The sequence below is a fragment of the Periophthalmus magnuspinnatus genome, chromosome 13 (assembly GCF_009829125.3).
Source record: "Periophthalmus magnuspinnatus isolate fPerMag1 chromosome 13, fPerMag1.2.pri, whole genome shotgun sequence".
Taxonomy (NCBI): domain Eukaryota; kingdom Metazoa; phylum Chordata; class Actinopteri; order Gobiiformes; family Gobiidae; genus Periophthalmus; species Periophthalmus magnuspinnatus.
The window spans coordinates 22,521,846-22,593,934 of record NC_047138.1 but is presented as its reverse complement, the minus strand read 5'-3'; the positions used below and the strand labels follow the sequence as shown (position 1 = coordinate 22,593,934).

The window sequence follows — 72,089 nt, the reverse complement described above, 5'->3', positions numbered from 1 at the left end:
GCAAGACGTCTAATATTGTTTAATTGGAAAAAAAGAAGCCCCACCATCCTTTAGGAGGTGGGTGGAAGAAGTCATGTCCCACTTAAAGCTTGAACACCTGAGATACACTGTAAATGGATCAGTTCAAGATTATCATAAAACCTGGCAGCCATTCCTCTTATATTTTGAATCTGAGCTAAGTGCATAGTCCACCTGTTTCACCTTTTATTTCACCTTGTAGTTTTGTATTAAATTTCTCATTACTTATTTATCTTCATCTTTATTTATTTTATGTTATTTTACTGTGTCATCATTATTTACTTATTCTAACTGTAGTAGTGTTTTGTTGGGGTTTTTTGTGTGTGTGTGTGTGTTTGTATTATATCCTATTAAGCATTATGCAACCACTATATTCATCCCTTTGTATCTGATCTTGGAATTGATTTTGTATTGTTGTTTTCTCATCAAACTGATCAATATATCCAATTCCAGCCTACATACTTGTACGTGTGGGTGCATGTCTGTGTATGTATACATGTGTATCTATGTATATATAGTTTTCCTTCCCTATTTATTTGAAAGTGCCTGCTGTCTTACTGTGTTTTTGTGTAGTGTTTATATATGTTCTGAACTGCTTAAAAATCAATAAAAAGAACCGAATAATAATAACTTGCAGTTCTGCTATTATCAAATAATCGTCTGGTTAAACTGCTGACTGTCGATAAACTGCTCACTAAAAAGGTTCAAAGTTCAAAATATTCTTATAATCTGATAACACTGTACAGATATTTTTCTCACAAAAATCTCATAATTAGCGAGCAGCACCAGGGAGACAGTTTTCCATCTTGTAAGGGTAAAGTTAACACTCAGATTTGATAAGCAAAAATTTGAATTGCACTGACACAGGATCACAGTAAATCTCTAACTATTTTTGGTCTAGTTCTTAAGGAATAATATCAAAACAAATGTAGGTATGCTGCTTTAGTAGAAAATTACAAGGTAGTGTTATCAGATCATATTTCAGATGCTACTTCAAAGAGTCAATTTTAAATTAGACTTGAAGGTAAGATGAGACAGAAGTAAAGTAGAAAAGTTAGGATTCCATGAATATTAAAAATTAAAGTGGAATGAAATGCTAATTCAGATTTTACTACTAAACTACTAAACATTGTATATGGTGTTTTAATACTACTGTGTATTGCTCCTAGTCCCTTTAGGCAATTTTAGTGCAAACTAGGTAAATTTGTAGCAATCAAAAAATGAGTGTGTGTTGCCTCTAATGGCCACTGCAATTTCAGGTACTATGTGGCATAACACAGGACTGCTCTGATTAAAGTCATGTGTTTCTGATTACAAACACCTGGCTGCAGGGCTGGAGTTTGAAGTGTGAATACCTGTTAGACCAATCACACTGTTCCTCATATGTCCCATCCCCCCTCCACCCATCCTATCACCCTTACTCTTTGCTTTAGTTCTGGTCGTGAGTTAAGTTAAAATTGTAAGTTTGAGAGTAAATCACAAAAGCTGCCATTATTTCTGGTATTGTCCTCTGTAGCCAACAACATTTCCAATCTGATTATGTATTAAAATAGCTGTATTTCAGTAGCCCGCCATCCACACTGGTGTTTTTTTGTATAATATTCTATAAACAGAGGATGTCAGTCTGGTTACCAATCCCTCGCACAAAAACAAACTTCCCTTACCTCAGTGTTTAGTGCTTCACTCAAACGCAGAGGTCCACAGTGTTTCCAAGTTCTTTGTGTTTTTATATTTTCTTTCCTTTTTAGTTTCACACAAATTGACCATGCATTTTTCTGATTGGTTAATCTGCCAGTCAATCGCATCCATCTGAACTCTTTGTGTTGAATAAAAAAGCTATTGCCTGGTGAATACATATACCTTGATATATACACTTTCTGGTTATTTAATAGTGCTTTTCACATTTGTTAAAAATAGATTATACACATTGCAAAGAATTATGGGATACCCCCTTGGCTAAAGCAAAGCAGCATGTCCTCCATTAAAACAACATCCTCCTTTGATTTTGAGCTGTTCAAAAATAAATTGCACACTTATTAAGGCACAAAATAGGTCATTGCTTTTACCTGTTTTCATACATATTCATATTGAAAAGTTTACCTTCCCTCAATTCCAAAATACAACTGAAAGACATCACTCAGTCCCTTTTCATTGAGGAACTGATACAGCTGTCCCAGGTCCATGTGGTTGCCACGGTTACCATGAGGGTCAAACATGGCTTCCTCAAAATGGCTGAACTTCCTCAGAGAGTCCAGAGTCCGGGCAGGTCTATTGTCCTTCTCCTGTGCTATGAGTGGGATGTCCTCTCTGTGACGAATCATGATCTTCTTCCACGTCAGCACCTTCACTCTGGACAAACAGACAATGGATCAGGATTAGGATTTTGAAATTAGGCCTGAGCCCTGAGGGCTATTGCTTCTGCAATGATGAGTGCATCATTGCAGTCTGTTTTCACGAAGTTGCGTGCGAAGTTGCGTGCGAAGTTGCGTGCGAAGTTGCGTGCAAAGTTGCGTGCAAAGTTGCGTGCAAAGTTGCGTGCAAAGTTGCGTGCAAAGTTGCGTGCAAAGTTGCGTGCAAAGTTGCGTGCAAAGTTGCGTGCAAAGTTGCGTGCAAAGTGTCCCCCGTCACCTCCGCCATCTTCCGCATCCTAGCAACCCATGCCATAGGCATGGGATATGCATATTTGTTCTTGCTAACATGTCATCATCAACATTGAGTCAATGGGCCGTTTTGCACCGTATTGCCATGGTAATGCCTTGTTTAACCCATGTTTTGCCATTTTTTGCATCAGCGCTTCCAAGGTCTATTGGCTTTGTTTGGTGACAAGAGCAGCCCGAAGTCACAATAAAACAGAGTGCCACCCACAGGGAGTGCAGGGTCGGCTGAGTGCAAAGCACGGCCCACGAGGGACGTTTGATGCCGCTTGCGGCTTTAATTTAAGATCACATTTCACTTTTCTTTAGCATCCAGACTCCGACCTCCACTAAGAAAAGTTTAGCTAACCAAATGATTAATAATTTCTGGCATTCTGTAATTTGAATGGTGTAACTGAGAGGCAACATCTCAAAAGGTTTATTAATATAATGTTTGCATAGAAGTCACTCTTTCTGTGTCTCTGGGCCTTATTTGTATTGCTATTTTCAGTATCACAACTTAACTGACATGTTTAAAATTATTGATCAGGCGATTAGAATATATCTTTTTTTCCAATGTGTTTAACCCAACCAAACAAATCAACACGTTTTAAATTTAATAAATTTAAAAATAAGCATTTTATAATTTAGCTTTTATAATTTATTCCATGTACCTTTCAATAGTGGTGTCTCTGTGTTGTTAAAGAATAAAGGGAGCAAAGTGTAATGTAAAACTAATTATTTGGAGCAGTATTGAAAGAGACATATTAAAATGTAGGAGAGACTATCAAACACAGACTACTGAGATTCATAAAATGTAATATTTCTCATAAATGCACCTTAGATTATATTTTGGGGCATTGATATTGCCAAGTTACAAAGTCACAATAATAATATTGTGGATTATTACAAAATGTAAAGCACAATTAAAAGCAGAACTACAATGACCATGGTCAAAAATTGTGATGCTTTGCTTTAGAGTGTGGCAGTAATGAACACTTGTTCATTGGCTCTCAGACATCCATTGGCCCTTAGACATTCTGGTCAATTGACAAAAAATACTAAAGGTTCATTTTACTTCATGTTTGAAAGATCAGAACCTCAAAAACACATAAACAGAGAATGACCTCACACTGCATTTAAGTTTGTTTTGGTCAAACCTCTAGCAGATCCACTGACCAATATGCACCCCACATTTAAAAAAAAAAACAAAAAAACAAAACATTTGGGCACTCATATCATTGAAGATTATCACATAAATACCTATTGTGATCATAATGTACTGTATGTTCATTTGAGGCATCTTCATCTAATTGAAAATTTCACAGATACCTGGCCCAGAAGTTCTCACAGGCAGCTCGTGACCCCTCCACGCACACCACTCCAGGCTTGCCTGGCATGCTGAACCCAGTCAGACCCAACTCCTTGGACCACTCCATGATGCTCTTCCTCTTGACCTTGTTGTAGATGTGGTGGCTGTAGATCCAGAGACGGGTGAAGACCTCCGGGTTCTGCGCAGGGGGTGGGGCTCTTTGGTTGGGGGCAGGTGTAGACGACGCGCTGGTGTAGAGATGGAGATGGTCCTTGAGCCAGTCCACGGCCGAGAGCACACACACTTCCCCCAGGCAGGTTTCACTTAGGTGAGCACTAAGGTCCAAGTGGAGCTGGCTCTGCTGGGACCGGTTTACCTCCAAGCATCTGTGCAAGAATGCATGCCTCCAGCGTTTGAGTGGAATACATGAGTGTGAATCGATGAATGATTTCTTCACAGCTACTAGATTGCTATTGAATCCAGTGGAGTGTTATAATGTATTAAACCTAACCCTGTAGTTTAGAGCTCTGCAAACATGTTCTGAAATGCACAGGATTCTTGTGAGTTTAGCAGTTCATTTTTCAGTCTTTTCTTCCTGAATACATATAGAATGTGCATGAGACTTACATGAATATATTTTACAAAATAGATGGAAGAAACATATACGTGAGTAACTTGTACTTCTATGAGTACTTTTTGCAACCCATAATTAATAGTTTTACCTGAGTAGTATTATTTTTGGAGTAACAGTAATGAGTAAAATGTCCATTCCGTTTCAACTGGAAATTGTTGAAACAGAATGGACATTTTAGTTAACATGAGGATATGATGAGGAGAATAGCGAAACATTTGTGATCTATGATCATTGAGATATTATTTAAAAATGTAAGCCTATGGTCTACCAAAATATGTGGACTCCCTGGTGACCTCACTAAAACATGTATAATTTCTCTGGAGGGGTTCTGTCACCTGATTGTCTGCCTGGAGATGTTATTGCTTTGCTTGGAACTTTCCACAGTATAATACTAAACGTATATATATACTTTGCAGCTGATGTCATCAAAATTTCCTGGGGATATGAAGCCAACTTAAAGCTCTACTCTGTTAGTCAAGTTAGACTTAATCTGAGCTTTATTTTGTCTGATCAACCTGACCATAAAGAGCTGACTTGGTTGGAGCTGCAACATGTGAGATGATTTGTGCACTTACACAAGTCTCTCTCACAGCCACAAGATAGCTAGCACTAGCCTTCAGTTTTTCAATTTCACCTTCTTGGTGAACATCAAACATCTAAACAGGACCATTGATCACAGGGTCCTGAAAATGTGCTGTTTAAATCCATATATTTTATTGAGTTTTCAAATCTAAAAACTTTCTGTGTTTGGTTGTATGTGGATTGTGTCACCATGGTAACTGAAAAGCATAATATGGGCCCTTTAACGTACATTATTATCAAGTAACACTAACCAACCCATACCTGACTGTAATCTCTGGCAGCACACTGGGATATTCAGAAGGATAGGTACAGGACACAATTACATCAATCTATAAAGAAAAAAAAAAAAACATTCAACTACATAACACCAATATAACCAATATTTACTAGCTTACACAAACCATTATCTGTAACTTACCTCGTTCATTCCAGCAGGTTGTATCTTCTGCTTGATTAGGAAATGCGGTCTGGACGTTGGGGGCACATCTTTAGACGCGGTGCCCTCCACGTAGCTCCGGAGCAGGGCGAGTGCGAAAGGATCTGAGAATTCCAGCTCCTCCCGTGTGGAGAACATGCTGGACAGAAGCTCGATCTCCGCCAGCTGACTCTCTGCCCAGTCCAGATACGACATAGCCACGGAATCAACGCCACACTGTGAGTAATATGTGTCCAATAACGTGTTTACCGTTTAGCCGATGCATTGTGACATTATATAGAGCAGACTTGTTTTTAAAAGTAAATAAAAGGGGAATTCGGATAAACTGAGGACACGTCGTGCGTAAAATCTATGTACGTAAAACCGTGCTGCGTTGACATGACTTCCTTGGTGTTGGTAATTACTTCTTCTTCTTCTTCTTCTTCTTCTTCTTTTTGTTGTTTTACGGCGGTTGGCAACCATTGTACAGGAGCATTACCGCCACCTACTCTTCCGGAGAATGGGGTCAGAATAGGCTCCTCTTCTTCTTCTTCTTCTTCTTCTAATTATTTCCGGCAGGCTGTACGCAACCAGAGCGTAATGCTGCCACCTCCAGGTTGGATCAGTTCACACTAGTTGTAATTAAATTTTATAGTAGAGCCCGGTGGAGAGCAGGAAACTTATTATTGCCTTATCGATTAAGTACGAAATTTTCGATTCAGAAAAAATAGTAGCTATTGAAAATGTTTTTAGTCCTAACTCTGTCAATTTAATGAACAGGCTTCTTCTTTCTCTTGCATGAACCTGGCAAAGTAAAAGCACATGTTTGACCGTCTCTGGCTGCCCACAACTACACATTCCACTAGGATGTTTCTTAATAACTTTAAGGCACTCTGCCAGCCCACAATGCCCCAGCCTGAGTCTTGTTATAATTACTTGGTCTTTGCAGTTACCCATTAGTGAGAGCCTTTTGTTCTTTATAGAGGGTTGACAGCTAAAATAGTGCCTACCCCTTGGGTCACTTTCCCACTCACGCTGCCACATGTGATCCCCAATGCTTTTGAATATGCTAATGCACTCTTGCTTACCCAAAGGAACATTAACATCTATTGCTTCCCTACTAAGAGCTTCTTTGGCTAACTTATCTGCCATCTCGTTGCCAAGAATGCCACAGTGCCCAGGTGTTGCACTTTTTAAGAAGAAGAGGCCGGTCGTGTGGATTTTCAGTGGTTTCTTTAATCGCTCCGTTCTGCTCTCCTTCACGCGCGCGCGCTCCCTCTCAATTGTTCACAAAAAAAACACAGCCACCGCCACCTAGTGGCGCCATTATATTACAGCTTACCATTTTGAAAAACAGTCTTTACAGACAGTACAAGTCAATAAAACACATTGAACACAAATCAAAATGCAGTAAAACAAAACACTGTGGGGGGTGTCCAAATTCAACCCCATGCAAATGTCCCTTTTCCCACACTCTCCCCTCAAAATGAAATGTCGTCCCGACATTATTAAAACTTAAAAAGTACAAAATATTAGTCCACACTTGGTAACTATGTATCACATGTAGGTAGGATACCACTAAGCAGGAGTCAGGCGGTAATTAATAGTCCATAAAGATGCAAAACTGGTTACAGTCCACAGTACAGCACGTATCTCCTTGTTCTTTATGCTGCAAGTCTGCAGAAGATGTCTTTGTGCACAATAACATTCATCTGCACCATCCACCATAGTGAGTATCTGCATCTTTCCTGAGAGTAAGGTACTCAACATAGTTGTAGCCTACCAAATAACCAAGACGTGGTGCAGCTGCTAAATTAACACACTGAAATCTCTCTCTTTTTTTTTTTTTAAACATATCTATAACAATCTAATAGAAAAAAAAATGTGTTTAAGTTTACCAACGCCCACCCATAGAGTTATCAACAATAAGCTTTAAACAAGAACTACTGCCAGTTTTACACTTTTTTTTTTTTTTAAACCTTTGAACTACTAGGCTGGCCTAACTTATCATAAGTAAATATCACTCTACGTTTTCTTAGTCTGAAAGGATACTGTTTAGCTGTGATGTGAGCTGGACCCTCCTGGTCACTGGAGCCAGACTCAGATGACACGTCACCCTGGCCCTCGTCTCTCTCAGCTGGGTCCTCTGGTGCCCCCGTGTCAGCGATCTCTGGTGCCAGCCCTGCTCCTGTGCCGTCATCGGTGTCGTGGTCCTCACTCTCCTGAGTTGCGTCATTGTCTGGGTAGAACTCAGGTGCTTCGGCTCTCAGCTGAGTGTCCCATTGAGTATTTTCTCTCGCTTGTAGTCCAATTATGGTGTGCCAGCCATCTCCCTCTTCATCACCAGTGTCCTCTGGTGTGTCCGCATGACTTGGTTTCCTATTGTCTCTTTTCTTTGTCTTTGTACACTTATCAGGAGGCACTACGGTTTCCACAGGGAGAAAGTCACATGGCAAGAGTAGATTCCTGTGCATTATCCGGATGCGTCCTTTGCCATTTTCAGGTTTGATTTCATACACTGGGCTGTCTTGATGCTTCCTCTGAGTGACAACATGCACACGATCTTCCCAGAATGATCTTAGTTTTCCTGGGCCACCCTTCTCTGTTAAGTTTCTGACCAGTACTCTTGACCCAGGGAGTAACTCAGTGCCATGAATCTTTCTATCATAGAGGGCTTTACTCCTCATGCCCTCTTTGCGGGCTGATTGTGAGGCTAGTTTGTAAGCTTCAGTCATTTTTGCCCTCCACTCTTCAGCATAGTCCTGATGCGATGAGCTCTGTTCTTTTGTCTCAAGGCCAAACATTAGATCAATCGGCAGCTTTGGGCTGCGACCGAACAGCAGGAAATACGGTGCATACCCTGTTGCTTCACTGCGTGTGCAGTTATAGGAATGGACCACCTTAGCGAGAAAGGACTTCCAGTCATGCTTTGCTGCTTCAGGCAAATTTCGGAGCATAGCTAACAAAGTGCGATTAAACCGTTCTACCTGCCCGTTTCCTTGGGGATGGTATGGTGTTGTTCGTGACCCCTGAACCCCACTGTATTCCTGCAACTTTGCAAACAGTTTGTTTTGGAACTCTTTTCCCTGGTCGTGGTGAAGACGAGTGGGGAAACCAAACTTAAGAGCAAAGTCCCCAAAGACCTTTTCAGCGGCAGTGTGGGCAGCTTTGTTGCGGCAGGGGTAGGCCTGAGCAAAACGGGTGAAGTGGTCCATTATAACTAGGATATACTCATATCCTCCTTTACATCTTTCTAGGTGTAGAAAATCAATAGACACTAGTTCAAATGGGTAGGTAGTGACGATGTTCGTTAGTGGCGCCCTTGTGGGCCTGTTGGGACGCTTGTTTTTCAAACAACTGCAGACTTTTGTGATGTAGTGCTCAACATCTCGCTGCATATGAGCCCAATAAAAGCGATCCCTGATCAGATTCATTACTCGCTCCACCCCCAAATGGCCCATGTTCTCGTGGAGTTCTTTGTAAACTAACTTGTGGAACTTTTGGGGCAAGAGTAGCTGGTTACGGGATGCAGTTTTTCTATACAGCAGTCCATCATCCCCTACTTGCAACTTGTGTTTTTCCCTGGCTAGGGCTGCGACTTTACTGTTTAGCTGCTTTACCCCTTTTGGCCATTGCTTTGATGCTACAAAACGCAGAACATCTCCTATCACTGCATCCTCTTCTTGTGCTTTTTTTACAACAGTCTTTGGTATTTCAGCAATTGAGCTGATTTCCTGATTTGCCTCACTAATGAGAGTGGAAATGGTCACTGGGCAAAGCCATGGCTCATTTTCTTGTGACTTCAAGATAGCTGCCTGAGCCACACATTGCATAATTTCAGGATGAACATCTTGTGTGCATTTGCTCATGTACTGCTCCATATCTAAGGGCATACGTGAGAGGCCATCAGCGTCCCTATTGGCTTTCCCTGGCCGGTATTTAATGACAAATTGGAAGTCAGCTAGCTCTGCCACCCATCTCTGTGTTGTCGCATTCAACTTTGCGGTAGTGAGCACATATGTAAGAGGATTGTTATCAGTATATACCGTGAATGGTGGGGAGTAGTACAGAAAATCACGGAACCTCTCACATATGGCCCACTTCAGGGCCAGGAACTCCAGCTTCCCTGAATGAAGGTGATAGTTTTTCTCGGGGCTTGTGAGCGTCCTGGAGCCATAAGCAATCACCACGAGTCTGCCGTTTTGTCGCTGGTACAGCACCGCCCCAAGCCCTTCCTGTGAAGCATCACAATGCAAAATAAAGGGCTCCTCAAAGTTTGGGTAACCTAGCACTGGGGGCTGGGAGAGAAAGTCAATGAGTTGGCACAACACTGTCTGATGTTCGGGAGACCACTTAATTTTGTGGGATGAGGGCAATTGGCCTCCCCCACCCTGTTTCTTTTTGGTTGGTCTTTTTGGGACTCGTTTTGCTATCTCTGCTCTGTCATTGGCAAGGAGGTCGTAAAGAGGCTTTGCTATCCGGGAGAAGTTTGGTATGTAGCTCCGATAGTATGAGACAAAGCCTAACAGTTTTCTTAACTCTCCTATTGTAGATGGCTGGTTCTGTTTTAGGGCTTGCACTGGGGCAATGTCAGCAGGGTCCATAGTATAGCCCTCCTCTGTGACTAATTTGCCAAGAAAACGTACCTGCCGCTTGAATAGTTCACATTTGCGAGGAGTCAGCTTTACCCCATGGCTTTTGTAACGGTGCAGGACATTCCTCAAGTCACGCAGATGGTCTTCAAATGTCTGTGAATGTACAAGGTTATCATCGAGGTAAGGCAGACAAATATCATCCCTCAATCCCCACAAACACTCCTCCATAGTTCTCTGGAATGCTGCCGGTGCTGAGGACAAACCAAATGGAATTCTTACCCATTCGAAGAGACCCCAGGGGGTGATAAAAGCGGTGAGGGGCCGGCTTGACTCTTCCAGGAAGCCCTGGTGATACGCCTTCCCTTGGTCGAGGACTGAAAACCAGGCACTTCCCTTCAGACTGTTCAACATGTCCTGTATGCGGGGAATTGGGTGACGATCTGGTATTGACTTTTTGTTGAGCTCTCTATAGTCACAGCACAACCGAAGGCCACCGTCTTTCTTTCGCACACAGACAATGGGACTAGAATAGGATGACTTAGATTTGGTTATCCAGCCCCTGTTTAACAAATCCTCCAGATATTCTTTTACTTCTTTATGAAGCGGCCTGGGAACTGACACGTATGTCTTCTTAACAGGAATAGGATCATTCAGTCTTATTTTTAACTGCAAAGACGGAATTGTCCCAACATCATACTCATCCCGTGCAAATGCATGTCTTTCCTCCCTCAATAACTGTCTAACTTTTTCCTGAGCTGTTTGAGGGAGATGGTCAAGGGCAACAGGGGGCTCCCAAATGTCCATAGGATCATTAACGGCAATGTCCTTTTCTTTTGTTTCGCTATTAACCAATTTTGTATTTTGTTTCTTTATGTCTAGGTCTGTTGCTACCTGGCTGATAGAAGCAGGTTTCATATCAGCAGGATAGATGGTCTTGGCTCTCTGTGTCTGTCCCAAAACTGTTTTAGCTTGCAGCCGAATGTCATGGCTGGTACTATTTGTAATGGGTATGGTGAGCATGGACCGGCTCCCTTTCTTTAACTGCACTACCCCACTCTGCATCTGTAACCCATCTGGTAACTGAGTGTGCTGGTTTGGCTCAAACAGTACGTCCTGCGTGTTTATGAGTGTACCTGCCCTGACAGAACATTTAACTGTTTTGGTTTTGCCCGCTGGAATGGTCACTGTCTCACTGCCTATTTTTACTGTGCCTTCCCCCAATCCATCATCTCCACTTTGCATCACCTTCAGAAAAACCTCTGTCCTTTTACAATCAAATGAGAATGCTGCACTGACTGCTTCACTGATGGCACTTGAGGGTTCAATACCCATTCTAAGGACATGCTCAATCACATTAAACCCAATGATCGGCTGCTCTGCCACCCCAGGTCCCTTTGCCACCAACACTGGAACGAGAAGCTCTACTGGTTGACCACTGTCGGTACGTAACTTAAACATGACTTCCACCCACCCAGAGAAGGGAATTGGCGTCTGGTTTACTGCCCTCCCATCCAGTACACCTGGACCCACTAACTCAGCTAGGTCCCTGACTGTTGTGTTTGGCATGTTGTCCTGTCTCCAGGCCTCATTCATTAGGCATACTTGTGACCCAGTGTCCCACAAGGCTTTGGTCTCTACATCATTAAGAGAGCAGCTAATGACATATTTCTTTCCAATCAAATTGAGCAACTGTGTTCTACGATTTGGGGACAGTAAGCCAATAGTGACTGTTTCTTGTTCATGTGGCATCTCAGTTTTAGCTGCTAGTTTGGTCTCTAACTTTTGAATGCTGTCAGTGACTAGCTTGTACAACTCTTGCGTGTCAACTTGTGTGGGTGTGGTTGTAACAGTACTAGCAGCCATGTCAATTTGCCCCGTCTTTTTACCTGGTCTTTTTCCCGTTCTGCAGTCCCGTGACAAGTGACCACTTATCCCACATTTGAAGCAGTGGTCGCACTGGTCCCCATTGTTTACTGACTGACAGCTCTTGCAGCCACGTTTTCTGAAGACTCTTGGGTTGAAAGGGGCTCTGGGAGATTCATGTATGGCTTTCTTGATCTCCTCCATTTCACCTCTGAGCTGTGTCACTATATCAAGAAGCTCGGACTCAGTGCGGGTTGGTATGGTCTGTGGTTTTGGCGTTTTACTCTTTGTTGATGGGGCAGGAAGACATGCTTGACTGTCCACACTTGCCACTGTCGCTCCTGAAACCGCTTCTACTTGAAGTTCTCTGACTTTGGGTTCTTTCACATGCTTTTTAAACTTTTGATGTCTCTCCCATTCAAGACTGGCTGCTGCATTAATTTTAGTAATCAGTAGCTCATCTGTGACAGCAGGGTCCTCCAGGTAGCGCTTTAGTTGGTATTTCACCTCAGTACTAATCAGTCCTGTTTCCACGGCCCTCAGGAACTTCCTCTGAATCAGGTCGGGGCTGTACTGCTCTTCAGTGCCAGGCTCTCTGGATGCCACTAGCAGTCTCTCTTTCACCTCAATAGCACGAAACAGGAAGTTCTGTGGTGACTCACTACTGTCCTGCGTGAGGTTTATTAAGCGATTGTACAGGTCGGTGGAACTGTCCTCTTTATAATGTCCTCGTAGGATTGTGCGCAGCTGTGACAGGGTGAGATCGGATTTGATCTCCAGCATATCACGTAAACTCAGGCCTGGGCTCACTGCTCTGACAACTGCTTCAATTATCTCAGCCTCACTGTGATTCTTCTTTAGGCCCATATCAATCTGGTGAATGAGGTTAGAATACGACAGTTTGTCTCGTTGGCCCCGTTCGCCTATCTGACCATTAATTCTAAACTCTCTCCTAATAGTCACTTCTGGCAATGGAAGAGTTGGAGAAACAACAGGCGATGTCAAAGTAGCGCTTTGGTGTGGTTGGCTTTTCCCTCTGATTGTTAGCTTTGCCATGTCTTCTTTGAGTTTTTTAGTTGAATGCAGAAAACTTTCTTGCAGAGCGGCGTATTGCTTTTGTAAACTCACCAGTGCTTCTGCATCCTGACTGGCGCTCACGTCTGCCGCTGTGTTCTGTGGCGGCGGTTCGGCTGGTGTAGCATCGTTAGCATACGCGATTAGCTTTAGCAGAAACGTGCGTGCTATCTCCTCTTCTTCACTTTCAATGATCTTTTCAACTTGCTCACTTATCAATCTTATCAGCATGTGTTTTTTTGATGGCTTTATCGGGTCTATCTTGACAAAAGAACACACATCCTGTAGCTGTTCAAGCTGTAGTTGCACCAAAGCCTCACTTAGCTTATCCTGTAGCAGCTCAAACTCCATTTCAATTTTTTTTCGTCTTGTCTCACCTTCTTTTAAAACACAGCTGAACCATCCTCTGCTACCAAATTTTGTTGCACTTTTTAAGAAGAAGAGGCCGGTCGTGTGGATTTTCAGTGGTTTCTTTAATCGCTCCGTTCTGCTCTCCTTCACGCGCGCGCGCTCCCTCTCAATTGTTCACAAAAAAAAACACAGCCACCGCCACCTAGTGGCGCCATTATATTACAGCTTACCATTTTGAAAAACAGTCTTTACAGACAGTACAAGTCAATAAAACACATTGAACACAAATCAAAATGCAGTAAAACAAAACACTGTGGGGGGTGTCCAAATTCAACCCCATGCAAATGTCCCTTTTCCCACACAGGTACCCATATTAAGCTTACATCCATCCCTTCTGACTGTATCCGTTGTAGAGAAGACAGTACCTCTAACACCAGGTCTGGACGGGCTCCTTTCGTGAGTTCTTTCGTTATGGCTTGAAGTGCTGCTGCTGAATCTGAATATATGTTAACAGCCCTAGGTTTGTTCTCCTCAATCCATATCAGAGCCCACCAAATGGCGAGAAGCTCAGCCGAAAAAATAGAAAGATAATCACTCACTCGGCAGCTATACCTGTACTCAGTATTCATGACATATACTCCAAATCCTGCCTGCTTAGAGCCTGGGTCTTTTGACCCATCTGTGAAGACATGAACTTTATTCTCTTTGTTTTCAGCAATAAACTCACTTACTTGTCTGCTTATTATACACTTATCCATTCCTAAGAAATCCAATTGGACTTCAGGTTCAGGCATCCTCCAGAAAGGAAGAGATGGCCAGACTACACCTATGACATTGTTTACCAGAACTTCCTTTTTAACAATTCCTTTGATAAGATACAGAAAATTGCACTTATCCTCTCTCTTTTCAAACTCCCAATAGTCATTTAACAGACATTTTGCAGCTGAGTCATGCTTAAGCCCTGCCAATCTAGCCCAATACTGAAGACCCAGTTTTTGTCTTCTAATATACAATGGAGATTCCCCAGTCTCAACCAAAAGTGCCAGAATAGGAGTAGTCCTAAAAGCTCCGCTACAGATTCTCAGGGCTCTAGTCTGGGCTTTATCGAGTTTTTGGAGATTTGTTTTGGCTGCCGCCCCATAAACAAAACAGCCATAATCTAAAGTGGATCTAATCATTGCTCTATATATCATGAGCATTGTGGATCTGTCTGCTCCCCAGTCGCTACCTGTTAGACTCCGGAGTAAATTATTTCACACTTACGCACTGTTTTTTCAATATGCTTATTCCATGTTAATTTTTCATCCATCCACATCCCTAAAAATTTAAACACTTTCACTCTTTCTAACGGACTACCATACATACTCACAGACCGTACCACTTTTGCCTTCTTCAACCCAAAGATCATGAAATTACTCTTTGCCACTGATATTTTAAACCCCCACTTGTTGGCCCATTGCACTATATGATCTAAAGCCTCCTGGGTACAATTCATTAAATATTCTATATTCTTTCCCCGCCTCCAGATGGCACCATCGTCCGCAAACAAGGACCTGCCAAATCTAGGGTCAACTTTCTGAAAGATATCATTTACCATAACATTAAATAGAACTGGACTGATTACAGAATCCTGAGGAGTACCATTCATTATGTCGGCAACTTCAGAAAGATCCCCGTTTATTCTAACTTGAATTGACCTATTGCTTAAAAAGTCTTTAATCCACAGAAACATCCTGCCCCAAATACCCACATTATACAGCTTTATCAGTAAACCCTCTCTCCACATACTATCGTAGGCCTTTTCTATATCCAGAAACACTGATACTACTGCCTCCTTATTTATTATAGCACGCCTTATGTCCTGATCAAGCACTCCTATGGAATCCATTGTGTTTCTACCTACTCTAAAACCATTTTGATAATTTGCAAAAAAAACGCCAACTTCTAAAATATAGACAAGTCTATTTGTTACCATTCTCTCCATCACCTTACACATCACCGACGTTAAAGCTATGGGTCTGTAAGATGAAGGAGAGGAGGGATCCTTACCGGGTTTATCTATTGGTATTACAATGGCATGCTTCCAGCTCTTTGGTAATGTTCCCGTCTCCCAGATGTAATTAAAAAGTACCAAGATCTCCTCCAGTACCTCCTCATCCAAATGCTGTAACAGTGTATAGGACGCTCTATCTTGGCCCAGTGAGGTGTTAGCTCCAGCTTGAATGGCCTCTCGCAGCTCCTTCAATGAGAAGAACTTGTTTATAGAACTCTCCGGGTCTGGCCTACCTGTTAATTTCCATCCTTCTTCCCGCAAGACTTCCTCTTTCAATTTGAGACTTTCTAAGCTTAAAGAATGCGAATTATGCACACTCTGGAAAGCTTTCACGCACATATCTGCTTTTTCTTTGTTAGACACAGCCTCTCTGCTCCCATCCTTTAACACTGGGATTTCTGAGTTAACAACCTTTGTTTCTGTGTAAACTCCGCACACCCGACTGGGCGACAGGTGCGTAGGAGGTAAAGCACTTGTCTAAAAACTAAAGAAAAACTCCCGCACACTGTCTCACTCTTAATGCAATTTTATTCCATACAACGTTTCGGTCGCTCTGACCTTCTTCAGGTAACCTGAAGAAGGTCAGAGCCACCGAAACGTTGTATGAGTTAACAACCTTACCTGACATTTTATGGATCCTTGACCAAATCTGTTTAACTGGCGTTTTGGGCCTAAGCGTACCACAAAAACCCCTCCAACTCTTCTTTTTTTCTGCCTTAATTACTTTTCTTGCCACTGCACGGCACTTTTTGTATCCAATTACATTTTCCTGAGTAGGATATTTTCTTAGTTTTTTAAAAGCTTCTTTTCTCTTTTTAACTGCCTCACTGCACTCTCTGTTCCACCAGGGGACAATAACTCGATTTTTAGGGCTTTTCCTGCATGGGATTGACTCCAGAGCTACATTAATGATCATTGCTATTAAGGACTCACTCATTTGATCAATGGACCCTTCACTGTTCACTTCATCCAATCTCTTTAATGTGCCCTCCCTAAACTTATCCCAATCAGCCCGGGAAAAATCAAAACGTGCCACTCTTTCTCCATTATCTATTACTAGAGCTTTTTGCAACCTGGTGACCACTGGATAATGGTCACTACCAATTGTATCTTTCCACACTTTCCATTCTCCTATTCTAGCCAATGCCGGGGAAGCAAAGGTCAGATCAAGACAAGACGTTTTATTCACGTTACAATCAATACATGTAGGACTACCATCATTTAAAATAACACGATTTTCTCTATCTAAAAATTCCTCCAAAACTATCCCATTTGAGTCCCTATCTTGACTCCCCCAGAGAGGATTATGGGCATTAAAATCACCCACCCACACTGTTAAAGTCCCTGTTTTACTGGAAACCTCCTCATGTTCCTCTAGTACTAATGACTCACACGGGTTATAACCATTAATAATATGCATTTTCCCCTTGGTTGTCCATACCTCTATCATCAAACATTCAAAAGTTACTTCACACTCACATTGTTTATACTGAATCCCTGTTTTTATAAAAATTGCACACCCACCCCCTGCTCTATCTACTCGGTCCTTACGAAGGCACTTATATCCTGGAATGGAGAAATCAAGACATGGTTTCAACCACGTCTCCTGAACACATAATATGTCTGGCTTGACGTCAAAATCTCTAACAACTTTCTTAAACTCTTGCCCATTAGCAATTAAACTTCTTGCATTCCACTGCAGAATACAGACCATAAGAAAGAGACTAAACATTTGTCCTCATCATCCCAATCTTCTATGTCACACCCTTCTTCCTCCTCTTCCCTTGACTCCTGCCCTCTCTCACCTGAGTTTTCTTTGCTTGTCGCCTGGCTCCATACCTCGCTCCCTGGCTCGCTCTCGAGCTGGCTCACATGCTGGTTCACATGCTGGTTCACATGCTGGTTCGCTCCCGCCTGGATAGCTCTCATTGAGTCATACAGCGTCTGGAGAGAGTAATTTTTTAGCCCCAAGAATCTGGCAGCCGCTTCACACACCGATTTAATAATATCAGACCTTGATTTTTTGTCTCGGGCGCCATACATTACATCAACAATAAACGCTAATAGTGCCTCTTTATTTACAAGAATATCTTGGCTGTTAGGATTAACACTGCTGCCCCCTGCTGGCTCCACTCGAGATGCACTTGGATACCAGATTTTCCCTCAACTCTTTTTAAAGCTTTCGCATATGAAATTCTCTGCTGATTTCTGACCTCCTGCACTTGTTTAGCTTTCACAAATTGGTGACACTCTCTAGAAGAAGCCATGTGGTTTTCCCCACAATTACAACACATAGCTCTCTCAACTTCGCATGCCACTAGATCATGATCCCCTCCACATTTAGCGCATCGCCTCCCTCCATTACAAGAAGCTGCCATGTGCCCAAAACGCTGACATTTGAAGCATCACAAGGGTGGTCTCTGGTACGCCTTTACCTGAAATGACAGGCATCCTATAAAAACTCTATCAGGCAACACTTTGCCTAGGAAAGATATCAAAACTGGGGCATTGGGGTTCCCACACAGACACTGAGCCCTGTCACCTCTTTTTTAATTTGATACAGATGTCTGCCCTTAATTCCAGTATCCCAATGCCTCTACCACTCTTTAGTGAGCCTTCTCCAACTCAGACTCTTTGCCTCCGATTTGCTGCTCTTGATAGTCATCTCAGTACTCATTTTGTTTAGAAATCCTTTAGCCAGTTTATCTACTTTTTCATTTCCTCCAATACCTACATGAGCTGGCACCCATAAAAACTTAACAAGATATCCACAATGATTAAGTCTGGTAATACACATCAATATATCAAACAATTTAACCGACCCCAGACTGTGAGACTCGGCCCTCACCTTTCTCACACCCGCGTGCTGAGTACCGGCTCTCCACAGGGCTGTGTGCTGAGCCCCCTCCTGTACTGCCTCTACACACATGACTGCAGCCCGGCCAGTGACAGCAACCTCATTGTGAAGTTTGCTGATGATACAACTGTGGTCGGGCTCATTTCAAAAGGTGACGAGACGGCCTACAGAGAGGAGGTCCTGAAGTTGACTGCTTGGTGCTCGGAGAATAACCTTGCTCTGAATACCAAGAAAACCAAGGAAATCATCATCAACTTCAGGAGGCACAGCACAGACCTCGCCCCCCTTTACATCAATGGCGAGTGTGTGGAGAGGGTCCACACTTTCCGGTTTCTTGGTGTTCTCATCTCAGATAATCTATCCTGGACTGAGAACATAATAGCTATCACCAAGAAGGCTCAGCAGCGATTACACTTCCTGAGGGTGCTTAAGAAATATGGATCGGACCCCATCCTGCTGCTCACGTTCTATCGGGCATCTATTGAGAGCCTGCTGACATACTGCATTACAGTCTGGTATGGCAGCTGTACCATGGTGGATAGAGAGAGGCTTCAGAGGGTGGTCAAGACAGCCCAAAAGATCATGGGCTGCCCTCTCCCCTCTCTAATGGATATTTACACCTCCCGCTGCCTCAGCAGGGCCAAAAACATCATTAACGACAGCTCCCACCCTGGCTTTGACTTGTTTCATCTGCTGCCCTCGGGAAGGCGCTACAGGGCCATTAAAGCAACAACCACTAGACTCAAAAAAAGTTTCTTCCCAAATGCCGTAACCCTGTTGAACTCACGTATGCACTGACCTCCGACTTGTGCAATGTTTTAAATAGTGCAATATTTTTTTTATTATTTTTTATTGAGTGCAATAAGGTCGTCTGTGTGCAATATTTCATATTTAATACAGTGTAATATTTAATACAGTGCAATATATTTAATGTAATGCAATACTTAACATGAACATGAACATGAACTGCCTCCTTCCAATTGGCGGGGAGTTCCCCCTGGATCCATATTCCGTTGTTGAGACATAGCAACTTTTTGAGAGCCTCCCTACCAAGATTCTTCAACATTGAATAACAGATTTCATCTTTCCCAGGAGCAGTTGTCTTTGTTGTCCTTAGTGCCCTCTTCATTTCCTCCACAGTGAATAGAGTCCAAATTATGGCCTGAGGTAGTCTTCCTCTTTAGTGCTTCTAGATCTTGTGCTTTGGTCTGCTCTAATCTTGCTTTTGCCATCTCTGATAAATTGTCAGAGCTGTGGACTGCAAAACTTTTAGCCATAATCTCAGCCTTTTGTTGGTCTGACACTGCAGCTCCCTCAACTGGAGTTAAAACAGGGTAGTCCCACTCCTGTCTGTCTCCACCCATCCTCTTAACCATTCCCCACACATCACCCACTGGTGTAGTTCTCCCTATTTTTGAACAGAAAGTTCTCCAGCTCCATCGCTTCGCCTGTTTAACTGTCCTTTTGACCAGCGCCTCAGCCTTCCTGAATTATATTAGGTTTTGCATATTTAGCATATTTTTAAGCAGCCTAAAAGCTTTATTGCGACCCTTTACTGCCTGTTGACATTCACTTGTCCACCAAGGAACCAATACTCTACAAGGTTTATTTTTACTCACAGGGATAGAGGACCGAGCTGCTTCTAACATTGCCTCAGTTAGCTGATTTTTCATAAGGTCTATGCTATTAGACTCATCTATGCCACCCATAGATTCTTCACACAGCCTCTGAAACTTTTCCCAATCTGCTCTGTGAAAGATCCATTTACTAGTCCTGTTACTGTGTGTTACCTGTACCTTGTCCCCAACTGAACAAAAGACGGGGTAGTGGTCACTCCCAAGAGTAGTATCTGTTCTGACGGTCCACTGACTTGTTCCTGCTAGAACATTAGACACTACAGTCAAATCCAATATGGACTCTGTGCCATTTACAGCATTATACCGAGTTCCGCTTCCATTATTCATACATACAAGCTCACACTCATCCATTAAATCCTCAATCACACTGCCATTGGTGTCTGTATGCAGGCCCCCCCCACACTGTGCTATGGGCATTGAAATCTCCAGACCATATAATGTTACGACAATCTTGGCCTTCAATACTAAGAAGATGTTGTAGCACTAATCTGAGACATGGATTATAAAAATTAATTATCACTGTTATCCCAAATTTCCACTGCAATATATTCCAAGTTACCACCTTTCCCTAATAGTCTGTATGGGATATTGTGCTTAATAAATGTAGCACAGCCCCCGCCACCTCCATGATCTCTATTCTTCCTTATGACAGAGTATCCATAAATCACAAAATCCAATGATGGCTTGAGCCATGTTTCCTGTACACAAATAACATCAGGCTTAATAGTTAGATCTTTAATGAAATGCTTAAGTTCCTGTCCATTGGCCAGTAAACTTCTTGCATTCCACTGAAGGAGGAAAACCATGATTAGGAGAGTAAACATTATGTTTCCTGTCTCGACTGATGATTGAGGTTATCCCTCACCTCTTCCTATGTCAGTCCACCAAATCCCAAATGATTAACTGCTGATCAACTGATTTTTTTCATTTTTTGATTGCAGAGCAGCTGTGGTATTTATTGCACCAGCAATGAAAGTAACCAATGCCTTTTTATCAATGACCAGAACATTAGGGTTCGTCTGGGGTACCCTCTGGGCCTCAGCCTCCCTCTCCCTCTTTCTACCATGCTGTTCAACCCAGTTCCTCTGGTAACCTTCACTGCTTCTACATATGAACTTTTTCTCCCCATTCTCACTTTTTGAATGTTTTTCTCTCGCTTCATCATCTCGCATCCAGCATATGCCACACTATGAGCTCCACCACAACTGCAGCACTTTGATTGGACCCCTGTTCCACACTTCCCATACTCATGATCCCCCCCACAGCGAGCACACCTTCTCTTATCGATACAGTTTTTCGCACCTCACCACCAGTTATAGCACCTCAGTGGTTTTGGGACACATGCTCTCACTGGGAAACAAATAAATCTAGGAAATACTTTTATGGGAAGGATTTCTTCCTCAAAATGAATCAGGATGCTTTCACTATCCATTTTCACTCCTTCCCGTGTGGACTTCATCCTCTCTAAGTGGGTGATCTTGCCCTCTTTGATCTTGTTTTTAAGATCATCCATTTTTACACCAACAGGTACTCCCGTGCATCCGCTAGCTCTTTGGGCACCCACTTGTCCCACACTATCAACTTTAAACTTTCCCAGCTGTTTAAGATCCAGCGCTTTTTTAAGCTGCCTTTCATTGGCACAGTGCACAAGAAGATTTCCATCTGCAAGAACTTTTGCCGATACGATATCACCCAGCTTACTACTCAAGTCAGTGGTCAAAATGAACAGGCTAAGCTTCTTAACACTAGCCTGTTTTTTTTCCATTGAATCTCAAAATCACAATCATATGGTCTACTTTCGGTCTCTCAGTTATAGTAAGGTCAGCTTCGCTATCGCTACTGTTATTTCTAACTCGCTTGCAATTCTTTGCAAGCCTGTTGTCTTCCCTCTGCTCACTTTGCTCCATGCTAACATCATCATCCTCCTCCAAATCTAGGAGCTCTGCCCAACTGCCAACCTCAGACCCACTCACGGAACAGTTTTGCTCAGCCGCCGACAACGAAGGGTGATCAATCAGTTTTGAATTTCCCACACTTTTCCGACCAGCCGATGACGCCGCCATCTCCCCCTCCCTTTTTGAGTACCATTGATAATTACAAAAAAAAGAAAAAGATCTAACAGTACTGCCATCTGCTGGATATAGGTATCCACAGCGCTTTTCTCTAATCGAAATGTAATGCAGTTTTGACTTTTAGAGCCATGGCTTATTGCCTTATGTTTTACAGGTTGACACTCAACACCTTTCTATGGACAATACATGAAAAATGACCCTCTGGTCAACATATCTGACACATTTACATTGAAACGTCGATTGATATGCGCACTGTCCCTGACATAAATACAAATAAATGGGCAGAAATGACATTTTGGGCAAAGTTTTGTTTGTCTTATCAACTAAAATATTCATAATTGTATATTTAAATTACTAAATCCTAGTTTAAGATTTTCTTCATGTCCAAATAGGCCTAAGGAAAGAAAATAATAAACCTTGAATAAATGTGATGATTTAAGGGTAAATTGCACTCAAATTTATGATGGAGGATGATGGATTGTGATACAGTATTATGAGATATTCTCTGCACTAATTATGTCCCCTTCTTTTTTCCCCCAAGTCTGTCCTGACTTTGGTCCGTTTATGTTTGTGAAGCTGTTTATGTGGTTTATGGTCCTGACCTCACTCTGTGTGTAACATTACAGTTGTTAGTGATTAAAATGTGATCCTGTTGTGTTATGTATGTGGTCCTTGTAGCATTGCCAATTGCCATAATCTGACATATTTACATAACAGCCACATTCTAAATACATACAGAGCATATGACTTAGTAGTAGATTTTTTAGTTAGTAGATTTTTGGGGTAATTTTACTTTTTGGAGTGGATTTTTAAACATGTCCTTGTAAATGACTAAAACTAGAATTAGTTGCATTTTAAATCACAAAATTTATTGAGTAGTGTACTCGTCTCCGCTCCTAAACCTTCTGACTCACATAGCAGCACTCTATGGCCTGTTCTGATTGGACAGAGCTCATAGAATATGCAGATTGTGGTTTAAAATGACTAAATACATTTTTACACTTTTAGACTGATCAAGTTCTGTACAAAACCATGATCTGCATCTCACTATTATTATTATCTAAAATTGCGTTAAAAAGTAACTAGTAACTAGTACTTAAAGTCACATTTTTCATGTGTAGTTTTTACTTAAATACAATTTTGGCAGCGGTACTTTTAATTGCATACATCATTAGCTTGGTGACTGTACTTTATTTGAGTAAAAAATGTAGGTACTCTCCACCACTGCTTTTTAAATCTAACCAAACCACAATGAAGACATGTTAACCTTATTTTTTTCTTTAATAGAGTCTTTAAGGTATGTTATAATGTTATTACTTCCTCAAAAACAGACCTGGAGTTGTGTTATGTTTCATTCAGGCATTTGAGTAACCCTTTGGTATTAGTCTACATCTCCAACGCTCAAAATGCTCTGTTCAATGTTGTGATGTCATGTGGTGATACAGAAAGTGCTCCTCTGTGTTTTTAATGTATGTTTTTGTCCATACACCTTCACTAGAATCATTTAGTTGTTTTCAGCCCTGGAATTGCCAATCTCCCAGGACTACAAAATCATATGTGAATGAAACCAAACACAACTTTGTGTATGCTTTTGATGAGGAAACAGCATTATACCATGACTTAAAGCTCACAAGAATCCACTGTGTGTATTATGGGACCTTTAATCACTATACTTGCAGCAGTTTGGTCATTCATGAATATAGCAGCATCATCTGCAAGCTGTGAGATTTTAATTTCTCTGTCAAAGGCACCAATATCTTTCCATGAAAATTGTCTCTTGTCCACATTTACTTTTGTTTCTTGTCGGACAGTAGAAAGCAGCACTCCGGAAGTAGCCTTACGGAGCATTGGAAACAGCTGCACTGCTACTTTCTTTCCCCCGTGCGTGTCATCTGCTACTAGATTTCTGTCTTTCTCTTAGATTTCTGTTATTTTTTTTTATTTTTTTAAAGAATACCAAACTGTGAAAAAAAGTTTGATTAAGAAATTAGTTGGGATTCGATAGTACTTTTGTGTAAAATGGATTTATTAACACGAAGTCAACGAAAGTGAAGGGGTATTTTGGAATCGCCTGTAAGTTGACTTCGCAAATGATCACTCATATTACTTAGAATAAAAGCATGTGTTTTTAAATGTTTTATAGGCATCCACATTATTCCATAACCAACTAACGTTATTATTTATTTAAGAGATGTGCCATTATGGTTTACTTGTACAAAACATGTCCCGGAGAGTCCAAATATAATACTACTATGATACAGTTATTTGTGATAATTATGACTCGATTGGCGATTGTAACAGGTGCGGAAATGTGTCTTTAGGTCGTGTGACAGTTTGTTGATTTTTGTTTTTTTTAATCTGTAAGTTAAATTATCTTTTGGCAGCTCCATTTTGTGCAGTATACTTAAGGATTATAAGGCAGTGGTAGAAACAGTACTGAAAATGCACTCAAGTAAAAGTAATTATGTGACAAAAAATGTATTCAATTACAAGTACTGCTTCCAAAATTGTACTTAAGTAAACGTGGAATTTACACATACAGTGGCTTGCAAAAGTATTCATACCCCTGGGACTTTTTCAAATTTTGTTAAGTCACAACCACAAATTTTATTTTTATTTTTTATTTGCATTTTATGTGAATAAGTAACAAAATGGCACAAAAGTGTGAAGTAGAAAGAACATTATAAATCATTTCCAGATTTAAAATAAATAAATAAATAAATAAACTAAAAAGTGCAGCATGCAAAAGTATTCAGCCCCCCACAGTCAGTACTTTGTAGAACCGCCTTTTGCTGCAGTTACAACTGCAAGTCTTTTGGGGTATGTCTTCACCAGCTTTGCACACCTACAGACTGAAATTTTTGCCCATTCTTCTTGGCAAAACAGTTCAAGCTCTGTCAGATTTGATGGAGACCGTTTGTGAACTGCAGTTTTCAGATGTTGCAATAGATTCTCAAATGGATTTAGGTCTGGACTTTGACTGAGCCATTCAAACACATGAATATATTTTGCTTTAAACCATTCCATTGTCAATTTGGATTTATGTTTAGGTTTGTTGTCCTGCTGGAAGGTGAACCTCCGCCCCAGTCTCAAGTCTTTTGCAGACTCCAGTAGGTTTTCTTCCAAAATTGCCCTGTATTTAACTCCATCCATTTTCCCAGCACCTCCACAGCATGATGCTGTCACCACCGTGTTTGACTGTGGGGATGGTGTGTTCAGAGTGATGTGCAGTGTTAGTTTTCCTCCACATGTAGTGTTTTGCTTTTAGGTCAAAAAGTTTGATTTTGATCTCATCAGACCAGAGCACCTTGTGCCACATGTTTGCTGTGTACTCCAAATGACTTCTAGCGAACTGTAAACGAGACTTCTTATGGATGGTTTTCAACAATGGCTTTCTTCTTACCACTCTTGCATAAAGACCAGATTTGTGTAGTGCACGACTAATAGTTGTCCTGTGAACAGATTCCCCCACCTGAGCTGTAGCTCTTTCAGAGACACCATGGGCCTCCTGGATGCATCTCTGATGAGTGCTTGTCTTGTTCGTTCTGTAAGTTTTGGTGGACGGCCATGTCTGGGTAGGTTTACAGTTGTGCCATACTCTTTCCATGTTCAGATGATGGATTGAACAGTGCTCCTTGAGATGTTCAACTTTTTAGATCCAAGCCCCACTTTTAACTTTATCACAACTTTTTCTCTGACCTGTTTGGTGTGCTCCTTTGACTTCATTTTGCGGTTTTCTCCCCAACACTCCCTTAACAAACTTCTGTGGCCTTCACAGTACAGCTGTGTTTATACTGAGACAAGATTACACACAGTTGGACTCTTTTTAGTCATTATGTCAACATTCAATCTTTCCAAAATCATCAGGCAACTTCTAAAAGCAATTTGAATGCATTTAAAAAAAGGCAGCTGAATATTTTTGCATGCTGCACTTTTAAGTTTCTTGTAAATCTTGTAAAATATTTCCTTCCACTTAACACTTGTGTAACATTTTGTGTTGCTCATTCACATAAAATGCTAAGGCAGTGTATGTGAAGTTGTGGTTGTGACGTGACAATTTATGAAAAAGTTCCAGGGGTATGAATACTTTTGCAAGTCACTGTAAACTGTTGGTTAGTTGGTGATGTTATTTTAACACATTTTAGCAGCATTTTAGAAAAGTATTTTATATAGATTATGATTTAAAACAATTAAATTTAGCTTTGCTGAATTTAATTGCATTGCTGTTATGTGAGTTTGTTGGTGTAGAAAGAAACAGCTGTGGATTGGGATAATTGGGACTTGATCATGATATCAAATGTAACTAATTACAATCACAAGGTTAGAATTATACTCAATTACAAATACAGGTTTAATCATATTTGTAATTAGTTACTTTCCAACCCTGTTATAATGTTATAGTAGAAACTGCAAAGATTTTCATTTCATTCATGTTTTATTTCTTTTTCTAATTTGTTTAGGTCGCAATGGGAAAGAAGAGGGTTAAGGATCGCAGTTCCAGGGAGGACGACCATATTGACTTGTCAGGTAGATTTTTTTCATAATACAGAAATAAATAATTTAACTCCTTGTATGTTTGATTAATACATTATCCTTCTTGTCTTCTAAGGTCCATCTTGCCGACATATCAAAAAGGGAACTGACCAAGCTATTGTGAAGAAGCTGTCTAGGAACACAGACTGGACAAACTGTCAAGATTGCCACAGTGAAGACAAAGACAATAAAACATCACAGGAAACCGAAAGGGAGGAGAGTGGATCAATATGGATGTGCCTGAAATGTGGACACAGGGTAGGACAAAAAAGTCTGGACGGCTGTGTGTGCGTGTGTGTGTATATGTATGTGTGTGTGTATATGTATGTATGGGTGTGTATATGTATGTGTATATGTATATATGTGTGTGTGTGTATGTATGTGTATATATATATATATATATATATATATATATATATATATATATATAAAATATATCTTACACACGAGATAATGAAGCCAGATGAATAGACTGTCTGTTCGCAACACAACTGGCGAAAGTGTACGCTCAATGGCAGAGTAATAACACCAGAGCAGATCCACCAAGGCTGGAAACCAACCAGTACTGGAAAGGCATATGGGAGAAAGAAGCATCACACAACAATCCAGTTACCATCACAGTGGCAGACAGCCAGGACAGAGTCTCAGGTTTGAAAAACTGGACCGCACCAGGCCCTGACATGATCCACGCCTACTGGCTAAAGAACCTCACAGCTTTCCATGAGCACCTGGCAGCACAAATGAACCACCTGCTAATGGATGGGACTCACCCTGAATGGCAAACTGAATGGTGTACAGTCCTGATCCAGAAGGATCCCTCAAAGGATACATTACCATCCTACTATCAGCCAATAACCTGTCTCTCAACAACATGGAAGCCCATGTCAGGCATCATAGTGGCTAAGATAAGTGCGCACATGGATCAATACATGAGCACAGCACAGAAGGGCATCAGCAAAGATACACCAGCTCCTGGTAGACCGAACAGAATCTGCAATAGGTAAGCAGCTTGATGTAAAGAAATCAACTGTGGGAGCAATTATTAGAAAATGGAAGACATACAAGGCCACTGATGATCTCTCTCGATCTGGGGCTCCACGCCTGATCTCACCCCGTGGGGTCAGTGATCTCAGGAGTGGTGAGCAAAAATCCTAGAACCACATGGGGGGACCTAGGGAATGACCTGCAGAGCTAGAACGAAAGAAACAAAGGCTACCATCAGTAACACACTACGGGGCTGCTTTTGTGCAAAGGGACCAGGACAACTGATCCATGTAAAGGAAAGAATGAATGGGGCCATGTATCGTGACATTTTGAGTGAAAACATCCTTCCATCAGCAAGGGCATTGAACATGAAACATTCCTGGGTCTTTCAGCATGACAATGATTCCAAACACACCACCCGGGCAACGAAGGAGTGGCTTTGTAAGAAGCATTTCAAGGTCCTGGAGTGGCCTAGCCAGTCTCCAGATCTCAACCCCATAGAAAATCTTTGGAGGGAGTTGAAAGTCCGTGTTGCTCAGCGACAGCCCCAAAACATCACTGCTCTAGAGGAGATCTGCATGGAGGAATGGGCCAAACTACCAGCAACAGTGTGTGAAAACCTTGTGGAGATTTACAGAAAACATTTGACCTCTGTCATTGCCAACAAAGGTTATGGTAAATGGTCACATTTTTCTATAGCGCTTTTCTACCTTCAAGGCACTCAAAGCACTTTACAACAAGCATTCATCTGTGTGAGTTAGAATCGCACCGGCAACCTATGGATCAGCGGATCTGACCGCTCAACCAATGATGTTTATGTCGAGAGCGGGATTTGAACCGCCAACCTTCAGATCAGTGGACAAACACTTTACCAACTGAGCTACTGTACAGTACTGTGTATATAACAAAGTATTGAGATGAACTTTTGTTATTGAACTTTTGTTATTGACCAAATACTTATTTTCCACCATAATTTGCAAATAAATAATGCAGTGTGATTTTTTTTTTGTGTGTGATTTTTTGGGTTTTTTCCCCCCTCATTTTGTCTCTCATAATTAAAGTGTACCCATGATGAAAATTACAGGCCTCTCATCTTTTAAAGTGGGAGAACTTGCACAATTGGTGGCAAACTTTTTTGTCCCACTGTATATGTGTGTGTGTGTATATATATATATATATATATATATATATATATATATATGTATATGTATAATATATATATATATATATATATATATATGTGTGTGTATATCGATCGATATAGATATATAAATAATAATAAAATCTCCTCACCCTCTGCGGGTGGTCTCATCCCCTCTTTTCCACGCTTGGGACCTCTACCAGAGGCCTGGGAGCTTGGGTTCTGCGCAGTATCTTTGCTGTTCTTAATGCTGCACTTTTCTGGACTGAGATGTCTGATGTTTTTCCTGGGATCTGCTGTAGCCACTCCTCCAGTTTGGGGGTCACTGCCCCGAATGCTCCAATGACCACGGGCACCACTGATACCTTCACTTTCAGACCTTCTCCAGCTCTTCTTTGAGCCACTGGTATTTCTCTATTTTCTCATGTTCCTTTTTCCTGATGTTCCCATCACTTGGTACTGCGATGTCCACCACAACGGCTTTGTTGTTTATCCACCACCACAATGTCCGGTTGGTTCGCCATCACCATTCTTTCAGTCTGTATCTGGAAGTCCCATAGGATCTTGGCTCGATCATTCTCCACTACCTTTGGAGGTGTTTCCCACCTTGATCTTGGGATTTCCAGTCTGTACTCTGCACAGATGTTTCTGTACACTATGCCCGCGACTTAGTTATGCCGCTCCAAATATGCTTTCCCTGCCAGTATCTTACATCCTGCAGTTATGTGCTGGATTGTCTCAGGGGCCTCTTTGCACAGCCTACACCTTGGGTCTTGTCTGGTGTGATAGATCTGGGCCTCTATCGCTCTGGTGCTCAAGGCCTGCTCCTGTGCAGCCAGGATGAGTGCCTCTGTGCTGTTCTTCAGTCCAGCTTTCTCAAGCCATTGGAAGGATTTCTTGATATCAGTCACTTCAGTTATGTTCCGGTGGTACATCCCATGCAGGGGCTTGTCCTTCCATGATAGTTCTTCCAGCACCTCTTCCTCTCCTCTCCACTGTCTGAGACATTTGCTGAGCACGTCATCTGTTGGGGCCTTTTCCTTGATGTACTTATGGATCTTGGATGTTTCATCCTGGACTGTGGCTCTCACACTCACTAGTTCTTGGCCTCCTTACTTACGGCTCACGTACAGTCTCAGGGATTTGGGGTGGAACCTGCCATGCATGGTTAGGAGCTTCCGGGTCTTAACATCTGTGGTCTGTATCTCCTCCTTTGGCTAGCTTATGATTCCTGCTGGGTATGGGGTTACTGGCAGGGCGTAGCTATTTATTGCTTGGGTCTTGTTCTTGCCATTGAGCTGACTCCTTAGGACTTGCCTTACTCGTCTGAGGTATTTGGCCGTGGCTGCTTTCCTTGTTTCCTCTTCAAGGTTGCCATTTGCTTGGGGGATACTAAGATACTTGTAACTGTCCTCAATGTCTGCTATTGTCCCTTCTGGGAGGGAGACCCCTTCTGTGTGGACTACCTTCCCTCTTTGTCACCATCCGGCTACACTTCTCAAGCCCGAATGACATTCCAATGTCTGTGCTGTAGATCCTGGTGGTGTGGATCAGTCAGTCGATGTCTCACTCATTCTTAGTGTACAGCTTGATGTCATCCATATGGAGGAGGTGACTGATGGTACCCCCATTCCTGAGTTGTATCCATAGCCAGTGTTGCTTATGATTTGGCTGAGGGGATTCAGACCTATGCAGAATAGCAGTGGGGACAGTGTGCCTCCTTGGTATATGCCACATTTGATGATCACTTGTGCAAGTGGCTTGCCATTGGCCTCAGGGGTGGTTTTCCACAGCCTCATCGAGTTTGCAGTGAAGGCTCTTAGAGTCCTGTTGATGTTGTACAGCTCCAAGCATTCAGTGATCAGTGATCCTGGATGTCTGCCACTGTGATGGTGACTGCATTTTCTTCAGGAAGGTTGCTGTGGTCTTCTCTTAGAGCCACCAGCCACTGTGCATCGCTGTTATGTGATGCCTCCTTCTCCCATATGTCTTTCCAGTACTGTTTGGCTTCCAGCCATGGTGGGTCTGTTCTGGTGTTATTACCCTGCCATTGAGCGTACACTTTCGCTCAATGCTGCATTCACATCTTCTAGGAGACTTTCAGATGGTACTTCATTTAGTCTCAGCCGAAATATCAGATATTAGTATTCAGGTCCTTTGCTGTGACCCTCATATATTTAACTTGGATGGTGTCCATTTTTTCTGATCATTCTTGAGATGGTTCTATACCTTCATTGGAGTCCAGCTGTGCTTCACTATACTGATAGGACTTGATTAGGAAGGCCACACACCTGTCTATATAAGACCTTACAAAAGGCTCACAGTGCTTGTCAGAGAAAAATGATAAATGATTTTTAGCAAATGGCTGCAATATAACAGAGTGGAAAATTTAAGGGGGTCTGAATATTTTCTGTACCCACTTTGTGTGTGTGTTTTATTTATTTATGTGTGTATATATGTATATATATATATATATATATATATATATATATATATATATATATATATATATATACACACACACATGTATGTGTATGTATATATATATATATATATATATATATATACAGTAAAGCAAATAAGTATTTGAACACCCTGTGATTTTGTAAGTTCTCCCACTTAGAAATCATGGAGGGGTCTGAAATTTTCATCTTAGGTGCATGTCTACCGTGAGAGACATAATCTAAAAAATAATTTATTTGTATGTTACTACTCCAGACAAGTATTTGAACAGCTGAGAAAATCAATGTTAATATTTGGTACAATAGCCTTTGTTTGCAATTACAGAGGTCAAACGTTTCTTGTAGTTTTTCACCACGTTTGCACACACTGCAGGACGGATTTTGGCCCACTCCTCCACACAGATCTTCTCTAGATCAGTCAGGTTTCTAGGCTGTTGCTGAGAAACACAGAGTTTGAGCTCCCTCCAAAGATTTTCTATTGGGTTTAGGTCTTGATATGATATGCTTCTTACAGAGCTGCTCCTTGGTTATCCTGGCTGTGTGCTTCGGCTGTGTGCTTCGGGCTGTGTGCTTCGGGCTGTGTGCTTCGGGTCATTGTCATGTTGGAAGACCCAGCCACGACCCATCTTCAATGCTCTAACTGAGGGAAGGAGATTGCTCCCCAAAATCTTGCAATACATGGCCCCGGTCATCCTCTACTTAATACAGTGCAGTTGTCCTGTCCCACGTGCAGAAAAACACCCCCAAAGCATGATGCTACCACCCCCATGCTTCACAGTAGGGATGGTGTTCTTTGGATGGTACTCATCATTCTTCTTCCTCCAACCACGGCAAGTGGAATTAAGACCAAAAAATTCTATTTTGGTCTAGTCTGACCACATGACTTTGTCCCATGACTCCTCTCGATCATCCAAACGGTCATTGGCAAACTAAAGACGGGCCTGGACATGTGCTGGTTTAAGCAGAGAACCTTACGTGCCATGCATGATTTTAAACCATGACATCTATTATTAACAGTAACCTTGGAAACTGTGGTCCCAGCTCTTGTCAGGTCATTGACCAGGTCCTCCCATGTAGTTCTGGGTTGATTTCTCGCCTTTCTTAAAATCATTGAGACCCCACGAGGTGAGATCTTGCATGGAGCCCCAGTCCGAAGGACATTGACAGACATGTTTAGCTTCTTCCATTTTCTAATAATTGCTCCAACAGTGGATCTTTTTTCACCAAGCTGCTTGGCAATTGCCCCGTAGCCTTTTCCAGCCTTGTGGAGGTCTACAATTTTGTCTCTTGTGCATTTTGACAGTTCTTTGGTCTTAGCCATGTTAGTAGTTGGAGTCTTACTGATTGTATTGGGTGGACAGATGTCTTTATGTCGCTAACAGCCTCAAACAGGTGCTTCTAATTTAGGATAATAAGTGGAGTGAAGGTGGACTTTTTAAAGGTGGACTAACAGGTCTTTGAGAGTCAGCTGATAGACAGGTGTTTAAATACTTATTTGCAGCAGTAACATACAAATACATTATTTTTTTTAAATCATACAATGTGATTTCCAGATTTTTTTTTTAGATTATGTCTGTCACAGTGGACATGCACCTAAGATGAAAATTTCAGACCCCTCCATGATTTCTAAGTGGGAGAACTTGCAAAATCACAGGGTATTCAAATACTTATTTGCCTCACTGTATGTATGTATGTATGTATGTATGTATATTATATATATATATATATATATATATATATATATATATATATATATATATATATAATGTGTGTGTGTGTGTGTGTGTGTGTGTATATATGTATGTATGTGTGTGTATATATATGTGTGTGTATGGCTTCGCTTCTGTCTTATTAACATGACCTTCATTTTAATAGGGGTGTGGCAGGCTTTCTGAGAACAAACATGCCATCAAGCATTACGGGACTCCGCGCTCACACCCTCATTGTCTAGTGGTCAGTCTCAACGACTGGGCTGTTTGGTGAGTTTCTTTGCTTTTTAACTTTTGTGTACTTTTTAGAGGGATCCAGCAATTCAAATTGTATGTTTTCTTCCCCACAGGTGCTACATCTGTGATGACGAGGTACAGTTCTCCCAAACAGGATTTTTAACTCAGCTGCTGACCAACCTCAAGAAACTAACCTCCGCAGAGCCATCCAGGAGGCTGCATAAAAGTGTGTACCAACAGAAAATACATACTAGAGTTGCTATCAGTATCTATTTAAAGCAGGGCCCCAGTAGGTCAGTTGGTTCGATTCCACTCTTGACATAAATATCATTGGTAGAAGAGTCAGATCCACTGAACAACCTGTTTTTGTAAAGTGCTTTGATTCGCTTGAAGGTAGAAAAGCGCTATATACTTCCTGGCCAAAAAAAAGTCAGCACCTGGATTTAACTAAGCAAATAGGTCAGGTCTAGGTTCAGCAACAGTATGTGCTCAAAGAATGAAGTCAGCTGACTACCTGAATATACTGAATGACCAGGTTATTCCATCAATGGATTTTTTCTTCCCTGTTGGCACGGGCATATTATAAGATGACAGTAATAATATATTAAGGCCTTACACTTGTAATGCGCTTTACAGGCTTCTCAAAGCGCTACACTATAGTCATTACAGGCTTCTCAAAGCGCTACACTAGTCATAGTCATTATTCATTGATTTCCACACTTGGTGATAATAAGCTACTATTATAGCCACAGCTGCCCTGGAGCAGCCTGATGGAAGCAAGGCTGCCAATCTGCACCATGGGCTCCTCCAACCTCCACCAATCATTCACACACACTTTCATACTAGGCCTAAGAATATAACGACAGAACTTGATCTTCGGGCTCCAATTGTGAAAGAGTGATTCAGGGAGCATGAGACATAATTTTCACACATGAATTGGTCACCAGAGTCCAGACCTTAACCCCAATGAGAATCTTTGTTCTGGAGAAGGCTTTGCGCAGTGGTCAGACTCTACCATCATCAGTGCAAGATCTTGGTGAAAAATGAATGCAACACTGGATGTAAATAAATCTTGTAACACTGCAAGAATTAGTTTTTGCAGACACTGCAAAACAATGCCACAGCGAATGTGTGCCGTAATCAAAGCTAAAGGCTGTCTGACTTTTTTTTATTTTTGGTAGCGACTTTTTTTGGCCAAACACTGTAAATTTGACTGAATTTACAGTGGAAGGATTTCTTGATATCAGTCACACCAGACAAGACCCAATTTACAGAATTTACTGATTGAAATTTGTATTGCAGGTTTGAGTATGTGTCTCACAAGAATGTAGTTACCACAATTATATATGAGATTTTACTAAAAATCTTACCTTGTTTGATAATTTTGGTGAAGTTTATAATTTTACTTGCTGGTCGAGCCTGGGCACCAGATGTGTGTACCTAGTGATCATAATGTAAACAAGGGCCAAAGTTTGTATAATTCACACAGTAGTTATTATTTGATGAAAAATAAACAATACCTTTATTTCTTTTAAATTCATGTTTAAATTGACAGAATGGTTCTACATTTGGATGGATTTTTGACTATTGATGACAGAGAAGCTCCTTTTTAGAAGCCAGTTCTACTTCCTGTATATTCCTTTTCTTCACAAACCATGACTTGGCTAATGTAAACCTATGCTATCCCACCAAACAAGTAATAATTATAAAACGCATACATCTGTCATAAGCATTTTAACTTCAACACCATTTATTGTACAGAGGTAAAGGAAGACGTGTTAGAAGTGGAGCAGAAATTGGATGTTCTGACACTAGAAGAGAGTGATGAGCAGGAAAATACAGGGAATCAGGAGCAGCCCAAAAGGAAGGGGAACAACAGAGAAAGTCCAGCCAAGTCCACCAAGCCCAGTGTCCCGGAGGAGGGGAGGGGGGTCCCAGTGAAGGGCCTCAGCAACCTGGGCAACACCTGCTTCTTCAACGCAGTCATCCAGGTAAACACACATACCAATCAGGTATGTTATAGGATTTTTTTTTAACCATTCAAAGGATCAATTATTTTCTTCTGAAAGACGGGTAAAAAAAAAAAAAAAACCTTACAAAACCCCGTGCCCAACCAACAAAAAACAAAGTAACAAAGGAAAGGTACCATGGTAAGCCGCCCAACGTAAAATAAGGACGATGCACTGGACAGGCCAACCCTATACAGAGCTGTACGAGCTGCCAGCGCACCGCTATCCCTACCCTACCAAAAAACACAACCCATAAACTTTCCCTACAGAAAATAACGAAAATAAGATGTCCGGACCCACCAGGCCAAACAAAAGGCTATACAACCCAGCATGGAGGCGTCAGCAGGGTGCAGCACCGGACCCAGAGAGGGCTATAATAACTCCATAAGTTCATCTGCACAGGACTTAAGGAGCCTGGAGCTGATGCTGTCTGGTCCTGCTGCCTTCCTGGGTCTGATCTTCTTGAGCTCCAGTCTCACCTGGGCTGTAGAAAATGACAGTGGCAGGCTGGGGGGATGGGTGACTCTATCTGTAGTGGTGGGCTGAAAAGCAGAGGCAGAGGTGCAGGAGTTCCCCATTGTCCAGCTGGGTAGGGGAGAGGTGGGTCATTGATCAAATCTCAGGAAGTGAGAATTGAGGTCATTCACCCACTGCAGGTCCCCCTCTGTCTGGGCAGGAGGTGCTTTGAAGCCTGAGATAGTCTTGAGACTTCTCCACACCCCCTGGATGTTCTTCTCCTGTAGCTGTTGCTCCATCCTTCTCTTATGGCTGGCTTGGCTTGTCCTGATTTTCCTCCTCAGCTTCTTCTGTACAGCCTTCAGCTCCTCCTTGGTCCCTGACCTAAAAACTCTCTTCTTCTCCTTCAGCAGAGCTTTTATGTCAGGGTTAATCCATGGCTTGTTGTTCGGAAAACACCGCACCGTCTGGGAGGGGACGATGTTTTCAAATCAGAAGTTTATGTAGTCCGTGATGTAATCAGTCATTGCATTGATGTCCTCTCCATGTGGGTCACAGAGCTCTGTCCACACTGTGGTGTCAAAGCTGAGAGACTCTCAGACGGTCCTCACTCTCAGCAGTCCACTTCTTTACCACACGGGACACCACAGGCTGTCTGTGCACAATGGGCTGGTACACAGGCTCAAGATGGAGAATGTTGTGGTCAGCTCTAGCCAGGGGAGGCAGTGGGGATGAAGAATAGGCCTCCTTGGCGTTGGCAAAAAAATAAATCCAATGTTTTATTGTCTCTTGTGGAGCAGGTGACATACTGAGTATATGTGGGGAGAACAGGTGCGGGAGATGCATGGTTGCATTTAAAGCCTCCGGTGCGGGAAACTAAACCAACAAAAATATACAGGAAAAAAAAAATTAGGAAGAACTTATGAGTTAAACACAAAAAAACTAGAAAATTGAGGAACACGAGGGGAAAGTGCCTAAAACACTGCCGAGCGGGACGTTATACGTATATAAATGTGTATAACTGTACAAATATATTTATACGCACACATGAATGGCACTTAGAGAGTTAATATGAGGTCTCTCTCTCTCTCTGACAAAATTTATCAAAGTGATGCAGTGAGGTAAAAGAAAAATAAGGAGCTCAGTGTAATGTGTCTGCAGTCACGTACACCCCTGTCCGTCGGCAATAACAGTCCCTGGTAACCCAGACCAATTATAGTGTTGCAAGTGTTCCAATTATAGGGTCGCACCCGTGGGTTTGTGGGTCACGGTGCGACCGTGTCCCAGTCCGCCACATGCACAGTCCAAAGTGCCGTTCGAAGGACCCGGCCAAGGTAGGGGACTCCTCTGTGTTCCCACCTTTGTATTGAAATGGGACGCGGAGCGAACTTCAACCTCTGTCTGTGCACTTACGTAACGTATCTTACGTGACGTCGCTGAAATAAATAGTTTTTATTTTGTAACTATTTATTATTTAATAGAAGAAGTCAAGGTGTCATTGTCACAGCCGTTTATTTCTGTTTAAATTGAATGAAGTAAGGAATTAATCTTTCCCTTTGAATTTCAATGGGCAAATATAAGGTTTGAGGTGATTTTTTTCCCAATTGTAGCTTCTACATAACTTTAACAAAATATACCTTGTTAAAACGTAATAACAGAGACAGAGGTAACAGTATAATTTTTACATTCATAGTCTATAAACCAGAGAACACATGCACTGCAGGACGGGATATAGCAGTGCGCGAAGTGTGCTCGGCCGATCTCCATGGAAACACATGACACATTTTCGGTTGCATTCGTTGGGTGCATGAAATGAGACAGCGCTTGTTGCGCCGGAAGTTACGTAAGCCCTTAAATGCACCATTCAAACGGCACTTTGAACGGTGCATTGTTTTTAACAGCATTTCCTGTGGAAAACCTAATGCAGCCCAGCCTCACCCAAACTCCAAACTCCACTCCAGCAGCCCCCAGGTAAATTGAGTTTGAGACCCCTGCTCTAGTGAAAACTGTTGTTGTGTCTTAAACTGTTATTGTGTACTTAGGCCTTGCCTAAAAAACAATAACACTTCACTCACCTTGCCTTATCCAATGCATTGTTATTATGAATGTCGATAGGCTTCAATGTCAGAAAAATGCTTTGCCCCATTATTGACTTAATATAGCCCCTTTTAATGTTTTTTCATCAATATGAATAGAATAGTAGAAAGCACATTTCAAAGCAAAGTAGAGAATTGTGAAACAAATGTCTCAAATATCAGAGGAAACTTAAATTATAGAAATAAAAAGCCTTGAATGTGTGTGATTATCAATTACCCAGTCCACTAAGAGCTACCCTTCTCTTTTCATGTTCCTCAGAATCTCTCCCAAACCCATTTCTTAAGAGACACACTGAATAAAGCCATTGGAGAGAAAATCACACTTGACATTCAACCTGATGCCTCTTGTAATCTGGTTTGTCATATTTTCCTCTTATTTTTAAAGTGTATATATATACATACATACATACACCCCCCCCCCCCACACACACACCCACCCCCACACACAATGTGTGTATGAAATTTGTTTGCCTTCTAATTTGAAGGAGCCATTGACCATCCATGTGGAACGTTCTGGACCTCTGACATTAACCATGTGCCAGCTTCTCAATGAAATCCAAGAATCCAAGAAGAATGTTGTAACACCACGTGACCTTTTCACACAAGTTTGTAAAAAGTTAGTGACATTTTATCATTATCAAGCACTGACTATTTGACTATATATGTCATGTTTCATAAGGAAGTAACAATTCACCTGTTCACCTTGTTTTTTGTTTTATTTTGTTTTGTAGAGCAGCCAGATTCAAGGGCTTCCAGCAGCAGGACAGTCAGGAGCTGTTGCGCTACTTGCTGGACGGAATGAGAGCAGAGGAAATCCAAGTAAGATCTCAATTCTCTTGTGCTATTTACAATTAATATCATGAGCTAAAAATATATTTCAATTTTAAAATTACTTCTGAAAGTTCACACTAATAAGGAAAGTATGGGGTGTTTGAGCTATCACTGTTACTACTAGCATTCATTTATGTTTTTGCTTATTAAGTTTAAAGGCAAAATTGTTAAAGTATCTGAAATTTTGTTCAATATATAATTACAAATATTGAATTACTCTTGACATCCATTAATCTGCATCAGAAATGACTTGTTTTTTTAACAATTTTTTTAGAGGGTGAGTTCAGGGCTGATGGAATCCTTAAAAGAATCCAAAAAAGGAAGTGAGGGGGAGTTAAAAATACTTGTCAAAGGTAACATATTCTTGTTGGAGATTGTAATGATACATATTTGTGGCTTAAGTCATTTCAATTTTGTAACTTCCATTTTTGTTTCAGAATATGAAAAGCATGCATTTCCCAAAAATGTTGTGGATCAAGTTTTTGGAGGGGAAATGACCAGCACTGTAATGTGTCAGCAGTGCGAGACGGTAGGTTTGTGCACCAGTTCGAATCCGTGCCACAGAGCCAATGATGTTGTAGATGTGTAGATGTTATAGACTCTTCATTTTACATTATGTATAAATCAAAATACTATTAGTCTAAAACAATATTATTCTTTAAAGCAGGAGTCTCAAACTCGCGGCCCAAGGGCCAATTGCGGCCCACAAGACGATATTTTGTGGCTTGCTGGACAATATGATAGTTTAATGTTAGTGTGGCATTACCATGTTGCGTGTAGAAGGTTCTGTCAAATCAGTAAACTCCAAACACGTGTGTCAGTCGCGCTGTGTACATCACAAAAGATTTAACAAAATAATGATGTATATCCATAAAATCCACAAGAATTGGCATATTTCCTCATGTATGTTGAAAACAGCGATGACGTTTGAGAAAATTTTAACAAAGCTTTTTTTGTGGAATACCTTTGTCTACCTACGGCAGACAAAAAAACATGTTAATGCATTGTTTGTCGATTATAGCATTTCAAAACAATAAAAGGTAACATGGTGATCTAAATAGGTTATGTGTTAGCAGTTAGAAGTAAAATCTCCCTTCTTTAAGGTTTCAAATAGGCTTTGAAGGACCAACAACAACTGACAAACACACATGCACATGGATCAGTCCAATGTGCTGCTTGTAAAGGTATTTTGACAGAAAATAATAAATAAATTAAAGCCGCAAGCGGCGATGATGGCCCTCGCCCCCCATGCGACCGCCCCCCCCATGCAACCGCCCGGGGCTGGCCACTGCCCCCACGCACCATTTTCCCCACCCGGCCACCCCACGGCCGCAATCCGCCCCCCTTCACACAGTTTCTATATAAATATCTGTGACCAACACATTATAATGGAGGTCCACGGCGTTGAACCGGCAACCTCGTGCACAATACAGGTATGGTGTAATGGACTTTTTTGCCCCCTTTGAGGTTCACAATTATCTCCCCAAGTTTCATGCCAATCGGACAAAGTTGTGTTTTTTACCAGTACAGTAGGGGGCGCTATAGAGGTCACTGTCCATCTGCTCATTATGTTTCTCTATTCACAGTTTTATTCTGTATCAGTGATTAGAATTTGAGCTTTTTAGGCTGATCAATGTGTCTGTGAGAGGGAATAAATTATGCAGGAAAGCAGTCATATTTTGACAGTGTGCTGTGCATAAACCAGAAAGAATATCCCCAAAACGTGGTTGATTATTGACAATCGACATATGCACATACTGTATGTGGAGTTTGATGTAATTTGGATGAAAAACCTAGGAGTAGATATAATTCATAGACATGTAAGTCAAAGTGCCAAGTGCCAATTTCTTTTCAATTCATTGCGCCCCTGGTGGCCAACAGTGGAAAATAACCCATGGCCATCATGTAATTTTTTGTTTCTTCTGATGCCACTGATTTATTCCCTGAATTTCGAAGGAATCCGATAATGTTGGCGTTTCACCCCTATGGTAGGGAGCGCTATAGTGTTCATTTTGATTAAAATTAATATTGCATTCCATTCATGCCCCAATCACACATATGTGATGTGAATGTGAGCTCTGTAGGGCAATGCCTGTGGTTGTGAGAGGACATCGAAAAAACAGGAAACGAAGGCATTTTTCGGCGGCAACGTACGGGCGAACCGTGTGGAATTCGGAGAAAACATGTATAAGTTATGAAAACCTATGTCTCTGGATGTGGCATGTGAAATCTGAGCTCATTTGGACCAAAAACCTGAGACTAGTAGCGTTTTGAAAACACGCGGCGAAAAATTTGGCGAATTTTCAATTCAATATAGCCGACTTCCTGTCCGTCCTAGGGCCGCACTATGATTGGCTTTTTTGCTCGTCTCCATGAGCTCAATCACTGGTGTGAATTTCGTCAAGCTAGGGCGAAAAATGCGTGTCGGCTCCCAATTCATTTTAAAATTTTGAATTTTCTGGGTGGCGCTGTCGAGTCAGGGGGCATGGGACATTTTCCCGACACAAATTTAATGAAATTTTTCACCAAGCCGGTCGATTCTATACCCCCATGTGAGACTTTTCGTGAATGTTCAGGGGGTGAAAAATGCGATTGTTTTGGCGGAAAAACGAAGAACAATGTTAATATGCAGTGTGACCCTGAGCTGTGTGGCCCTGACTCTATATGAGAGGGGTCTGTGGCTTTGCACCGGCAACCACGTACATAATACAGGTATAGTGTAATTGACTTTTTTGACCCTTTTAATGCCCCCAATTATCTCCCCAAGTTTCATGCCAATCGGACAAAGTTGTGTATTTTACCAATACTATAGGCGGCGCTATAGTGTTCATTTAGATAACAATTAATAGTGCATTCTATTAATACCCTCACATCACACGTGTGATGTGAATTTGAGCTGTGTAGACCAATGCATGTGCGTGTCAGAAATTTTTTAATGATTTTTTTTTTTAGTATTTGCGCCCCTGGTGGCCAACCGTGGACAATGACTCATAACCATAATGTAATTTTTTGTTTCTTCTGAGACCATGAATTGATGCCCCAAATTTCATAGGAATTGGATAATGTTGGCATTTCCCCTTTATGGTAGGGGGCGCTATAGTATTCATTTTGATTAAAATTAATATTGCATTCCATTCGTGCCCCAATTACACATATGTGATGTGAATGTGAGCTCTGTAGGGCAATGCCTGTGGTCGTGAGAGGACATCGAAAAAACAGGAAACGAAGGGGTATTTCGGTGGCGGCGTACGGGCGAACCGTGTAGAATTCGGAGAAAACGTGGATAACTTCTGAAAACCCATGTGTCTGGATGTGGCATGTGAAATCTGAGCTCATTTGGACCAAAAACCTGAGACTAGTAGCGTTTTGAAAACACGCAGCGAAAAATTTGGCGAATTTTCGATTCAATATAGCCGACTTCCTGTCTGTCATAGAGCAGTGCTTCAATTCATTTTTATGCTTGTCCCCCCATTCTCTATCACTGTTCTGCTTTTTGTGTGTGTTTTCCAAAATAAACCAGGCTCCTCTCCCATAGGGGTGAAATTTTAGGTGGCGCCGTCGAGTCAGGGGGCATGGGACATTTTCCCGACACCAATTTTATGAAATTTTTCACCAAGCCGGTCGATCCTATACCCCCATGTGAGACTTTTCGTGAATGTTCAGGGGGTGAAAAATGCGATTGTTTTGGCGGAAAAACGAAGAACAATGTTAATATGCAGTGTGGCCCTGAGCTGTGTGGCCCTGACTCTATATGAGAGGGGTCTGTGGCTTTGCACCGGCAACCACGTACATAATACAGGTATAGTGTAATTGACTTTTTTGACCCTTTTAATGCCCCCAATTATCTCCCCAAGTTTCATGCCAATCGGACAAAGTTGTGTATTTTACCAATACTATAGGGGGCGCTATAGTGTTCATTTAGATAACAATTAATAGTGCATTCTATTAATACCCTCACATCACACGTGTGATGTGAATTTGAGCTGTGTAGACCAATGCATGTGCGTGTCAGAAATTTTTTAATGATTTTTTTTTTAGTATTTGCGCCCCTGGTGGCCAACCGTGGACAATGACTCATAACCATAATGTAATTTTTTGTTTCTTCTGAGACCATGAATTGATGCCCCAAATTTCATAGGAATTGGATAATGTTGGCATTTCCCCTTTATGGTAGGGGGCGCGCTATAGTATTCATTTTGATTAAAATTAATATTGCATTCCATTCGTGCCCCAATTACACATATGTGATGTGAATGTGAGCTCTGTAGGGCAATGCCTGTGGTCGTGAGAGGACATCGAAAAAACAGGAAACGAAGGGGTATTTCGGTGGCGGCGTACGGGCGAACCGTGTAGAATTCGGAGAAAACGTGGATAACTTCTGAAAACCCATGTGTCTGGATGTGGCATGTGAAATCTGAGCTCATTTGGACCAAAAACCTGAGACTAGTAGCGTTTTGAAAACACGCAGCGAAAAATTTGGCGAATTTTCGATTCAATATAGCCGACTTCCTGTCTGTCATAGAGCAGTGCTTCAATTCATGTTTATGCTTGTCCCCTCATTCTCTATCACTGTTCTGCTTTTTGTGTGTGTTTTCCAAAATAAACCAGGCTCCTCTCCCATAGGGTTGAATTTTTAGGTGGCGCTGTCGAGTCAGGGGGCATGGAACATTTTGCCGACACCAATTTTATGAAATTTTTCGCCGAGCCGGTCGATTCTATACCCCCATGTGAGACTTTTCGTGAATGTTCAGGGGGTGAAAAATGCGATTGTTTTGGCGGAAAAATGAAGAACAATGTTAATATGCAGTGTGGCCCTGAGCTGTGTGGCCCTGACTCCATATGAGAGGGGTCTGTGGCTTTGCACCGGCAACCACGTACATAATACAGGTATAGTGTAATTGACTTTTTTGACCCTTTTAATGCCCACAATTATCTCCCCAAGTTTCATGCCAATCGGACAAAGTTGTGTATTTTACCAATACTGTAGGGGGCGCTATAGTGTTCATTTAGATAACAATTAATAGTGCATTCTATTAATACACTAATATCACACGTGTGACGTGAATTTGAGCTGTGTAGACCAATGCATGTGCGTGTCAGAAATTTTTTTATGATTTTTTTTTTAGTATTTGCGCCTCTGGTGGCCAACCGTGGAAAATTACTCATGGCCATAATGTAATTTTTTGTTTCTTCTGATGCCACTGATTTATTCCCTGAATTTCGTAGGAATCCGATAATGTTGGCGTTTCACCCCTATGATAGGGGGCGCTATAGTGTTCATTTTTATTACAATTAATAATCCATTTTATTAATACCCTCATATCACACGTGTGATGTGAATTTGAGCTGTGTAGACCAATGCATGTGCGTGTCAGAAATTTTTTTATGATTTTTTTTTTAGTATTTGCGCCCCTGGTGGCCAACCGTGGAAAATTACTCATGGCCATAATGTAATTTTTTGTTTCTTCTGATGCCACTGATTTATTCCCCGAATTTCGTAGGAATCCGATAATGTTTGCGTTTCACCCCTATGGTAGGGGGCGCTATAGTGTTCATTTTTATTACAATTAATAATCCATTTTATTAATACCCTCATATCACACGTGTGATGTGAATTTGAGCTGTGTAGACCAATGCATGTGCGTGTCAGAAATTTTTTTATGATTTTTTTTTTAGTATTTGCGCCCCTGGTGGCCAACCGTGGAAAATTACTCATGGCCATAATGTAATTTTTTGTTTCTTCTGATGCCACTGATTTATTCCCCGAATTTCGTAGGAATCCGATAATGTTTGCGTTTCACCCCTATGGTAGGGGGCGCTATAGTGTTCATTTTTATTACAATTAATAATCCATTTTATTAATACCCTCATATCACACGTGTGATGTGAATTTGAGCTGTGTAGACCAATGCATGTGCGTGTCAGGCATTTTTAAATGATTTTTTTTGGAGTCTTTGCGCCCCTGGTGGCCAAGTGTGAAAAATGACCTATGCCCGTAATATTATTTTTTGGTCCACGTCATGCCCCCAATTTATTTCCCGAATTTCGTAGGAATCCGATAATGTTTGTGTTTCACCCCTATGGTAGGGGGCGCTATAGTGTTCATTTTGATTAAAATTATTATTGCATTCCACTCATGCCACAATCTTGCATATGTGATGTGAATGTGAGCTCTGTAGGGCAATGCCTGTGGTCGTGAGAGGACATCGAAAAAACAGGAAACGAAGGCATATTTCGGTGGCGGCGTACGGGCGAACTGTGTGGAATTTGGAGAAAACGTGGATAACTTTTGAAAACCCATGTGTCTGGATGTGGCATGTGAAATCTGAGCTCATTTGGACCAAAAACCTGAGACTAGTAGCGTTTTGAAAACACGCTGCGAAAAATTTGGCGAATTTTCGATTCAATATAGCCGACTTCCTGTCCGTCCTAGGGCCACACTATGATTGGCTTTTTTGCTTGTCTCCATGAGCTCTATCACTGGTGTGAATTTCGTCGAGCTAGGGCGAAAAATGCATGTCGGCTCCCAATTCATTTTAAAATTTTGAATTTTCTAGGTGGCGCTGTCGAGCCAGTGTGTGTGGGTCATTTTTGTGATGCATATTTTCTTGAATTTTTTGCCAAGCCGGTCGATTTGATACCCCCATGTGAGACTTTTCGTTGACGTTCAGGGGGTGAAAATTGCGATCCCAGGGGGGGAAAAAAAATAATAATAATAATTAAAGCCGCAAGCGGCGATGATGGCCCTCGCCCCCCGCGCGACTGCCCCCCCATGCGACCGCCCGGGGCCGGCCACCGCCCCCACGCACCATTTTCCCCGCCTGGCCACCCCACGGCCGCAATCTGCCCCCCTTAACACAGTTTCTATATAAATATGTGTGACCAACACATTATAATGGAGGTCCACGGCGTTGAACCGGCAACCTCGTGCACAATACAGGTATGGTGTAATGGACTTTTTGCCTCTTTTGAGGTCCACAATGATATCACCAACTTTCATGCCAATCGGACAAAGTTGAGTTTTTTACCTGTACAGTAGGGGGCACTATGGAGGTCACTGGCCACATGTTTATTATGGTTCTCTATTCACAGTTTTAATCCACATCAGTGATTAGAATTTGAGCTTTTTAGTCTGATCTACGTGTCTGTGAGAGGGAATCAAATATGCAGGAAAGCAGTCATATTTTGACAGTGTGCTGTGCATAAACCATAAAGAATATCCCCAAAACGTGGATGATTATTGACAATCGACATATGTACATGCTGTATGTGGAGTTTGAGGTAATTCGGATGAAAAACCTAGGAGTATATATGATTCATAGACATGCAAGTCAAAGTGCCAAGTGCCAATTTCTTTTCAATTCATTGCGCCCCTGGTGGCCAACAGTGGAAAATAACCCATGGCCATAATGTAATTTTTTGTTTCTTCTGAGACCATGAATTGATGCCCCAAATTTAATAGGAATTGGATAATGTTGGCATTTCACCTCTATGGTAGGGGGCGCTATAGTATTCATTTTGATTAAAATTAATATTGCATTCCATTCAAGGCCCAATCTTGCATATGTGATGTGAATGTGAGCTCTGTAGGGCAATGCCTGTGGTCGTGAGAGGACATCGAAAAAACAGGAAACAAAGGCGTATTTCGGTGGCGGCGTACGGGCGAACCGTGTGGAATTCGGAGAAAACGTGGATAACTTCTGAAAACCCATGTGTCTGGATGTGGCATGTGAAATCTGAGCTCATTTGGACCAAAAACCTGAGACTAGTAGCGTTTTAAAAACACGCTGCGAATGAAGTGGCGAATTTTTGATCCAAAATGGCCGACTTCCTGTCTGTCATAGAGCAGTACTTCAATTCATATTTATGCTTGTCCCCCCATTCTCTATCACTGTTCTGATTTTTGTGTGTGTTTTCCAAAATAAACCAGGCTCCTCTCCCATAGGGGTGAATTTTTAGGTGGCGCTGTCGAGTCAGGGGGCATGGGACATTTTCCCGACACCAATTTTATGAAATTTTTTGCCGAGCCAGTCGATTCTATACCCCCATGTGAGACTTTTTGTGAATGTTCAGGGGGTGAAAAATGCGATTGTTTTGGCGGAAAAACGAAGAACAATGTTAATATGCAGTGTGGCCCTGAGCTGTGTGGCTCTGACTCTATATGAGAGGGGTCTGTGGCTTTGCACCGGCAACCGTGTACATAATACAGGTATGGTGTAATGGACTTTTTTGACCCTTTTAATGCCCACAATTATCTCCCCAAGTTTCATGCCAATCGGACAAAGTTGTGTATTTTACCAATACTGTAGGGGGCGCTATAGTGTTCATTTTGATTAAAATTAATATTGCATTCCACTCATGCCACAATCTCGCATATGTGATGTGAATGTGAGCTCTGTAGGGCAATGCCTGTGGTCGTGAGAGGACATCGAAAAAAACAGGAAACGAAGGCATATTTCGGTGGCGGCGTACGGGCGAACCGTGTGGAATTTGGAGAAAACGTGGATAACTTCTGAAAACCCATGTGTCTGGATGTGGCATGTGAAACCTGAGCTCATTTGGACCAAAAACCTGAGACTAGTAGCGTTTTGAAAACACGCAGCGAAAAATTTGGCGAATTTTCGATTCAATATAGCCGACTTCCTGTCTGTCATAGAGCAGTGCTTCAATTCATTTTTATGCTTGTCCCCCCATTCTCTATCACTGTTCTGATTTTTGTGTGTGTTTTCCAAAATAAACCAGGCTCCTCTCCCATAGGGGTGAAATTTTAGGTGGCGCCGTCGAGTCAGGGGGCATGGGACATTTTGCAGACACCAATTTTATTAAATTTTTTGCCGAGCCGGTCGATTCTATACCCCCATGTGAGACTTTTCGTGAATGTTCAAGGGGTGAAAAATGCGATTGTTTTGGCAGAAAAACGAAGAACAATGTTAATATGCAGTGTGGCCCTGGGCTGTGTGGCCCTGACTCTATATGAGAGGGGTCTGTGGCTTTGCACCGGCAAGCATGTACATAATACAGGTATGGTGTAATGGACTTTTTTGACCCTTTTAATGCCCCCAATTATCTCCCCAAGTTTCATGCCAATCGGACAAAGTTGTGTATTTTACCAATACTGTAGGGGGCGCTATAGTGTTCATTTACATAAGAATTAATAGTGCATTTTATTAATACCCTGATATCACATGTGTGATGAGAATTTCAGCTGTCTAGAACCATGTATGTGCGTGTAAGAAATTTTTTAATGATTTTTTTTTAGTATTTGCGCCCCTGGTGGCCAACCATGGAAAATGACTCATGGCCATAATGTAATTTTTTGTTTCTTCTGATGCCATTGATTTATTCCCCGAATTTCGTAGGAATCCGATAATGTTGGCGTTTCACCCCTATGGTAGGGGGCGCTATAGTGTTCATTTTTATTACAATTAATAATCCATTTTATTAATACCCTCACATCACACGTGTGATGTGAATTTGAGCTGTGTAGACCAATGCATGTGCGTGTCAGAAATTTTTTTATGATTTTTTTTTAGTATTTGCGCCCCTGGTGGCCAACCGTGGAAAATGAGTCATGGCCATAATGTAATTTTTTGTTTCTTGTGATGCCACTGATTTATTCCCCGAATTTCGTAGGAATCCGATAATGTTGGCGTTTCACCCCTATGGTAGGGGGCGCTATAGTGTTCATTTTTATTACAATTAATAATCCATTTTATTAATACCCTCATATCACACGTGTGATGTGAATTTGAGCTGTGTAGACCAATGCATGTGCGTGTCAGGCATTTTTAAATGATTTTTTTTGGAGTCTTTGCGCCCCTGGTGGCCAAGTGTGAAAAATGACCTATGCCCGTAATATTATTTTTTGGTCCACGTCATGCCCCCAATTTATTTCCCGAATTTCGTAGGAATCCGATAATGTTTGCGTTTCACCCCTATGGTAGGGGGCGCTATAGTGTTCATTTTGATTAAAATTAATATTGCATTCCATTCATGCCACAATCTCGCATATGTGATGTGAATGTGAGCTCTGTAGGGCAATGCCTGTGGTCGTGAGAGGACATCGAAAAAACAGGAAACGAAGGCATATTTCGGTGGCGGCGTACGGGCGAACCGTGTGGAATTTGGAGAAAACGTGGATAACTTTTGAAAACCCATGTGTCTGGATGTGGCATGTGAAATCTGAGCTCATTTGGACCAAAAACCTGAGACTAGTAGCGTTTTGAAAACACGCTGCGAAAAATTTGGCGAATTTTCGATTCAATATAGCCGACTTCCTGTCCGTCCTAGGGCCGCACTATGATTGGCTTTTTTGCTCGTCTCCATGAGCTCTATCACTGGTGTGACTTTCGTCAAGCTAGGGCGAAAAATGCGTGTCAGCTCCCAATTCATTTTAAAATTTTGAATTTTCTAGGTGGCGCTGTCGAGCCAGTGTGTGTATGTCATTTTCGTGATGCATATTTTCTTGAATTTTTTGCCAAGCCGGTCGATTTGATACCCCCATGTGAGAGTTTTCGTTGACGTTCAGGGGGTGAAAATTGCGATCCCAGGGGGGGAAAAAAAATAATAATAATAATTAAAGCCGCAAGCGGCGATGATGGCCCTCGCCCCCCGCGCGACCGCCCCCCCATGCGACCGCCCGGGGCCGGCCACCGCCCCCACGCACCATTTTCCCCGCCTGGCCACCCCACGGCCGCAATCCGCCCCCCTTCACACAGTTTCTATATAAATATGTGTGACCAACACATTATAATGGAGGTCCACGCCGTTGAACCGGCAACCTCGTGCACAATACAGGTATGGTGTAATGGACTTTTTTGCCTCTTTTGAGGTCCACAATGATATCACCAACTTTCATGCCAATCGGACAAAGTTGAGTTTTTTACCTGTACAGTAGGGGGCGCTATGGAGGTCACTGGCCACATGTTTATAATGGTTCTCTATTCACAGTTTTAATCCGCATCAGTCATTAGAATTTGAGCTTTTTAGTCTGATCCATGTGTCTGTGAGAGGGAATGAAATATGCAGGAAAGCAGTCATATTTTGACAGTGTGCAGTGCATAAACCAGAAAGAATATCCCCAAAACGTGGATGATTATTGACAATAATCATGTGTACATGTTGTATGTGGAGTTTGAGGAAATTTGGATGAAAAACCTAGGACTAGACAGGTTTCATTTGCACTTAGGAAAAGTCGTGTAGGAATTTAAATCCAATGACGAAGTCATATTTTGAGGGCATCCTACTCATGAACCATAAAGAATATCCACGTTTTGGGGATATTCTTTATTTATGGATGATTATTGACAATCGACATATGTACATACTGTATGTGGAGTTTGATGTAATTCGGATGAAAAACCTAGGAGTAGATATGATTCATAGACATGCAAGTCAAAGTGCCAAGTGCCAATTTCTTTTCAATTCATTGCGCCCCTGGTGGCCAACAGTGGAAAATAACCCATGGCCATAATGTAATTTTTTGTTTCTTCTGAGACCATGAATTGATGCCCCAAATTTCATAGGAATTGGATAATGTTGGCATTTCACCTCTATGGTAGGGGGCGCTATAGTGTTCATTTTGATTAAAATTAATATTGCATTCCATTCAAGGCCCAATCTCGCATATGTGATGTGAATGTGAGCTCTGTAGGGCAATGCCTGTGGTCGTGAGAGGACATAGAAAAAACAGGAAACGAAGGCGTATTTCGGTGGCGGCGTACGGGCGAACCGTGTGGAATTTGGAGAAAACGTGGATAACTTCTGAAAACCCATGTGTCTGGATGTGGCATGTGAAATCTGAGCTCATTTGGACCAAAAACCTGAGACTAGTAGCGTTTTGAAAACACGCAGCGAATGAAGCGGCGAATTTTTGATCCAAAATGGCCGACTTCCTGTCTGTCATAGAGCAGTACTTCAATTCATATTTATGCTTGTCCCCCCATTCTCTATCACTGTTCTGATTTTTGTGTGTGTTTTCCAAAATAAACCAGGCTCCTCTCCCATAGGGGTGAAATTTTAGGTGGCGCCGTCGAGTCAGGGGGCATGGGACATTTTGCCAACACCAATTTTATGAAATTTTTCGCAGAGCCGGTCGATTCTATACCCCCATGTGAGACTTTTCGTGAATGTTCAGGGGGTGAAAAATGCGATTGTTTTGGCAGAAAAACGAAGAACAATGTTAATATGCAGTGTGGCCCTGAGCTGTGTGGCCCTGACTCCATTAGAGAGGGGTCTGTGGCTTTGCACCGGCAACCACGTACATAATACAGGTATGGTGTAATATACTTTTTTGACCCTTTTAATGCTCACAATTATCTCCCCAAGTTTCATGCCAATCGGACAAAGTTGTGTATTTTACCAATACTGTAGGGGGCGCTATAGTGTTCATTTAGATAACAATTAATAGTGCATTCTATTAATACCCTGATATCACATGTGTGATGAGAATTTCAGCTGTCTAGAACCATGTATGTGCGTATAAGAAATTTTTTAATTTTTTTTTTTTTTTGTATTTGCGCCACTGGTGGCCAACCGTGGAAAATGGCTCATGGCCATAATGTAATTTTTTGTTTCTTCTGATGTCACTGATTTATTCCCCGAATTTCGTAGGAATCCGATAATGTTGGCGTTTCACCCCTATGGTAGGGGGCGCTATAGTGTTCATTTTTATTACAATTAATAATCCATTTTATTAATACCCTCATATCACATGGGTGATTTTAATTTGAGCTGTGTAGACCAATGCATGTGCGTGTCAGACATTTTTAAATGATTTTATTTGGAGTCTTTGCGCCCCCGGTGGCCAAGTGTGAAAAAAGACCTATGCCCGTAATATTATTTTTTGGTCCACGTCATGCCCCCAATTTATTTCCCGAATTTCGTAGGAATCCGATAATGTTGGCGTTTCACCCCTATGGTAGGGGGCGCTATAGTGTTCATTTTTATTACAATTAATAATCCATTTTATTAATACCCTCATATCACACGGGTGATTTTAATTTGAGCTGTCTAGACCAATGCATGTGCGTGTCAGACATTTTTCAATGATTTTATTTGGAGTCTTTGCGCCCCTGGTGGCCAAGTGTGAAAAATGACCTATGCCCGTAATATTATTTTTTTGTCCACGTCATGCCCCCAATTTATTCCCCGAATTTCGTAGGAATCCGATAATGTTTGCGTTTCACCCCTATGGTAGGAGGCGCTATAGTGTTCATTTTGATTAAAATTAATATTGCATTCCACTCATGCCACAATCTCGCATATGTGATGTGAATGTGAGCTCTGTAGGGCAATGCCTGTGGTCGTGAGAGGACATCGAAAAAACAGGAAACGAAGGCGTATTTCGGTGGCGGTGTACGGGCGAACCGTGTGGAATTCGGAGAAAACGTGGATAACTTTTGAAAACCCATGTGTCTGGATGTGGCATGTGAAATCTGAGCTCATTTGGACCAAAAACCTGAGACTAGTAGCGTTTTGAAAACACGCAGCGAATGAAGCGGCGAATTTTTGATCCAAAATGGCCGACTTCCTGTCTGTCATAGAGCAGTACTTCAATTCATATTTATGCTTGTCCCCCCATTTTCTATCACTGTTCTGATTTTTGTGTGTGTTTTCCAAAATAAACCAGGCTCCTCTCCCATAGGGGTGAATTTTTAGGTGGCGCTGTCGAGTCAGGGGGCATGGAACATTTTGCCGACACCAATTTTATGAAATTTTTCGCAGAGCCGGTCGATTCTATACCCCCATGTGAGACTTTTTGTGAATGTTCAGGGGGTGAAAAATGCGATTGTATTGGCGGAAAAACGAAGAACAATGTTAATATGCAGTGTGGCCCTGAGCTGTGTGGCCCTGACTCCATATGAGAGGGGTCTGTGGCTTTGCACCGGCAACCACGTACATAATACAGGTATAGTGTAATTGACTTTTTTGACCCTTTTAATGCCCACAATTATCTCCCCAAGTTTCATGCCAATCGGACAAAGTTGTGTATTTTACCAATACTGTAGGGGGCGCTATAGTGTTCATTTAGATAACAATTAATAGTGCATTCTATTAATACACTAATATCACACGTGTGATGTGAATTTGAGCTGTGTAGACCAATGCATGTGCGTGTCAGAAATTTTTTTATGATTTTTTTTTTAGTATTTGCGCCCCTGGTGGCCAACCGTGGAAAATGACTCATGGCCATAATGTAATTTTTTGTTTCTTCTGATGCCACTGATTTATTCCCTGAATTTCGTAGGAATCCGATAATATTCGCGTTTCACCCCTATGATAGGGGGCGCTATAGTGTTCATTTTTATTACAATTAATAATCCATTTTATTAATACCCTCATATCACACGTGTGATGTGAATTTGAGCTGTGTAGACCAATGCATGTGCGTGTCAGACATTTTAAAATGATTTTATTTGGAGTCTTTGCGCCCCTGGTGGCCAAGTGTGGAAAATGACTCATGGCCATAATGTAATTTTTTGTTTCTTCTGATGCCACTGATTTATTCCCCGAATTTCGTAGGAATCCGATAATATTGGCGTTTCACCCCTATGATAGGGGGCGCTATAGTGTTCATTTTTATTACAATTAATAATCCATTTTATTAATACCCTCATATCACACGTGTGATGTGAATTTGAGCTGTGTAGACCAATGCATGTGCGTGTCAGACATTTTTAAATGATTTTATTTGGAGTCTTTGCGCCCCTGGTGGCCAAGTGTGAAAAATGACCTATGCCCGTAATATTATTTTTTGGTCCACGTCATGCCCCCAATTTATTCCCCGAATTTCGTAGGAATCCGATAATGTTTGCGTTTCACCCCTATGGTAGGGGGCGCTATAGTGTTCATTTTGATTAAAATTAATATTGCATTCCATTCATGCCCCAATCTCGCATATGTGATGTGAATGGGAGCTCTGTAGGGCAATGCCTGTGGTCGTGAGAGGACATCGAAAAAACAGGAAATGAAGGCGTATTTCGGTGGCGGCGTACGGGCGAACCGTGTGGAATTCGGAGAAAACGTGGATAACTTTTGAAAACCCATGTGTCTGGATGTGGCATGTGAAATCTGAGCTCATTTGGACCAAAAACCTGAGACTAGTAGCGTTTTGAAAACACGCTGCGAATGAAGCGGCGAATTTTTGATCCAAAATGGCCGACTTCCTGTCTGTCATAGAGCAGTGCTTCAATTCATATTTATGCTTGTCCCCCCATTCTCTATCACTGTTCTGATGTTTGTGTGTGTTTTCCAAAATAAACCAGGCTCCTCTCCCATAGGGGTGAAATTTTAGGTGGCGCCGTCGAGTCAGGGGGCATGGGACATTTTGGCGACACATATTTTATGAAATTTTTCGCAGAGCCGGTCGATTCTATACCCCCATGTGAGACTTTTCGTGAATGTTCAAGGGGTGAAAAATGCGATTGTTTTGGCGGAAAAACGAAGAACAATGTTAATATGCAGTGTGGCCCTGGGCTGTGTGGCTCTGACTCTATATGAGAGGGGTCTGTGGCTTTGCACCGGCAACCACGTACATAATACAGGTATGGTGTAATGGACTTTTTTGACCCTTTTAATGCTCACAATTATCTCCCCAAGTTTCATGCCAATCGGACAAAGTTGTGTATTTTACCATTACTGTAGGGGGCGCTATAGTGTTCATTTAGATAACAATTAATAGTGCATTCTATTAATACCCTCACATCACACGTGTGATGTGATTTTAAGCTGTGTAGACCAATGCATGTGCGTGTCAGAAATTTTTTTATGATTTTTTTTTTAGTATTTGCGCCCCTGGTGGCCAACCGTGGAAAATTACTCATGGCCATAATGTAATTTTTTGTTTCTTCTGATGCCACTGATTTATTCCCCGAATTTCGTAGGAATCCGATAATATCGGCGTTTCACCCCTATGATAGGGGGCGCTATAGTGTTCATTTTGATTACAATTAATAATCCATTTTATTAATACCCTCATATCACACGTGTGATGTGAATTTGAGCTGTGTAGACCAATGCATGTGCGTGTCAGGCATTTTTAAATGATTTTTTTTGGAGTCTTTGCGCCCCTGGTGGCCAAGTGTGAAAAATGACCTATGCCCGTAATATTATTTTTTGGTCCACGTCATGCCCCCAATTTATTTCCCGAATTTCGTAGGAATCCGATAATGTTTGCGTTTCACCCCTATGGTAGGGGGCGCTATAGTGTTCATTTTGATTAAAATTAATATTGCATTCCACTCATGCCACAATCTCGCATATGTGATGTGAATGTGAGCTCTGTAGGGCAATGCCTGTGGTCGTGAGAGGACATCGAAAAAACAGGAAACGAAGGCATATTTCGGTGGCGGCGTACGGGCGAACCGTGTGGAATTTGGAGAAAACGTGGATAACTTTTGAAAACCCATGTGTCTGGATGTGGCATGTGAAATCTGAGCTCATTTGGACCAAAAACCTGAGACTAGTAGCGTTTTGAAAACACGCTGCGAAAAATTTGGCGAATTTTCGATTCAATATAGCCGACTTCCTGTCCGTCCTAGGGCCGCACTATGATTGGCTTTTTTGCTTGTCTCCATGAGCTCTATCACTGGTGTGAATTTCGTCAAGCTAGGGCGAAAAATGCGTGTCGGCTCCCAATTCATTTTAAAATTTTGAATTTTCTAGGTGGCGCTGTCGAGCCAGTGTGTGTGGGTCATTTTCGTGATGCATATTTTCTTGAATTTTTTGCCAAGCCGGTCGATTTGATACCCCCATGTGAGACTTTTCGTTGACGTTCAGGGGGTGAAAATTGCGATCCCAGGGGGAGAAAAAAAATAATAATAATAAGAAGAAGAAACCCAGGAAGAACAATGCCCCTCGCCATCACTTCGTGAGTGGCGAGGGCCAATTAAAGCCGCAAGCGGCGATGATGGCCCTCGCCCCCTGCGCGACCGCCCCCCCACGCGACCGCCCGGGGCCGGCCACCGCCTTCACGCACCATTTTCCCCGCCTGGCCACCCCACGGCTGCAACCCGCCCCCCTTCACACAGTTTCTATATAAATATGCGTGACCCACACATTATAATGGAGGTCCACGGCATTGAACCGGCAACCTTGTGCACAATACAGGTATGGTGTAATGGACTTTTTTGCCTCTTTTGAGGTCCACAATGATCTCACCAACTTTCATGCCAATCGGACAAAGTTGAGTTTTTTACCTGTACAGTAGGGGGCGCTATGGAGGTCACTGGCCACATGTTTATAATGGTTCTCTATTCACAGTTTTAATCTGAATCAGTGATTACAATTTGAGCTTTTTAGGCTGATCCATGTGTCTGTGAGAGGTAATCAAATATGCAGGAAAGCAGTCATATTTTGACAGTGTGCTGTGCATAAACCAGAAAGAATATCCCCAAAACGTGGATGATTATTGACAATCGACATATGCACATACTGTATGTGGAGTTTGATGTAATTCGGATGAAAAACCTAGGAGTAGATATGATTCATAGACATGCAAGTCAAAGTTCATTCATTGCGCCCCAAGTGGATAACTTCTGAAAACCCACTTGTCTGGATGTGGCATGTGAAATCTGAGCTCATTTGGACCAAAAACCTGAGACTAGTAGCGTTTTGAAAACACGCTGCGAATGAAGCTGCGAATTTTTGATCCAAAATGGCCGATTTCCTGTCTGTCATAGAGCAGTGCTTCAATTCATTTTTATGCTTGTCCCCCCATTCTCTATCACTGTTCTGATTTTTGTGTGTGTTTTCCAAAATAAACCAGGCTCCTCTCCCATAGGGGTGAAATTTTAGGTGGCGCTGTCGAGTCAGGGGGCATGGGACATTTTCCCGAAACCAATTTTATGAAATTTTTCGCAGAGCCGGTCGATTCTATACCCCCATGTGAGACTTTTCGTGAATGTTCAGGGGGTGAAAAATGCGATTGTTTTGGCGGAAAAACGAAGAACAATGTTAATATGCAGTGTGGGCCTGGGCTGTGTGGCCCTGACTCTATATGAGAGGGGTCTGTGGCTTTGCACCGGCAACCACGTACATAATACAGGTATGATGTAATGGACTTTTTTGACCCTTTTAATGCCCACAATTATCTCCCCAAGTTTCATGCCAATCGGACAAAGTTGTGTATTTTACCAATACTGTAGGGGGCGCTATAGTGTTCATTTAGATACTAATTAATAGTGCATTCTGTTAATACCCTCACATCACACGTGTGATGTGAATTTGAGCTGTGTAGACCAATGCATGTGCGTGTCAGACATTTTTAAATGATTTTATTTGGAGTCTTTGCGCCCCTGGTGGCCAACCGTGGAAAATGGCTCATGGCCATAATGTGATTTTTGTTTCTTCTGATGCCACCGATTTATTCCCCGAATTTCGTAGGAATCCGATAATATTGGCGTTTCACCCCTATGATAGGGGGCGCTATAGTGTTCATTTTTATTACAATTAATAATCAATTTTATTAATACCCTCACATCACACGTGTGATGTGAATTTGAGCTGTGTAGACCAATGCATGTGCGTGTCAGACATTTTTAAATGATTTTTTTTGGAGTCTTTGCGCCCCTGGTGGCCAAGTGTGAAAAATGACCTATGCCCGTAATATTATTTTTTGGTCCACGTCATGCCCCCAATTTATTCCCCGAATTTCGTAGGAATCCGATAATGCTTGCGTTTCACCCCTATGGTAGGGGGCGCTATAGTGTTCATTTTGATTAAAATTAATATTGCATTCCATTCATGCCCCAATCTCGCATATGTGATGTGAATGTGAGCTCTGTAGGGCAATGCCTGTGGTCGTGAGAGGACATCGAAAAAACAGGAAACGAAGGCGTATTTCGGCGGCGGCGTACGGGCGAACCGTGTGGAATTTGGAGAAAACGTGGATAACTTCTGAAAACCCATGTGTCTGGATGCGGCATGTCAAATCTGAGCTCATTTGGACCAAAAACCTGAGACTAGTAGGGTTTTGAAAATACGCAACGAAACATTTGGCAAATTTTCGATTCAATATAGCCGACTTCCTGTCCGTCCTAGGGCCGCACTATGATTGGCTTTTTTGCTTGTCTCCATGAGCTTTATCACTGGTGTGAATTTCGTCGAGCTAGGGCGAAAAATGCATGTCGGCTCCCAATTCATTTTTAAATTTTGAATTTTCTAGGTGGCGCTGTCGAGCCGGTGTGCTTCGGACATTGTCGCAATGCCAATTTTATGAAATTTTTCGCCGAACCGGTCGATCCTATACCTATATGTGGGACTTTTCGTCGACGTTCAGGGGGTGAAAACTGCGATTGTTTTGGCGGAAAAACGAAGAACAATGTTAATATGCAGTGTGGCCCTGAGCTGTGTGGCTCTGACTCTATATGAGAGGGGTCTGTGGCTTTGTACCGGCAACCGTGTACATAATACAGGTATTGTGTAATGGACTTTTTTGACCCTTTTAATGCCCACAATTATCTCCCCAAGTTTCATGCCAATCGGACAAAGTTGTGTATTTTACCAATACTGTAGGGGGCGCTATAGTGTTCATTTACATAACAATTAATAGTGCATTCTATTAATACACTAATATCACATGTGTGATGAGAATTTCAGCTGTCTAGAACCATGTATGTGCGTGTAAGAAATTTTTTAATGGTTTTTTTTTAGTATTTGAGCCCCTGGTGGCCAACCGTGGAAAATGACTAATGGCCATAATGTAATTTTTTGTTTCTTGTGATGCCACTGATTTATTCCCCGAATTTCGTAAGAATCCGATAATGTTTCCCTTTCACCCCTATGGTAGGGGGCGCTATAGTGTTCATTTTGATTAAAATTAATATTGCATTCCATTCATGCCCCAATCTTGCATATGTGATGTGAATGTGAGCTCTGTAGGGCAATGCCTGTGGTCGTGAGAGGACATCGAAAAAACAGGAAACAAAGGCGTATTTCGGTGGCGGCGTACGGGCGAACCGTGTGGAATTTGGAGAAAACGTGGATAACTTTTGAAAACCCATGTGTCTGGATGGGGCATGTGAAATCTGAGCTCATTTGGACCAAAAACCTGAGACTAGTAGCGTTTTGAAAACACGCAACGATAAATTTGGCGAATGTTCGATGCAATATAGGCGACTTCCTGTCCGTCCTAGGGCCGCACTATGATTGGCTTTTTTGCTTGTCTCCATGAGCTCTATCACTGGTGTGAATTTCGTCAAGCTAGGGCGAAAAATGCGTGTCGGCTCCCAATTCATTTTAAAATTTTGAATTTTCTAGGTGGCGCTGTCGAGTCAGGGGGCATGGGACATTTTCCCGACACCAATTTTATGAAATTTTTCACCAAGCCGGTCGATTCTATACCCCCATGTGAGACTTTTCGTGAATGTTCAGGGGGTGAAAAAAGCGATTGTTTTGGCGGAAAAACGAAGAACAATGTTAATATGCAGTGTGGCCCTGAGCTGTGTGGCCCTGACTCTATATGAGAGGGGTCTGTGGCTTTGCACCGGCAACCACGTACATAATACAGGTATGGTGTAATTGACTTTTCTGACCCTTTTAATGCCCCCAATTATCTCCCCAAGTTTCATGCCAATCGGACAAAGTTGTGTATTTTACCAATACTGTAGGGGGCGCTATAGTGTTCATTTAGATAACAATTAATAGTGCATTCTATTAAAACCCTGATATCACACGTGTGATGTGAATTTGAGCTGTGTAGACCAATGCATGTGCGTGTCAGAAATTTTTTAATGATTTTTTTTTTTGTATTTGCGCCCCTGGTGGCCAACCGTGGAAAATTACTCATAGCCATAATGTAATTTTTTGTGTCATCTGATGCCTCCGATTTATTACCCGAATTTCAAAGGAATCCGATAATGTTGGCTTTCACCCCTATGGTAGGGGGCGCTATAGTGTTCATTTTTATTACAATTAATAATCCATTTTATTAATACCCTCATATCACACGGGTGATGTGAATTTGAGCTGTGTAGACCAATGCATGTGCGTGTCAGACATTTTTAAATGATTTTATTTGGAGTCTTTGCGCCCCTGGTGGCCAAGTGTGAAAAATGGCCCATGCCCGTAATATTATTTTTTGGTCCACGTCATGCCCCCAATTTATTCCCCGAATTTCGTAGGAATCCGATAATGTTTGCGTTTCACCCCTATGGTAGGGGGCGCTATAGTGTTCATTTTGATTAAAATTATTATTGCATTCCATTCATTCCCCAATCTCGCATATGTGATGTGAATGTGAGCTCTGTAGGGCAATGCCTGTGGTCGTGAGAGGACATCGAAAAAACAGGAAACGAAGGCATATTTCGGTGGCGGCGTACGGGTGAACCGTGTGGAATTTGGAGAAAACGTGGATAACTTTTGAAAACCCATGTGTCTGGATGTGGCATGTGAAATCTGAGCTCATTTGGACCAAAAACCTGAGACTAGTAGCGTTTTGAAAATACACAACGAAAAATTTGGCGAATTTTCGATTCAATATAGCCGACTTCCTGTCCGTCCTAGGGCCGCACTATGATTGGCTTTTTTGCTTGTCTCCATGAGCTCTATCACTGGTGTGAATTTCGTCAAGCTAGGGTGAAAAATGCATGTCGGCTCCCAATTCATTTTAAAATTTAGAATTTTCTAGGTGGCGCTGTCGAGCCAGTGTGCGTGGGTCATTTTCGTGATGCATATTTTCTTGAATTTTTTGCGAAGCCGGTCGATTTGATACCCCCATGTGAGACTTTTCGTCGACGTTCAGGGGGTGAAAATTGCGATCCCAGGGGGAGAAAAAAAATAATAATAATAATAAGAAGAAGAAACCCAGGAAGAACAATGCCCCTCGCCATCACTTCGTGAGTGGCGAGGGCCAATAAGAAGAAGAAGAAACCCAGGAAGAACAATGCCCCTCGCCATCACTTCGTGAGTGGCGAGGGCCAATGATCCTATACATAAAAGCAATACCTAGTCTTAAAATATAAAAATAAGCCAATTAGTATTGATATTTTTGTAACATTATTGATACCTAAATGAGTCAGTATTTATACTGCCATCCCTAGTGTATATTTCAAAAAAAAGTATAAAGGGGATGTTGTCAGGCAGTGGAAGGAATACTTTGAGGATCTCCTCAATCCCACCGTCACGAAGCAGAGACTGGGGATCCAGAGGCGGACTCGTCCATCACCCTGGCTGAAATCACCGAGGTGGTTGGCAAGCTCCTCGGTGGCAAGGCTCCGGGGGTGGACGAGTCTCTGGATGTTGTGGGGCTGTCTTGGCTGACACGTCTCTGCAACATCACGTGGCGATAGGGGACAGTGCCACTGGATTGGCAGACCGGGATGGTAATCCCTCTGTATAAGAAGGGGGACGTGGGTGTGTTCCAATTACAGAGGAATCACACTCATCCTTCCCGGTAAGGTCTATTCCAGGGTACTGGAGAGGAGAATCCGACCGATGGTCGAACCTCGGATTCAGGAGGAGCAGTGTGGTTTTCATCCTGGTCGCGGAACACTGGACCAGCTCTATACTCTCCATTGGGTCCTTGAGGGTTCATGGGAGTTTGCCCAACCAGTCCACATGTGTTTTGTGGATCTGGAGAAGGCATTCGACTGTGTCCCTCGTGGTGTCCTTTGTTCTGATAGCTTCATCGAGCCACGACCTGCAGCAGGCACTGGGGTGGTTTGCAGCCAAGTGTGAAGTGGCTGGGATGAGAATCAGCTCCTCCAAATCTGAGGCCATGGTTCTCGACCGGAAAAAGTTGGCTTGCCCTTTCCGAGTGGGTGATGAGTCTTTGGCTTAAGTGGAGGAGTTCAAGTATCTCAGGGTCTTGTTCACGAGTGAGGGAAGGATGGAGCTTGACACTGACAGGCAGATTAGTGCAACGGTGATGCGGTCACTGTATCAGTCTGTTGTGGTAAAGGAGGAGCTGAGTCGCAAGGCAAAGCTCTCGAATTACCGATTTACCCAGCCTCACCTATGGTCATTAGCTCTGCGTAATGACCGAAAGGACAAGATTGCGGATACAAGCGGCTGAAATGGGTTTCCTCCGGAGGGTGGCTGGGCGCACTCTTAGGGATAGGGTGAGGAGCTCGGTCACACAGGAGGAGGTTGGAGTAGACCCGTTGCTTCTACATGTCGAGAGGAACCAGTTGAGGTGGCTTGGGCATCCGCTCAGGATGCCTCCTGGACGGCTCCCTAGGGAGGTGTTCTGGGCATGTCCCGCCGGGAGGAGGCCCTGGGGAAGACCCAGGATACGCTGGAGGAACTATGTCTCTCGGCTAGCCTGGGAACGCCTTGGGGTCCCGCTGGAGGACGTGTCCGGGGTGAGGGAAGTCTGGGAGTCCCTGCTTAGACTGCTGCCCCCGCGACCCGGCCCCGGTTAAATGGAAGAAAATGGGTGGATGGAAGTATAAAGGGAAATAAAGGGAACCAATACTTTTACTGGCACGTTTAGGAACATAATGGATTTCAAAACCATTATTACATAATCATTTTTGTCAATCACCCATCCACAGACATACAATATAACGTTTTTCATTTGGATGGCATCACAGCTTTGAATGGTCAAATTCTGTGATATTATTTTGTGTTTTGGAATAAAATGTAGTAGCCTGAGAGAAGAAGAGAAAAGACGATAGGTTTATTTACCATCAGCACAGGACCAGCTTTCGGAGACATGAACCCTTAATACACTGTGGTAGTGTATTGAGCCGTGTTTTCGTTGTAGGGAGTATTATCAAGATAACGAGGACTGAGCTGGGTGTCCATACACTTAGTATGAACTATTTACCAGGAGATTTGATAAAGGCCCTGTTTCTTGTGAGCCTATACCTCACTCAATGGGCTTATTCCATGTGACACACCATGTTTTGTACCAATACTGAAATGTGCAGTTTGGACTCACAACTACTCAAAAATGCTGTTATGATGCACTATGCCAATGTTTCTTTTTGCTGCCTTAAACTCAATAGTAATTCTGATAAAGACCATTTATCTCTTATGTTTTCATGTCATTTCAGGTGTCAGTCGTCAAAGAAATGTTTCTGGATCTTTCTCTTCCCATTTCTGATGAGGTGAGAGTTTCGGCACCTTAATACTGAGAAATAGCATAGACATTGCATCGATTTTTTCCATTCAATTTTATTTTAGGCCTACAGAAAAAAGTTCCTTAAGAAAGCCGCCCAAATGTCCAGTAATGTGACCGAAAACGAGAGGGGCAGCCCTGTTCTGGCCAATGGGACCAATGACATGCCCACCGGCAGCAAATACCTGCAGAAGAAAGCTAAGAAGCGGGCCAAGAAACAAGCTAAGGTTTGTTAGTTGTTTACTGTGGTTCAATCAATCAGCCCAGCAAGATGAATCATCATGATATTTGTGATTTCATTTCACAAACTCTTGAGAATCCATCTGGCCCAATTCCTGTTGTGGTTCAGGCCAATCACAGAGCAGCATTGTGGTTTGGGTGGAGCCAAAGGTGAGGTTTGGCTGATGAGATGCTTGCACCTAACCTTGCAGCACAGCAAGATGGATTCTCATTCTCATCTCCATGTAGAGAAACTCCTGCTGTAAGGTTAAGCTGGTGAGTGGACCAGTCACAGAGCAGCATTAAAGGCCAAGCACCCAAATGAACTAAAACAAGCCTGGTGATGTCAACAGATGCACTTCAGCCTATAGTAATGAAAATAGTGACTTTGTTTGTGAAAAACGTGCAGAAAGTAAGGTCTTTGTGAATTTGTGGACAGGGAAAATGTCTGTGCTTTTCTCTCAACTGGATTTAACCAAAATTATATTGTTCAGCCTGTACGACCACTTTGACCAATCAGATTCAAATAATTGTCATGACATTCCAAGTTTTCCAATCATGAGTGCTACACCTATCAATCTGGCGTGAGTCAGCTTAGGTGATATCATGACTAAAGCTCAAAAGTAAATTTCTCCTGAGTTATTATGTCAAACGTTGACATTTTAATTTTCAATGTTTGATGCTCAGTAATTCCTAGAGACTGATCTTTGATTTTCTTTTTCATAGCAACAAAAAAGACAACAGAAGCTCGACAGTAACACCACCTTAGACAACCTTACCTCTCCTCAAAGCAAAGACGACACACAACACGATGAAGAAGAGAAAGAAACTGTACCCCATGAAGAAAGGGCCAACGGAGAAGAACCTTCAGGTGAGATCATGGACGCCAACTTTGAACCGAAAGAGCAGAATGCGGCTGAGAATAACCAAGAGGAAGAGGAATCACCCCCTAGCAACCGCTTTATCCTCCTGTCAGACGAACAACCCAACAACTGCACTTTAGACAAAACATCTGAGTCATTTCAAGACGAGAACAATTTGGAGGAAGATCTAGACAAAGCCTTTATAGAGGATGGTGAGAAGGTAGCAGATGAGAGCATGGAGTGTCGAGAAGAGGAGCCAGACGAACCTGAGGAGCCCACAGAGTACATGGTGGTGAACCAGGACCCGGACTTGGCCTTCCAGACATTGGCCCAGAGGACAGCCCCAGAGAAGCAGGAGTGTTCGGTGCAGTCCTGCCTGTTTCACTTTACCGAGGTGGAGACGCTCACCGCGAACAACAGCCTGCTCTGCCTCACCTGCACCAAGCGCCAGCAGCACCCAGGTATAGGTGGAGGTATGTACGCTTGATTTAAGAGGATGTCAGTAACGGTCAAATCTTTATAGGAATGGTTTATCACTAATCTGCGATAACAGAGGATTTCCCCGATAACTGTATCACCCTGAAATTGAAAATGATAGTTTTTCACTAAATATCACAGTGCTGTTACAGTGATCGGTGAATGCAACATTTTACATCAACTTGACAAATCATTTGCAACTCAGTGACGTATTCACTGTTCACATGTAAACCTGCTCTGTCATGATGAGCTGGAAAAGCCAGGGAGGTTGAGGAAGCATGGATTTTGCACTTGTTGATTCTTCGAATATCTTCATCCAGTGCTGTCAAAGGTTGCTTTCCATAAGTATTCTAATAATGTCATTTAAATACATGCAAAATTGACTTTTTTGACCTTTTAACCATGTTGTACCCTCAACACAAACACACTTGAAGTTGCATTTAGCTTCATAGTCGCTTGTTTCATGAATCCATTAATCAAAAGTCATCTTCACTCAAAAATGCTTCATTATCCAAAGTAATTATCGTTCTTATTATTCAGGCATCCTTAAATTGCTATATGTGCTCAGCTTTCCCAGCAGACTTGTTTTTACAGACTTTGAACCCATATTTTTACGTTTAAAAGTAAGTACTGTAGTAGATCGAATTATAATTCTATTCAGACCCATCGTTTGAAGCGAATATTAAAACCTTTGTGTGATAAGCCAATGATCTATGTAGGTGTAATAGAAATGTGAATGATCTTGAATGCACAGCTAAAATTCACTTTTCCTTTGTTTAGATTCCAAGAAGAATGTGTACACTGATGCCTTGAAGCAAATGCTGATCTCTTCTCCTCCTCCTGTGCTCACACTACATCTGAAAAGATTCCAACAGGTACATTTTTTATTTTGTTATTACTCACATGGCAATTAAAGGGGGACTTTTTTTTTTTTTTTTAATATTTTAATTCACTTTATATGTTTTGTTTTTTATATAACTTTTTGTTTACAATGAGTGAGCTCACAAGGCCTCTCCACAGATCTGCCCTGAATCTTGGCCTGCCTGATGCCACCTGCATGGCTCCATGAACATAAATAGGTTTATAGTATACTGTGTGGAACATTTTATGCAAAGCCATAACATCTCCATGGAAACAAACAGGCGCTAGGCCCTCACCAAAAAAGTTACATAGTGAACCTTTAATAAATGCCATATTTTTCACAATCTCTACTTTTCTTCTTTTGCAGAACAGCTTCAGTATTTGTAAAGTAAACCGACATGTCCAGTTTCCCGAGGTCTTGGATTTGGCCCCTTTTTGTGCAGTGAACTGCAAGGTAACCATGACTCGGCACTAATAACGGCTTCATGTTTACAGCCTTGATCTATGAAATAACCTGAGCACATGGCTCCCCCCACAGAATGCAGAGGAGGGAGACTATCAGATCCTGTACAGCCTGTATGGTATAGTGGAGCACAGCGGGACTATGCGCTCTGGTCACTATACGGCCTATGTCAAAGTACGGCCAAAGTGTGCCAAATCCCAGTCCAATGGCTTTTTTGCACAAGGTGAGTGTTCCTGGGAATAAAAGGAGACATGTTAAGTAAAATCAGTACCGAAGATCCGTTCACTGTATGTCCTCATCAGAATTATACCAAGAGAAGTGTTTTGTTTAAAGGTGCACTGTGGAACTTTTCTTGTAGAGGGTAAACAATAAATGGTTCTATACATAATAGTAATAAAATAATTACTGTTGTTCCCTCATCAAAAACATGCCTGAAGAGCTTTTAGATGTCATCCATGCATGTTTGAATAATTTAGTGATCTCTCCTCCTCTCTCCTTACAATTAACAGTATGATCCTATCCAAAGCTCAGCCCACAAGTGTCACCCCCACACAGCACTTTACCATAAATATACAAAAGAATGGTAGTTTCATTAGTGGAATGCACATTGATTTAAACGTGATAGTGCTCTGAAGGGGAGTGATTGGCACAGGGAGCAAAGGGAACGGGGAGTCCAATACAATACTGAAATGTCAAGATTTGTATGTTTTTGGTGAATATAGCATTTTCAAAATGAGAAAAGGTGTATATATATATATATATATATATATATATATATATATTATACACACACACACATATATACACATATACACACACCACTATATTGCAAACTGGTGGAATTGAAACCAAATTTCTTGAACTCCTTAGAGGGAGATATAAATAAAAGTGAAAGTATTATTGAAACATGCATGAATAAAACAAAGCACAACTCCTGTTTTTAATGAGGAAACATTCACAAGGCCTACTCTAGATGTCATCACAACATTCTATAGGCCAGTGATAATTTATACAAATGGGGGCAGGTAAAATGTATATTGTTAAAATATTGTTTTTTTATTGTAATATAGTGAGTTGTAAGGTCTAGTTGCTAATAGAAATGAAACAGGTTCAACATTTATGAATTCACCTTTTGGATATTTCGTGGCGAAGTACGATGTAATCAATGGGGAAATCTGGTCGCCCCCCCATCTGGCGTTGTGACATCTTCACATCTATAATCTGAAAACCACCACTTTTAAATGTTGTAGGTTACACGGAGTCAGCCAAAGGGTCCTGGTTCCACATCAGCGACACCAGTGTTCAGCCTGTGTGCGAGGGTAAAGTTCTGAGCTGTCAGGCCTACCTCCTGTTCTACGAAAGGATCCACTAAGACCAAGCACTGAAGCTAAGGCCTAAGTCAGGGATGGGCAAACCTATTGACTTATATATATATATATATATATATATATATATATATATATATATAATTTCAGTTAAATAAATACAGCAGAAAAACTTTGAATAAGGTTTAGCCTTACCTATTTTAATATAACTTGGCATGTTCTGCAGGCCCCGGGTCGTAGTTTGCCCATGTCTGGGCTAAGTACTGTGTGTAGACTTAACCTATGGACCAGTGTGTGCAGCGTCAGTAAACTTCAGCCTAATCCAATACAACATTATATGAGGCAACTGTAAAAATCTGACTTAATTTGTACAAATGTTTTTTTAGCAATGCTATGAAATTAAATGTTTCATAAAAAAATTTGTCTGGATTTTTTTTTTTTTTTTTTAAAGCTTGAAACATAGGACACCAGTACATAATACAAATAGTGATACATGTGTTTATCTTGGAGAACACTTTTACTAGTGATGGAAGATGTATTCAATTTTAGTCCTTAAGTAAAAGTACAGGAGCAAAACAATACTCAAGTAAAAGTATCACATGAAAAAATCTACTTAAGTAAAAGTATTAAAGTACCTGAAGATTAAAATGTAAGTATTTCGCACAGAATTTGAGGTCTTATTAGACTTACAATGTAATGATTCTGATAAAGATTTGTGCTGAATTTTGCTCAACAGAAACAACTGAATCGATTGTTTTTTCCTAGCTGTTTTTATTTCTCAAAATTACAAATGTGTTAAATGTGTTCCTATTCAGTCTTACTCAAAATGTTGTGGAATAGAAAGGACAGACGTCTTCTTCCAAATACAGCAGGTAACAGTATCCACTCTAAAATGTACTTAAATACAGATACCTAAAATTTATACTTAAGAACGTCTACTACTCCTACTTTGCTGCATTCCACCACCGATTTTTACATTGTCTTTATGGAATCTGGGATCCAACCACCCAGACAACATATAACAGTGTATTCTGTCTTCACCACACTTTGCCTACTTACAAATGTGGTGTGCGAATGAGGGACTGTGACCGGACGGGCCAATGGCACAGACGGGCAGCCTTGCTTTTGTCAGTCTACTCCAGGGAAGCTGTGGCTAAGCAAGCTGTGGCTAAGCAAGCTGTGGCTAAGCAAGCTGTGGCTAAGCAAGCTGTGGCTAAGCAAGCTGTGGCTAAGCAAGCTGTGGCTAAGCAAGCTGTGGCTAAGCAAGCTGTGGCTAAGCAAGCTGTGGCTAAGCAAGCTGTGGCTAAGCAAGCTGTGGCTAAGCAAGCTGTGGCTAAGCAAGCTGTGGCTAAGCAAGCTGTGGCTAAGCAAGCTGTGGCTAAGCAAGCTGTGGCTAAGCAAGCTGTGGCTAAGCAAGCTGTGGCTAAGCAAGCTGTGGCTAAGCAAGCTGCTTATCACCATCAATGAGCAATACCAAACATATCTCTTGTTTTTATGAAATGTGTGCCAAGTTAAGGACCCTGTTGTGTATTGCTAAATTATTTAACATTTATTATAGTATATTATTGCCAGAGACGGATAGAGTAGCCAAAAATGTTACTAAAGTAGCAATATTACTTCAAAATAATATTACTCAAGTAGAAGTACAAAGTAATGGTCCAATAAATGATTCAAAGAGTAACTTAAAGGCTAACTGTCAGGACATAAAGTCTGATTTATAACTTGATGTAACTGAAAGGACAAAACCTTAAATAATGCACAAAATCTAGTATTTTAAAAGGATAGATACGGAAATGACAATGACATTGACAAACTAAATCTGAAGGCCCGCTGCAAGAAACACAAATGTTCAAATCAATCAATATAAAGCTTTCATCACTCTAGACTTACTCACAGTGGGAAGAGGAACTCAAACTTGAACTCAAGTAAGAATACTGTTACTTCAATAAAAATACTCAAGTACGAGTAAAATTATACTGCTAGAAGGGTACTCTGAAAGTACAATTTGTTTAAAACGTTACTCCTGTAAATGCGATTATAGTATTTTAATTACTGAAATGACTTGCAGAAAAAGTGGTATTTGTGCATCACAGTTTCACATTTTGCCAACAGGACTATCGTCTCTCTTTGCAGTAAATTGTGAGGGTATTTGGCAGGTTTTGCACTGAGCATGCGCAGTCCCGTGCCTTCCTGCTCACTCTTTCACATGACGAGAATCACGCCGCGGTCGAATGTGGACTCGACCAGAACCGGATCAGAACCATCCAACAAGACTTCGATTCATGGAGTCCTTTCCCACCTTCACCTGACAGGTTAAAACATTTAACTCCAAAACAAAATCATATGTATGTTTTGATACGCTTTAAAGAGCCACTAACTCGAACAGAACGTGTGTTGAGGAGGGTTCTGGCCTAGCACGCAGCATTAAATTAGATAAGATGCCTGCTAACGGTATGTTGTCTGAAGGGGTGAAATATAAAGTATTATCGCCGGTAAATAGTCCTGGAACGTGGTTATGAAACTATGGGAGATTACGGTAAATTGGCTAAGCATGAGTCAGCACTTTAGACTGCTGACTACCGTAGTAATGATGGAAGATCCGTTTGCATGGTGTTGCCTTTTCAAAACTGCAGGAAATCTCCGTGTTTTTGTTAGTATGAATGATGTAGTTAAAGTATTAGGGAATTGCAGTGCAACTTGATAGTTTGATGCTAATTAAACAGTATTATAAAACGAAAATTGCATGCAATATAATATCCAGATCTTCTTTATTTAGCACAGTATGTAGACATCTCAAAAGAGATGCACAGACACAGACAGTGGAATGGAACGAAGTACAAGTACTGTACTTCAGTAGAATTCTTAGGTATCAGTACCTAACTTAAGTATATTTTACAGTGGATACTTTTTACTTTTACTACAATACATTACACTACATTTGAGAGCAGATATTTGTACTTTTTACTCCAATACATTTAACTGGACTGAACAATAAAAAGTGCTTTTCATATGATTTGAGGAGTTATTTTTTATCATGTAGACCTGCCACAATAACAAATTTTTGAAGTGTGATTATACAGCTGAAGTAAATATAGGTGATAAATGATAATACTGAAACCAGACCATAAAGCTTTTATTCACAACGAGAAATTAAGAAACTGATTCGTTTAGCTACTATTGACCAAAATCTGTATCATTTTGAATCAGTGTCACTACATTTACAACAAATTAAACACTTGCCTGAAATACTTTTACTTTTTACTCTTAAAGTAGTTTTTTAAACTGGTGTTTAAATACTTTTACTTAAGTACGTGAGTAACTTTTTACCTCTGTATCTGCACTTTTAAATAACAACATTGAGTACGTCATCCACCAGTGGAGCAAACAAAGTTAATGGTCAGTTTGATTTTTTGATAAATAATGCAAAAATAACATGTACATAAAATGCCTTCTACATTAAAATAGCATACAGACTCAGAATTAGCGTTGTCAGATACTAATTGATGCTAAAGCTAGTATCAACTATAGGGCAAGTAATTTGTCATTTGAGCAAGTATCGATACTAAAAACTCACATTCACAGGACGGAAATTAACCTTTCCTGAATAGCTTTAGAAACTTTTACCTGGATGACGGAGGGATTATACAGATGTAAGGCCACATGGTAATATAAAAGAAAGTACTACAATTTAATGTTGAAAATCACATTCAATTATCTAAAGAAAAAGTGTTTTTTTTATTACCATCATGGTATTGCAATAGGTATCAAGTAGTCTCCCATTTTTATGAAATGGTGGAGACACATGTAAAATACACTGCCTGACCCAAAAAAAAAAGTCGGCACCAAAAAAAAAAAGGTCACGAATGTAATATTTCATTGGACTGCCTTTAGCTTTGATCACGGCATGCATTCGCTGTGGCATTGTTTTGATAATCTTCTGCAATGTCACAAGATTTATTTCCATCCAGTGTTGCATACATTTTTCTGAGATCTTGCATTGATGGTCGAGTTTGACCGCTGTGCAAGGCCTTCTCCAGCACATCCCAAAGATTCTCACCCTTCTGTGGTGGCCAATCCATGTGTGAAAATGATGTCTCATGCTCCCTGAACCACTCTTTTACAATCTGAGTCCAAGGAAACCTGTCATTGTCATCTTGGAATATGCCCGTGCCATCAAGGAATAAAAAATCCATTGATAGGATAACCTGGTATTCAGTATATTCATGTAGTCAGCTGACCTCATTCTTTGAGCACATACTGTTATTGAACCTAGACCTGACCAACTGAAGGAGGCTCGTATCTATTTGCTTAGTTAAATCTAGGTGGCGACTTTTTATTTGGCCGGGCAGTGTATGTGGCCATTTAAAAAGCTATTTTTAGGAATAAAACATTAGGCCAGTTGTAATTGCAGTACAGCGTTCTTTTGTCGCGGGGGTTACGTTCCAAAAATAACCCACAATAAACTAAATCCACGAAGTAGAAAAGTTTCTTCTTTTTTTTACAATTATTATTTATATATATATATATATATATATATATATATATATATATATATATATATATATATATATTAAGGCCGTAAAACCTTATTGCTTATTGCCTTACCCTTATTGCTGCTGTCGTCCTTATGTTATTTTACATGCAAAGTCTCTCATCTTGGCCGCGCTATGTTTCCGCGGCACGTCTTCAAGCGTCAGAAGGCCAAAAGTTGAAAAAGCTGAACTTTTTGGCATTTGACAAGCAGCGTCAACCAGTCTGAGAGTATGCTCATTGTCTAGAACAAGTATAAAGACATCAGCCACAAACTAGCGGCAACTTAATTATGCCGAGTGCACTGGCTAGCATAAAGGCTAGTCCCAGCTGGATACAGACACCCCTCCGCAGAACTGATTGCCTCCGCTGATGGATTTTATGTAATAAATACACTAAAGTCACTCTCTCAACCTGGTCTGCAGCGTTCACATACACAAAACATCCAAAGGCACTTGCAGACTGCAACAGATGCTCAGGACGCGCGTCGGAGGTGTCAGCGTTCAAATGCAAAGGCATCCAACTAGAGGCGTCGAACATTTATGTAAATTTGGCTGAACGCAGTCTGTACTGTACCGGAGACACGGCATGTCTGTTAACCACGTTTATTAGGCCCGAGCCTGGGACTCCGTCCCGGCGAGGGACTCATTAAAACCGCGTCCGAAACCCGGAAAATGGCAAAAATCAAGTAGTAAACACGCCCCGACATGGCAGTGAGTGGTGTCAAAAATTA

The 72,089-nt window shown here is 41.7% G+C and overlaps 3 protein-coding genes across 3 annotated transcripts in view; 2 read left to right on the top strand and 1 right to left on the bottom strand.

The window, feature by feature from the left end:
• Positions 1–1,513: 1,513 nt before the first annotated feature.
• rwdd2b (RWD domain containing 2B) lies at positions 1,514–6,113 on the bottom strand. Its single transcript, XM_033977576.2, has 4 exons — positions 5,598–6,113; positions 5,441–5,508; positions 3,984–4,349; positions 1,514–2,367 (listed from the first exon to the last, which is right to left on the bottom strand). Exons 1-4 carry the CDS (start codon positions 5,808–5,810, stop codon positions 2,115–2,117), a joined length of 900 nt encoding a protein of 299 aa, XP_033833467.1. The 5' UTR covers positions 5,811–6,113; the 3' UTR covers positions 1,514–2,114.
• Positions 6,114–23,935: 17,822 nt separating this feature from the next.
• On the top strand, positions 23,936–67,162 carry usp16 (ubiquitin specific peptidase 16). Its single transcript, XM_033977523.2, has 19 exons — positions 23,936–24,169; positions 26,557–26,623; positions 26,706–26,887; positions 33,092–33,195; positions 33,276–33,388; positions 34,924–35,153; positions 37,983–38,078; positions 38,209–38,339; positions 38,455–38,542; positions 38,829–38,907; positions 38,992–39,083; positions 62,554–62,607; positions 62,684–62,845; positions 63,564–64,173; positions 64,958–65,052; positions 65,406–65,492; positions 65,577–65,724; positions 66,752–66,895; positions 67,084–67,162. The coding sequence occupies exons 2-18, from the start codon at positions 26,563–26,565 to the stop codon at positions 66,871–66,873; spliced, it is 2,454 nt and encodes an 817-aa protein (XP_033833414.1). The 5' UTR covers positions 23,936–24,169; positions 26,557–26,562; the 3' UTR covers positions 66,874–66,895; positions 67,084–67,162.
• A 1,838-nt stretch (positions 67,163–69,000) lies between these two features.
• The window catches only part of LOC117380837 (transcription regulator protein BACH1-like), a 25,177-nt gene continuing 22,088 nt past the window's right edge, over positions 69,001–72,089 (top strand). The window contains exon 1 of the mRNA XM_055226182.1: positions 69,001–69,138. The gene's annotated coding sequence lies outside the window, so the exon portion shown is untranslated. The remainder of the gene's footprint in view (positions 69,139–72,089) is intronic.

Excerpts from the sequence above, each read along its gene's own strand:
- rwdd2b (XM_033977576.2), bottom strand. The coding sequence starts at position 5,810 with ATGTCGTATCTGGACTGGGCAGAGAGTCAGCTGGCGGAGATCGAGCTT. Across the intron at positions 5,509-5,597 it reads AACCTGCTGGAATGAACGAG|ATTGATGTAATTGTGTCCTG; the intron begins GTAAGTTACAGA and ends TTTTCTTTATAG. Across the intron at positions 2,368-3,983 it reads TGTGAGAACTTCTGGGCCAG|AGTGAAGGTGCTGACGTGGA; the intron begins GTATCTGTGAAA and ends CTGTTTGTCCAG.
- usp16 (XM_033977523.2), top strand. The coding sequence starts at position 26,563 with ATGGGAAAGAAGAGGGTTAAGGATCGCAGTTCCAGGGAGGACGACCAT. Across the intron at positions 38,079-38,208 it reads CTGATGCCTCTTGTAATCTG|GAGCCATTGACCATCCATGT; the intron begins GTTTGTCATATT and ends TCTAATTTGAAG. Across the intron at positions 62,608-62,683 it reads CTCTTCCCATTTCTGATGAG|GCCTACAGAAAAAAGTTCCT; the intron begins GTGAGAGTTTCG and ends ATTTTATTTTAG.